The sequence below is a fragment of the Cyclospora cayetanensis genome, unplaced genomic scaffold (genome assembly GCF_002999335.1).
Source record: "Cyclospora cayetanensis isolate NF1_C8 unplaced genomic scaffold, CcayRef3 CcayRef3_contig_50, whole genome shotgun sequence".
Taxonomy (NCBI): Eukaryota; Apicomplexa; class Conoidasida; order Eucoccidiorida; family Eimeriidae; genus Cyclospora; species Cyclospora cayetanensis.
This window is the reverse complement of record NW_020312481.1, coordinates 1-58,963: the sequence shown is the minus strand read 5'-3', so window position 1 is coordinate 58,963 and position 58,963 is coordinate 1. Positions and strand designations below refer to the sequence as shown.

Genomic DNA, 58,963 nt, shown 5'->3' with positions numbered 1-58,963 from the left:
CTGCTCCTGCAACTAGGAATGTCGAGATTTCGAAACAACTGACTGCAGCCGGCTGCCTAATGGGCGACATAGGCACTCTAACAAGTGTGCAAGTTGTCGTGAGCCGCCCCTTCCCCTCCCAGTCCCCCTAGGAGCAAAAACTTTCGATCCTCAGGCTGCGATCTAGGCTGCCCAATTTAAGCACAGAATGACCCAGCAGTGTCGACAGAGTCTACGAAAAAGGACTTTAGCACTCGTGAATCTTCAACGAGGAAAGTTTAGCAAAATTTTCTAGCCACGGGGCCTCTTCGTTCTCTTCCCCGTACAAGGCACACACACGGTCCCCAGGGTATCCAAAAAGGCATTAGGGTGCGTCACTTGTAAACTCTTCAAGCCTTAAAAAAATATCACACAAAAAGAGGACCTCAACAATTCTGCCGAGCATGCGCGGAATTCTGCAAGCGCGGCCCCCTTAAGGTCCCAGAAAAACCTACCGAAAGGCACCAAGGGTACGAGAACATTCTCGCTAAGCATGCAGGGGGCAACATTCTTCTAAATAAGTATCTGATGCATGGTAATTTAACATTCATGCCTCCATGGCGCTCTTGGTCCCTAGCTGGCCGAGCTGAAAAAGGTGGAGAGCCTGGGGTGCCTCTCGTGTCGCTTGACCGCATGCCGAATACGATTTAATGCTAGCTCCTACAGCCCGCAGACCCCTACCCTCCTTCGAAGGTGCAGGTGGATGCTGCAGGGCAGAGATACGAAAATAATTCAATGATTATTATTACAAATAAAACGCCAATGCGCAAGGGCAACACTGAGCCTATTAATACCAATCACGGCACAGCCTCCGGACAGAAACGCCGGGCGTAGACGACACACGCCCTTCACCAGTCCATGGGTTTTGTGTATGTCCTATGCAGCAAGCCGTTCCGCTGCCAAGCGCGTCCTGTGTCTCGCAGTAGCTGGCCGTTCAGCAGCTCTGTACTGCGCGCGCACCTAGCACTTCGCCGAAGGTAAATCTTAGCGCAAAATCCCTCTTTGGTGTTTGTAGACTAATCGCCTGAGTTTGTCCACGGTCACTCTGAGGTCTGCGGCAGCTTCGGCGATCTGAGTAAAGCCCATTGATGCCCGCGCCTTTTGGAGGAGTGTCTGAAACGACTCCGTTAAGCGCATGGCCTCCTCATGCTCCTGGCCACTTTCGAGAAAAGTGTACCTCCGGGAGAGATGAAACAGCCGAACGCTTTCTGTCAAGTCTTTATCAAGTACCTCTAGCAGGCTGAACTCAGAAACGAGCTGTTTTGCCTGTTGTTCAAGCCCAAACATCATAAATGAATTTTCTGCTGCCTTCATGCAGTACATTCTTGCCAATTCCATGCGTTGGGCAATACCTGGGGGCATTGCGGTATGGTCACCCATAATGGATTCCAAATGGCGCTTTGCTCTAGCCAAAGTAATGCCGACTTCCTTCTCGAGGTTCTGCACGTCTTTAAGAAGATTCGTGAAGAGCGAGCTCGCCAAGTAGTGTATTGACTGTGCTGGGGGCAACGGGACGAAGCCACCTTCAGTAATGTCCAGCCTCATTGCCTCAAACCTCGCATTTGTCGATGCTCCGATGCTCGCAGCGCGCTCGACGGCTTTCTCGGCGATGGAGACATAGGCCTGCATTATTTGATTGGCATGTTCGGGGTATGTGACTTGAAGCTGCTTTCCTTCAAATTGCCTTAGTTTGGTAAGCACCGCTTCACGGAGTTCGAAAGCCTCCTCAGCGGACTTGCGCCTTGAAGTGAACTCCTGCAGCGTTCTAGCACTGGTGAACAATGCGCGGATCCCGTCATATTCTCGCAGAAGGAATCGGATTTTCTTTGCAAACCCCTCAAATTGAGTCCAAGACTCCCCATCAAATGAAGCAATATCGCTCAGGCCCTCCTCTTTGTACAGCTCCAGGTGCGTGGCTTTCAAAAGCGCCAAATCGGTCTTATCAAGAATCATAGCTTCCACGAGCTGATTGTCCAACGTTGACCACAGCTGGTAAACCGCGTTCTTCAGAAGCGTGCTTCCACAAGATTCATTCTGCCCTACACGCTTTGTGGCATCAACCAAAACCTGGAGGTCGGTAACCCACCCATCCATAAGCTCTATGAGTCCTGGCTCTACTGTGGCGAGCGGTGCATCTTCTAGAGATTTAGCAGCCAGCCTAGCCAATTGCAGCTCTGCGGCGGACTCGGCCTCTAAAAGCCGCAGCGTCTTCAAAGATGCTTGCACAAAATCATTTGCAGGTGCATAATCCTCAAGAGCCTCTGCATACCGGTCCACCCGAGACACGCGGTCTTCGAAAATGTGGTGGCGCTGGCTGATCATCTGTTTGATAGCTATCTGCAAAGTTTGCAGGCGCTCTTCTGCATTACGTACGCACTTACTAGCACGCTTCCAGCTACGCTCTCCTGCTTCCTCCGTCGCCGCTGCTTCTGCCTCCTCTGCATGACTCTCTGCCTCATCCATCTGGTGCTGCAGCTGCGCAAGCAGTGTAAAAATACCGCGGCCTGTCAGCTTCGCCAACTGCCTAGCCACCAACATCCCCTCCTCCAATAGCCCTAACCGTTGCACCACGGCAGCAGACACACTGCTGTCGGCGACAGCAGTACCGGGCTGCGGACGCTCCGCGACTTCCTCCACTTCTGGCTCGGTTGGCATTTTTTTCGGAAGCTGCGGATCGCCCTTCAACTCCAGCTCCTCCTCTGGTGCTTGTTTCTCCTCCGGCTTCACCTCTGGCTGTATTTCAGGCCGCAAGCGTCCCCTCAAAGCCAAATGCACTACCTCGCGGAGACTAATGGCTGCTGGTCTCCCCTTAGCGCATAGAACTAGGACGCTCACCGCCACAATGACGAGAGGAACGGTCCAGTGTATGAATTTCTTGCGGGGCCGCTTCGCAGGGCGGAGTTGCTGCTGTGGTATGTTATCCAGGACCTCAAATTCAAGCTTCACTTGATTTGAAGTAATAGTGGCGTCTGCCACGGCGGAGATAGGGAGAGAAGCGAAGTTCGCACCCTCTGCAGCCGCGCGATGAGGAACCGATCCCATCATCTCCACGGGACTATTGCCCTGAAAGCTTCCCTGCATTCTTTACTAATAGAAGTTTGTTCGAGAGCTCTTTTTAGCTCTAGAGAAGGAGGCACGGCCTTAACTGCAACGTCCCAGCAGCGATACACTGAGTAGAAATATTACACCGGTGCGGGCCTACCGAGAAGAATCCTTCCTCCCCACAGCGTTACTAGTTTGTGAATAAAAGCACCTTAAATTCCAGCGGAAAAGTAGCTGTATATCCATAAAAAGAAGACCCCTAATTCGTCATCTTCTACTGGTTGGTGAGGTACCGTAACTAGCGGCCACCCACAATGCAAAGTCCTCGCAGTCCGCCTCAGACAAAGCGTTAAACCGAAGCAAATAGAGAGATTGTAGCAGTGGTTCGGTATAATGCCGCTAGGACCCGCCTCCCTCTTAGGATAGAAGCCGAGGAGTTGGCTCTCCCAAAGCACGGGCTGGAAGGCACTCTCTATGGCTGGGAAAATCTGTAGCCTTGCCTTTTGGCCATTTTCTCCAGGGAAACACTGCCCTGAAGAATAGATGCTTTACATCACATTCAACTCTGCAAATGCGCCGGATTCCTCCCCCATTTACCTCGCACTTGCCTTTGTGCGGTGGCTAGGCCATCGCACCTCCAATCGCGAAGCACTGGGGACAGCCGAAAAAGGGATCAGGAAGCTAGACAACAACAGGAAAGCACCCATATATTGCCATAAGTGAAATTATATGGAGGAAACATGAAACAAAGGTACTGCTCTCTCTTAAAACCACGTTCCTTCCATTTTTGCTCGTCCCCTCGAGCTACCCAGCTCTACCCCTACTTCCCCTTTGCGATGTATACGCGGGTCTGTCTAAGGGTTATCATGTGAATTGCACGTCGAACATAATATTAGGAGTGGCGCAATGATCACAAGCCTGAAGAAGCACACCCTTTCTTCTAACTCACTTGGGTATGCGATCGAAAGTTCTTGCTAGGAAGCACCGAGCCTCTCTTCTCGGGGGTGTAGAATCCCATCGACAAGCAGTAATTTTTGCAAAGAAGAACGATCGCTCATTACTGGAGGCTCAATTATCTTGGCCCCTTTCGCAAGTTGCACGGTGTAGCCCGCTCATTTGCGTTGGCAGTTGGCGCAGCTCGATGCGTAGAGACAAAGGATGGTGTTATGCCAAAACCGCACGCCCTGTTTGGTCATATATATTTAGGTTGTCCCAGCAAAGGTTAGCTAGCGTCGCGCTTAAATAATTAACGCTATGTGCCCGTGAAATATGACACTGTGTGTATGTGGAACTCGGCGGGCGATTAATCTGAAATTTCGCAAGGTGCACAGGTAACATCTCCAGCCCCACCCGCGGCAACCCTGTGGCCTTAGAGTACTGAAAATCAGGTGCTTTATGGGTGGCTACTCATAACCCTCCCTCAAGTGCTGATACGATATGCTGTCCCGGGCCTAGCGGGATAAACTACACTTCACTTTCTACCATACTGGTCATCTTTTATTAAGGAAAACTGATGAAAAATCGACTCACTGGTTTGCCTGTTCTTATATCTTATTCATTGCAGAGTACTGTTCTTACAACAACACGCAGTGTTGCTACCCATGAGAAAAGTAAATGTGCACGTCAACCGCTAATGTAGAATTGACAACAGAAAGACACACGCACTAGTCAACAAGGAATGAAGGAGCAAACAGACATGGCCATGGCAGTGTGCCGGGTCGTGGAAACGTACCATCTCCTGCTAGAGCAAACGGAAGACAATACAAATGGGTGGAGGAAGTGAAAATAAACATTGGCTCAGCAATGCCTCCGCGCTTCCTAGAGCAAGGTTTGCAAGCAACTACAGCCCTTGGTTGCAGCACCGTCTGTTGAGAAGCCCTGAAGGAGGCATGAGGAAGAATGTTGGGGCAGCACACCTAAGGATGCTTGCACATAAATCCGACCGCAAAGGATGCCTTCGCAATTATCAAGGGAAGTTTTCAGCAGTATCCGTAGATGAAGGTATCTATTTCAGGCAGACCGTGCGCTGGGGAAGGACAAACTTTGCGGAACGCTTCGAATACTCTCCCTGGCAAATGGCGTTCGGCCAACCGCACAAAGCCACAAATATTCCCGTAGGCAACGGGTGCAGCAGCTGCTTTGCCATTAGCCACGGAGGTTGGCGTTCCCCACAATACTCTGCTAGAAGTTCCCGTCCAGTGAGCCTTCGGCGTTCAAAAGTCCTAAACTTCAGCATATCCCTTGCTCGCTGTGAATCGTCTGCCTTCATTTGGGTCGCCTGCCTCCGCGTCATAAGTCTGCAATCATTTTGGAGAGTTTTGAGACTTCATCAGGAAGCCAGTATCGATAGTTTCGTGGCACGTCGAATTCTAGGGCAATCAAAAGTAGGAAAGTGCATTATTCTTGAGAAAGCGGCACATATATCTACCCACGGGTACTCAAATGTCCTTTGGTCACCTTTAGGTGCACATCGCAAAGCCTGCTAATGCGCCAAGACCAGACTTCAGGCTCGAAATAGGCAGCCGACTGCCGCTTATCATAGTTGCCTGCCTGTCTCTCTTGAACTTTGGGCACACCCTAACACACTAGCCCCCAACTTCCTCGCCTCCAAAAGGATGTGGCTGCCCCCAACCACCACGTCCAGGCCCAGATCAGAGAGGAGCTGTTTAGTGTTGACCATAGATGCGCGAGAGCCCAAAGCAGCGCTGTTGTACCATAAATCCAATTGGCACGAGAAAGATCATTCGGCCAAAACAAGTTTTCTGTGTAAGTATACACTTGTCGATGCTGCACAGGAGTGAGTTTGGTGTATTGTGTCCTTGTATCTGCTTCGGGTTAGTTCGCAGGGGTGACATTGAGGTCAATGCGCTGGCGAGTCGTGAAGGCATGCCAGAATATACTAATCCACGTTCAATCCCTATTTGTAATCAGACTCCTTGGGAAAATGTGACCCTTCCATAGGTGACTCAGGTGTAACTGTACGGTTTCGTACTTAGTGACGTAGCTGGAACGAGGAATGAAAATGGACATGCATGCTGAGTGCGCCGAGATCGACGTAGATGCCGTCCTGACCTCGACCTTCGGCAGTCCAAATATCGAGTCCAGAATCATTCAACAAACGTTGTTTAGGAACCGGGAGGTTTTACGAAAAGGCGACAGGTTTAGAAGGACCGCAAGGTTTCTGCTGCTGATGCTCTGGGCAAGCAAGGGCACACCCTTTTGCCGCGGGTCGCGTTTTATGCCATCAGTACTGTGAACTTCACCGCGGCGCGAAACGACAGATGCATAGACTTTGCACAGATCATTACTGCAGAGTGAAGTCCTGTGAGTAAAAGCAAAGGAATCCTCGGTTTGTTTTTAACCGCTAGAGGCCTTCCTCATCGTGGTGGTCGAGCTTCACCCATTTGCCATTCTTGATTTTAGGCAATACTGAGCGACACATGGGTGTTAATATGCATACGACCCACGTACCTTTTGTAGCACCTAAAAGCGTGTTAGAGACAAGAGCGGTTGTGCTGCATAATAGTGAGTTTGAGACGTCGCGAGGGCACGTCAGTAAAGATATCAGTGGCGCCCTTTATATTTTTCACTGTAATATCATACTGCAATTAGGATTCTCGAAATCCTAAAATTCCTTGTAATTTATGCTAAAGAATTCTAGTCCTTCTGGACAGAAAAATGCTGCCCACGTCTATACTGCCGGCACTTTCCAATGCCCCACCACACGGCATTGATTCCCTGTTTCTGCATTAGACACCGCTGCTCGGTTTTGACGACGCGATGAGAGTAAACAGTAATAGCCTAAGTTTCAGAAATCCGTAACCATTTGAGGTATCGCATCACAGTTACGTCACTTGCATCGGCTCCTGAGTGAGGAAAACGCTCGTAATCGAACAGCTACCGGAAATTGTAGTAGTGTCCTTGCTGCGGCATCTGCCTTTGCTGCCCGGGACATAGACGGTGTTTTCTTAAGTACTCAGTTATACAGGGGAGTAGCCATTCGAGGAATTCCAGGAATGAGGTTTCGGCACTGGGATGCAAGCTCACATAACTTCGTTATGCCTTTGCAGATGCGCAATGCAATGCAAAAGGACAGGCCTCGATTGCCTCAATTTTCAGCAGTTCTGTCTCAACTGCTGCTGCCAAACTGTGGAAACCCAGAAAGCTTGAATTTTCTTAGCAAAAGTCGTGCCTTAGCATACGACTGCCTGCCCCGGAGCAGTTGAAGTACGTGCCGCAGCTGCCGTAGGTGCGCTTGGACACTTTGGCGTAATAGAGAGACGTCGACCGTGTAGACAGCCAACCACCGCTTATTCCTGGACTTCTGAAAACCCCTACTTGTTTGCAGTTGCATCTTAGCCGGGATATCAAATCCAAATGGCATACAGCTTTACTCGAGCTTGCAGGTGAGAGGAAGGAAATCGCTTCGTGCCTGCCAACAAAATGAATGGGAATGTCTGAAGAAGCCATCATACGGTCTAGCGTCGAGCAAATTGGTGATGCGTCTCCTTTGTCAGATAATCCGCCAATGAGGCATTGAGAACTTTTGCTTTGCAGTTACCTTGTTCAGCTGCTTAAAGCTTACGCAAACAGGCCGGCGCCTTCAATCCTTTTTAGAGAGCCATCCCCCAATCCTACCCACAAGCCTCGGCTAATTCTCGAAGTTTGCCTTTAGCTCAACAAATCATCCGCCTGCCACGCAAGCTTCTCTTGATGCTGGGAAGGCCGGCGACTAGCAGGTGGCCAGTGTATTTGCAGCTCGTCATTACTTAGGGCGGCCGCAGAAGTCCTTATTTTCCTCTCTTTCTGCAATTCTTAGGCCTAGACCAAACGGCTGGTATGATCTACGTAAAAGGAACCTGTTGTAGATCCAGGAAGACAGGATGCACGCTCACAGCCACCTTCTCTTTCAGCAGTGCTGAACCGCCCGTATGGCAATTGCCCTTGAATTATCGAGGTATTGACTATACACTGCTTATGATATGTGAAATGAGCGTCGCTGAAGGAACCAAAGGTTGCTTCTGCCTACCTCTCCATGGGCAAATCAATCTCTACATCGCTTCTTCGTTTCATATTGTTATCCATGGCCTCCCTGAAAATCCTTCGTGGTACATGGATTCAACATAGAAGTCAGAGGCCATAGTGATAGAACCCAAGTAGGGGCTGAAGTGGCATTTGACTGCAGCCGCCTTGCCAATCTTGCTTTCTACCGCCCTTCAGCAAACCTTAGTCTTCAGAATTGCGTGATCAAATGAATAGGAAGATTGCACTTTGGCCTCGTCTCCTTGGAAAGCATACATACTTCGCGTCTTGTTTTACCCAACTCCATCAATTCTTGGCCAATAATGCCGCCTTGTCGCAGCGCAGCATCGACGCATGCTGAGTGCCTGAATGTGACTCTATCCTTTGCAGCCACATTCTTTGCGCTGCACCCTGCATGGTGTGCTTTTGCGCTGCCCTGGTGCTCCTCTTTGCTTGCCAAGCAGAATTGTTCCGCTAGCACCAAACACTCCTTCAGCTCCTGTATCTTTTCCTGCACTTGTAGTTACTGATTATTTCACTCAATCTCTCGGTACATGTAGATGCGATTAGGGGGAGCAGTCTGGTTACTTGGGAGCCCTTGTTCCCTCTGACTTTCTCTTCTCCTCTGGGCTTAACTCTACTAACACCTGCGCGCAAAAGATTCACTCTGAGTCCGTAGAGTCATCATGTGATTGCTCTTCCTCTGACTTGATGTCTCGAGGAACACCGGTCACTCTTCATATGGGGGCGCTAAATTTAGGTTCACCTCCAACCAGTTTATAAAATCTCAGAGCACTTCTACCCCATCATTCGGCCCATAAAAATTTTCTCGTCTTCATAACCTCAGCGATGCATCCATAGACATCTTGAAGGTTGACAAAATGTGACTTTCTAGCAGTCACGGAGCTTCTACACTTTAAATCAGCTTGCAAGCTGGGGTTGCCCGCCACAGACTGTTGTTGTGCCATCTTTTACTTCCATTCGTCCAGGCTTCTTTTCCCCTTGACTGTCGCTAAAGAAGAGGTAAGTTGTTAGATGATTTAATAACTTCATCACAGCCAGAATTTTGTTGTAGGGAAACCTGACATCCCAGTGCCCCCACAACAAGTAAATGCGCAGGGAACAGTCGCATCGAACCAAGCGATGCTACCGACAGGTACGCTCATTTGTCTCCCCAAAGGAGCGCTTCTCTCTATAATCGTCATAAACGTAACACCAAAATTTTGGCAATTTTTCGCGAAGAGCTGCCTCCTTTTCCTTCGGGTACCCCTCACATATTCGAGAGACACGCAGGTAGGGAGGCCTAGATACAAACTCTAAGCACTTTAACCATTCATAGGTAATTACATGCACCATCTAGCGCGCACACAGCTTTGCGTCTTCTTCAATCGTTAAAAAGGACTCTCATTCAACAGCACTCCCTGACGGACGGACAAAGCAACTCCGAAGTTCAATCCTGCTGTTTGATATTATGTAGAGACAGTGATGTAGAAAGCGTTTAAGTAGAGCTTGGGTCACTACAGAGGTTGTACGGGAAGCTTCGCTCGCGTGAGCTCAAAGAGTTCAGGAGGTTTGGGGGCTATGGTCCGGGATAGCATTATTCTTGAGTGTTCCTAGTCATGTCTCGAGGTGTGCGGGGTGTCAGCCTGCCGCCCGATCCTACTGTCTCTAGCGGGAGACAGTCGTGAATGAACATAGCGCCAGATGAAATTCCTTACTCGTCCCATGGATGTTGACGCTGCCATCACCATTTGACTGATAGGTCGAAAGCCGTGAACACTAAATCTCAGACTCACATGCACATGCCTACCACCTCGATCATAATCTGTGTATGGCTTGGAGAATACCTACCTCTTGAGTTATTCAAACACAATCAGCAGGACAGTGACTCTCCCCTGCCCCTTACTGGAAGTTAACGTCAGTTGTTTCACCTTAAAGCTCAGCACATGTGGAAACGTTTCCTGTATGACCCAAGCACATGTCATTCTGCCTGCCGCCAAGCCGTGGCTTGCCTAGAGGTGTGGTACCTAGTTAGAGCCTGTACTTCCGACAGTTCTGTTTGATTAAAAGGGCCGTCAGCAGCTTCATGTTGGCAGGTCTGAATATCGTTTTTAAAGCCCCACGGGTGCAGGTGTTTCCGTGTAAACGCCAGCGTATGCAGTGCAGCAAAAACTGAAGAATAACTCTACGGGGGTGTAAGTATGAATGCCAAAGAATGGGCGTGGGCATCCCACAGCCTCAGAGGTTCGTTCTTCCTCGTTTGCCTTGTACAGAAGCCCTAACTTCCCAAAAGAAGAAAGGCCGTTATGGGCGGCTCACCTAAAAAATTGCCGCGACACGTCATGCTAGGAATGAAATACGAATTATAAATAGGATTCTTAAAGGGAAGCGGAGAAAAGGCAGGAACATTTCGAAGAACACGACCTGATCCTCTTTGCTCCTCTTCAGACAATCGAAACGCAAGGAAGAAACAGGACTGAAGTGGTAAGGCCCCAGCGTCTTCGAGATCCCCTGTTTTTAAAATCTTTCTTCTCTTGCTTCAATATGCATGTTTTTGCCTCCCCCTAGCTTTCCTAAATGAAACAGTTTCCAAGCATTTACGGTTACTATGCATTTGCCTTGTCAGTTACGGCCCCTGAAAGCATTAATTTAGTTTTGCTAGCACAAACGCAATTATGTACTGCATAGTTTTTGACAAAATTGGTAAGCAGCATCATTGCTGACATTAGAGGCCGACGAAGAGCTTTTCTTTGGAGCCTAATACTGCCTCTGGGCTCAGCTAGTGAACACCCTGATGCCTCTCAGCATTCATGCTCCCCTCCTTCTGGGGGGTCTCGTTCCTGTACCAATTGAGCACTCTCTACAAGACTTTCTTCCTCGTGAGACCCACACCTCGACTCCGCGCACACAGCGTGCAGCGCTAGAGTGTAAGCAACAAGGGGAACTCACAGTTCGTTTCGGTACAGCAGACACCTCGGGGCTGTATAAGATCTTGTTCTCCCCCCACGAAAAAACTGAAAAAAAATCGAGATCCTTCAAGTTCGATGGAACAAGCTTTAAAGGCTACGACTCTCACTTTTGTCCTTAAATGGCCGTTTACCCTTGCGGTCCCAAGTATGGTCCAAAGAGACTGTTGGCTGCCCGTATTACCAAGGCTAACACATGGGGCCATATGAAAGTGATGGTTCTTTAGCCACAGCCCATGCTGCCCGTAAAAGAACAAGCAAGCCACTAAAATACACCAAATTTCATTCACCTAACTTTGAGAGTATAATTTAAAGCTATCTACGAACATCCGGTTCCGGAAAACGTTGCCTGTTTCTCCAAGCCCCTCACCAGTCGGGCAACTGTGTGCTCTGTTTACATGCTTCTCCAAAGACACTAAGAAGGGACAAGCGGTTGCTTAAAATACGGTCGTTTTGCTGCCTACTGTATGACGAACAATGCGTGTTCACTACAGTGAGTACAGTAGGACTTTTGCTCCACACAGATTTCTAGCAGTATCCTTCACTCAATCCTAAACCTCAGCTCGAAGCGTTAGTATCACGACACCCTCTTGTGTTATTTAAATCATTAAAAATGTGCTAGCAAAAGCATTCTTTCGAGCGGCACCAAACACTGTGGATTAAACCGGAGCAACCTGTGGCCATCCGCAAGGGAAACACACTTGTCTTGCCCCCGAACGCGTCCAACGAGGCTTCTGGTAAAAAGCGAATTGACGTTGAGCCGCTACGGCAAGGCCAAGTCCTGTGAGACTTCTAGCTCCACGTTACAGCTGAGCGGCGCCAGCGCTGCTGGGTAAACTACGACATGGTGACAGCAACCACATATCAAGGAGGGCTCTCACCAAGAACGGGTGTATGCCACCATTAGAAACATTGCCGAAGTATCTAATTGACAGGAGAGCCCATGGACGGTGGCCGGGGATACTGTTGGATCAGAGTGGCACTCCTAGATCTGAAGCTATCTGGGGACTCTACGGAGGGGGCTTCGTAGGGGGGGGTGGCATTCTCCTTTGAGGAGCCCTCTTCGGGAGTTCTGACGGCGGCATTGTTATAACCTTGCTCCTTAAAGCTATCCAATTTTCTTTGAAGCTTTACGGAGTGGCGGATGAGACCACGCACAGCAAGAGACAGAACTCTCACCATCCGCCTCAGACGCATGTTCTCCCGTGCAAGCATCTCATAATCCTGTGGAGCTGCTCCTCCATTTTCTGGCACTTGGCCCTCTTGAGTGTTCGTTTGTGTATTTGCATGTCCACAACTCTCTGCCTCGTTCTCGCTGCACGACACAGGGGCCTCGGGCTGGACGCTGCTGCCCGTTGGGGAGGGTGGCTGATCCTCCTCCTGGTTACCCATGCGCGCCATCATGAGCCGTCGGCGAATAACTGGCAATACAAGTCTTAAGATGGATAGCACCCGCTGCCGCCTCTCTTCGGTTGTTGCCGTGGAGGAGTCACTAGGGAGCACTTGGTTTGCTGGTGAGTAGGCTGCGGCTGCCTGGTTTGATATCTGGGCAAGTTGTTTGGTGAAGGGCATCTTCACCCGGCGCTCGGTCTTTATTCCAGCTGCACCTTTTGATTTTACTTTGATCTTGTTGAAGTTCAGGCGGGCATTAAAACCATTAATCCGTAAGGTGCCTTGCGTGGCGGACACCGAATTACCAGCTGAGAGGAAGCGTGCAGCCCCCAACTTTACCTTGAGATCTCCCAGCTTCTCCTTCTGATCTTCAGAGGCCGCCGTAGAAGGGGTTAGGAAGCCTCTTGGTGAATTCTCCAAGGAAGCTGAGGCCATGCTGGACGTAGCCTCCGCAAGCAAAAGGAAGAACAGGAAGGCCCCTGAGGGGCAGAGGACCTTTCGCCGGGACATTTTACAATTTTAAAAGATTTGAATAGGAGCTCTTCTGCTGACTTCTGTCTAAGAGCGGATGAAAGATCTAGACACCGCTAAGCCAACGGCCAGCAGATTCCTCAGGAAACTAGGTCGTCGATGCTGCGAGAAAGCGTCAATGAAAGATTGGCCTTACAGAGAGTTGAAAAAAACCATATATATGCTATTTGTTCTGCGAGTCAACGGCAAGCGATTGGGGGGGCGCGAGAGAACCTGAACATACTCACTGCGCAATGACTTTAAAAAGTGGTCGACGACACTTGCCGATTGGTCGGCCCTGCAAGTCCTAAAGCAGTGTCCGTCAAACCACCCTAGTTTCAAAATTCCTGCATAAAAGTATGAGCAATAAGACTCTTGCTTTCCGCTAGGAAGGATGTGGTCTCGGGAAGAAGTCCCAAGCTGGGTCCCGCCGTCCCTGTGCCTTGACGCACCAGGACGGATTGCAGCATTCGCTTTGTATCGTTCATGAAACACGACGGAAGGGCCTTTGCTCTCAGACCCACCCAATTACAGAGCATTCAATGAAATAGAGAGTCTCTGTGAACGGTGTGTAAGGATGCCTCAGATAACTTTGGTGGAAACTATGGCGTTCTGGCGGCTGTCCGGTGGTTCTCAGCGCTCGCCGCGCTGGTCAATACCGGCGCACGACGGAAGGACAGCTCAATATCTTCAATAAATACATGGAAAAAATGTACTGCAACTTTGCGTCCTTAGCCTAAAAGCAAAGGCCGGGTAATTCAGGCACCCAACTCGTGGTGGCATATCTTTGCCGATACCTGAATAGCCAACGCACTGGAAAGCTTACAAGGTTAACACAGAGAGCAACCCTTCTAATTATGCGGCCACAGTAACAAGGCTGAGTAAGGAATTTAAAATTTTTGCAACGAAGCACTGCGAGAACCATTCTACTTGTGCTCTGCGTTACCGCTGAAAGCTCAGCATTCGTACAAGCAGCGGACTCGTCGGGCTCCCCCATTCAGTTATAGCTAAGCGTTTTCGCACAGGCTATGCCCTGGGATGGAACACTTTGCTGTGCTGTGCTTTCTGAATGCCGCTCAGACTAATGCTCAACACTAACCCTCCTGAATCGAGCAATATACAGTGCAAAGCCACACTTCAACATATTCTACTACACTAGATGTATTCACCTAGGGAATAGTGAAGAGTTGACCTATTGATTTGCCCATCCATGTACCTTGTTTAATTCGGAGTAGTATTTGCTGCTAATAGGAAGACGCAGTGTCGTGTACGTTTGGGCTAGATGCTATGGGTTACTGTATACCTGTGAATCCCCGGAGTGCTCAGAGGGCGCGGCTCGTTTCCTCTTAGCTGCCCCTCTTGCCTCATGTCAAAACTTTGAGTGACGTGGGTTGGGAAATTGAGGAAGTTCCTTCGGAAACACTCAGTTGTTAAGCAGGTAATAGCCGGTAAAAGACTCTCTCCGTGGAGACTTTAGAAGGAGCGTTACCCACACCAAGCCCTCCTGGCGCGAGGCACAGTTTTGGAGACGATGTCAAATTTCTTCTGATCAATAGAATTCGGTAGTGAATGACGTACCGGAGTAAGTTAAAACATTCCGCCTCCTAGGCCCGCCACGATGTACGCAGCTTTTCGATGGGCGAGACCAGCAACTGTGCAGCCGGATCCTTCCAGGAAGGTCGACCTACATGCAGTGCAAAAATTTGGGGTTGGCCGATTACCCCGCTCAAACAAGATCCAGTTCAGCGGCATGTAAAACCCTTGCATTCTGGAAACCGCCGCGGAAGGCATGGAGCGGATGGCAATGGCGCCTCATGGAACAGCCACATTCAACGAAATTACGACCGATGCATCCTTGATCAGTCCAAATGCAATATGCTACGTACATGGGCGCAAGCATAGCCCTGCATTCTTCTCCACATACCCCTAGTCTCAATTTCCTCCTCTATTCTCCACAAGGCCAGCAGCCTCTTCCAAAACGCCGTGTGAATAGCAGCTACAAAAGAGCTTTCCATGGTTACTTCCGGCGTTTAAAGTAGTTGCACTCTGAACAATCACCGTGAGCTGTCACTGGACTTTCTTCACTTTTTGCTCCTCTGTTTGCTCCGGCAGTCGGGCATTTCTGTATAGCCACCGCTGATACATGAGAATCAAAAACACGATGTCATCACGGAATACACTCATCCTGAATGCGCATGTCAACCCGCACACACAAGGACCATGTACACATGAAGCGGGAACCTCACATGTTTAGAGTGAAGCCTGCGACGGAGCCTTCCCATGAATGCGGACCCGAAACACAGGAGCCACTAGATGGCACGTCAGTCTCTGGCCGTCTCCTGCTCATTTTGAACTTTGAGTTGTGGGGATCAGCTAGTGTGCTCATCATAGGTACCGATGCATTTTGGGCATGCGAATGACATAAGCGGCGACGTCGTCCACGAAAGTATTGACGAACTGGCAGCAAAGGACACGCCACGGCATGTACTCCACGGATTTCAGGTAGTAATTCCTGAACAGCTGTGGGGTCATTGCGACGAATCCCAAGCCGTAACAGCAAACTGCCGCGCTAGTGATTAGCCACGACCACCTGAAACCCCAGCACATCTATCAATTTGTACGTCTAGGCAACACAGCAAATCTGTACCTCCGAAGGCGCCACGACATTTTCAGGGTTGCAAGAATAAACGGGGGATGGCAACGCGGGAATCGGGGTTGCGACAAGCTCCTAACCATCCTTTTTGGGGTACGTATACAAGTTGATAGGCGGCAACCCCGATGATTAGCGGTGCGACCAAGAAAAACATCAACTTGCTGAGTGCATATGCAACATTGGAAAGCCACAAGGAGGCTCGCTAAGGCCCCACTGCTAAGCACGCTTGCACGCACAGAACCAAGCCATCTAGTTCGTCTTCCGTGCAGTCGCCAAGTCTGTTATACTAAGTGCTTCCTGCAGGTCATCTGACGACTGCCTTCTCCTCGGTTGCCCACCGCATGCATTTAGACTCGAATGCTTCAGCGCCTTCGCGCGTCTTGTCATCGAGAACTGGAACTTGAGGAACCCCTTTTGGATTTGCACCACTGGCGTCGGCGGCACCCTTGCGTCGTATGTGAACAAACGGGTACTGAGGCTTCACTGACACTTGAACCTAAGGCCACATGACGAAAGACCGATTGCCAAAAAACACAATTGATGGCGGCAGTACGCAATGGATGCTTTGTGGTCCCGAACAAGGTATTGGAAACCAGAAAGCTCATGAAATTCTCAGCGGGAGCTGCGACACAGCCGCAAGGTCTTAGTACATTACGCGAAAAATTCGATGCACGCTAGAACGCCAGCGCCAGCAGCCAGTGCGCGAGTTGGTAAGGGGCAACCCATTCACTCAAATGATGAAAACGGACAAACTTGCTGATCTTCCAGACGTTGAGGAGGATATGAAGACAAACAAAGAAAAGAGGAAGCTTGGAATCGTTCTCGTGGAGATACAAGGCGACTATGACTTCGGTCAGCACCTCGTAGGCCAGAGTTCGCAGCTACAACACTCACCACAGCACGAAAGTTTCAGCTAATTCATGCATACGCGGTGCTTTCGCATGGGAAAAGATGTCCTGACGACACATTCTGTACCACGGAAGCAACAGAACTGGGGACTCTACAGATTTCGAGAGCCATTTATGGACTTGATGGAAGCTGGAGAGCACAAGCCTCACAGAAAAAAAGCCGCTGGGGTCCTTCTGTTTGCGCCAGAAAGAGAGATCTGCCTGCAATGCCGTGAGTTCGAGGAAGCAGTGTGCGAGGGAGAAGAAGAATATGCAAACAAGGATCAAAAAAGAGTTCTTCTTTGCTGCCGCCGCTGTCGTCATCTTCAACGAGTTCATGTCGTACGCGTCGAGCCCAAACCTTTGCTCTAGAAGCGCGAAGCTTCCCGTCAGCATCTGTTGTAAGTACCAATACGCATACCCTATAGTGGACACGCAGCAGAGCACGTGGCCACCGAGTTTATCGATGGAGGGATGCGCCAGTGCTTTTCAGCCACAGATACCGGCATATGAAGGTCGCCTGCTCCCACTCACTATAGAGGGATATTCGGCTCTTCAGCTAGAAAGCCATTCTCCGTTCGTGGATGCTGACCGACCCCTAGGGGCAGGGCAGCGTGCGGGTGTGGCTAAGGGGAAAGCTGAAGTAGGGAGCGAACTGAGCTGAGCTAACATACCGACTGGCTGATACATGACGTTGATGAATAAGGGCTTGTTGAGGTTGTCGGCGTCGGCGTCGGGTTGCACGGCGTCCAGGGGGGATGTCTCAAGGGGTTGGTACTCGTCCTGGGGAGAGATGTCCGCGCTAATGAAGGGTGGCAAGATATAGGTCTGCAGCCACACACGGAGTAGGCTTTCAAGCTGGAAAATAACAAGCCATCAATACAGTGGGGAGGGGTATATGGCCCGCATTGCGTCGTGGAACTCAGAAGTGCGGGGACGGTGGCGGCAGAATGCGGCGATGAGAAGACAGCTTTTCTGTAGAGCTGTTTCCAAAGAGAAATACGCAAGACGCATGCAACCATGCAAAGCGGCGGCGCACGAAGTGGTCAATTCAAATTAGGGGGGGTTGTCAGTCAACACATGATGGAAAAGCGTAAGGACGTCCAGATGGAGCAAGCACATTCACGGGGCGCCACTCCCTACGAAGACACTTCTCAGATCAGCCTGTTTCTGCATTACAACTCAAAGAGCAGTGAACTGTGTGATCTGCCTGCGTGCATGCCTGTTCCTCCGCGTTGATGAAAGGCCAGTTCTGCCCAAGCTTGGCTTTCATTGTTGGCAGGTGCAGTGGCTGGTGTTCGATCACGGGACCGACCTGCGGAGCATTCAAATCACAGAAATCGGTGCGCTGCCACTAACCTCCGCTGCGAGTTTAGCCCTTGAAAGAAGTATATTCTTTCGGATCGGTGCCGCTAAGCATGCAGTCGGACTAAGCCGTCTCTGAAAGAGAATCCCTTCACAGCTAGCTCACCATCACGAACTCCGGGATGCACTGTATGGGGGCGCCAGGCACCTGCAGCCCCTCAAGCTTCTTCTGAAGGACGCTTCCCGTTGGATCCTGCAACAAGTATCTCTTGATGACTTTGTGCTTCTCTGAGAAATAGCCAGTCAACACAGGGCCACGGCCAGCCAAGCCGAGTAGGAGGAAACGAGCAAACTCAACGCATCTTGCGCGTTATAGTGGTGGTGGTGGCTTTTACCCGCTGAGTGATTGATCCAAAGATGGTCGAAAGGCCTACAGGGATGACTCACCGGGCACCATGTAGGTCGTGATACGGCGAACTTGATGGAGCGGCAACTCGTTGCCCTCTTCATCAGACACAAAGACGTGTAGATAGAGGGTTTGGTTCCCTTCTCTGAAGCAGCGCATTACCACCCTACTACAAAGTAGCATGGAGGGAATATGGGGAGGAAGCGCTAAAACGGTGGTCTCATAATGCAAGGCTCTTATTCAAAGCCCTAAAATTGGGAAACCCTCTTTTTCCGCTGCTCCTCCTTCAAACCCTCGTGCCTCTTGCCCCCATATTTCCTCTAGCGTTCCGGTCCCTCTGAGCAGCCGACAACCTGGTAAGGGGCACCACAGTCGCGGGGAAAGATCACCTATAATGGGGCGGGATTCCAGCCGTAAAGGATGCAATGTTGCCGCTTGAGACGTCCAAATAATCTCTCCAGGCCCTCCAGATGCGGTTAAGCCTCTTAAAGGCAGAAAAAAGATGCCCCATCACCCATCCTTTCTTCTGTTTCTTCTTGGTCTGGGTGTCTGCCTTGCCATGATCCTTCGTGCGGTCCGAGGAAGCCTCTGACGGTGGCTCTTCTGCATCGTCCTGCGTTGGGCTTTTTTCAGCTTCCTCCGCCCCTGCTTCGACCTCTGCTTCAGAATCCTCCTCCTCCTCATCTTCCTCTTCATCAAAGGAATACGGCTTAAAGCGAGAGATGCCTACGAGGCTGAATTCCTTTGGCATTGAGTTCTTTTCCTGTAGATGCCAAATCATGTGCTGCCGGACCCGGTCTAGGGGGGGAAGAGCCGGATACTGAGATATCATCATGTCGAAGTTCAGATAAGATCCCTTCTAAATCAAAAGCCAGCACACGCGCGACACCCTTTAAGGCATTAGCCATAAGCCCATAGAGCCCCCGTGGCTGGCAGCTGCCAAGGGCATGCGTAAACAGGGAACATGCCTCTGAGGGAGCTTCTATGGACTTACGTCAATCTTGTTGACTAATACATCCGGTAACTTTTGTAGTTCTTCCCTAGAAAGGCCCTCGAGAGACTGCGAAACACGCCCCTCAGCCCTTGGGGCCGAGGTGGCTCTATACAGGTCCCACATTGTGTAGCCGCAGTAGGCGGCGAAAAAAAGCATGACCGACTTTCCGAGCCACCCCATCGCCAATGCCGCTGGGTTTTTACGTGCACCGAGCCAAATACGAGCAACAGTTGCCAACGAGCTGTGCCACCGGGCACCCGGTCTTCCCGGCTGACTCTCACACTTCTGGGAAGGGGGCTTGCTGGGGGAGCCCAGAGCCTTAGATTAGCCCTCGCTAAGGTGTTACGTGCCCCTAGGTAGGCCTGGTACTGGAGTGCCTGATGGCTCTGCGGGCAAACGCTGTCGCCGAAAAGCCTGCGCACAGGGCGCAGTCGGGGGTTGCTCGTGACGCCGAGCTTCGCAGTGGAAAGAGCAATGAAAACCGACAGACACAGGGTAATAATGATAAATGTAGGTTAAGAAACAGCAACAAAAATTCTTTGAAGGAAAGACAAGTGCCAATTCGGGACAACACGTTCGGCTGACACACACAGAATCAGACAAACAGGTGCTTCCTGTAGCTCTCTTTGGGGATCAACCGCTGCCAACACATGCACATGCATTGCAGAAATCAATAATGTCACCAGTCATTCATGCAGCAATTTCTACCTAATTCATATGCAGGTCCGCCGGTGTTCCTCCACAGCCCCGCCAGCCCCATTGCACAGCCATTCTCAAGGACAGGGCGGGACCTCCTAGGAATTATATTGCGTGTTTATGTTATATGTTTCAATGAATCACAGTTTTATTGGCAGAGCTCTAATGATCTCTGGCGGAATTGGGGAGTAACTGACGCTTTGTTGCTGCCGTATCTCCAAGTTAGCAGCAAGCCAAGCGCGTGGCAGTCTGAAGTTACAGCGACTCCTCTTTTAGGGACTCGTTCCCTGCTTTCCTCTTTGCGCTCAATATACGGGTGCTTGCATGACTGTTCATACTGATTGCAGGCCCTAGTTTGCTTGTATCAAATTACTGCGCAGGGCTCCGCTACACTGACACTCGCACCAACGCGGTAGGAAGCATGGTGAACGGAAACTAAACCGCGGTGGAAGTGTTAACTCTGGACTAAAGTGTTCTAGTGCCACTCATAAAACTCGGCTCTCTGGTTGATAGCATTCCTTTGTTTTTGTGGTGCATGCACTCGCCCTCGATACACCAGAGAAATGTGGGATGTTGACGTGTGCGTTGTTTTGTTAACGTAAGCGCGATATCGGGTGTCGTTTATTGAAAAACTAGCCGCACCCTGCCTGGCCTTTTGATAAGTTACACTAGAGATAGTGCATCCTAGCGTAACGGGGGGCATATTTTTATTGTGGCAACGGTTAAAAATGCAATTGCGGCTCTAAGGTTGCAGGTTTCCATACGAGCGATAGGCTAGGAATACCTCAATACCGTCGTAAAAGTAGCACTTTAGCTACAGGAAGATATCCTGCATGCGCTGTCTCAATATGTACTTAGCCCAAAGACGAACTGTGTGCGTGAAGCCTTTTTGCACAGGGCATCGTAGATGCTTTGGGTTAAAGGTTTGGGCTTGAGCATGACAGAAGACACAGCCTACATGTATGATTCACCACAAAGGTTTGGTACAGAGCAAAATAGAAAGGTACAACGCGACTGGTACTGACAGAGTCTTGCGGAGGGGCTGCTGGGACCTATCATCGTACCCTGTGTAGAAACAGATGAGGAAGCGCAAGGGCTAAATGTTTACATGGGCAATCCCCCCTTCTTCTTTAGAGAGACCAGCTGAACGCAAGCTGTGGGAAACGTTGTAGACGAATACATGCACTGGAGTTCGAGCAGAGTTGAGAGTCTTTAGAAGCACTTGAAAGGAATAGTAGCAAGTCCTAGTACCTGCCTTCACCCACTAAAATCGAAGGTGGGCCATCGACCGGGTATCCAAGAGCACGGTTTTGCTTCCTGTTGTAGAACCGTTTTTCTGTAAGGTAATTGTTAGTGAGGACTACCTTAAAAGCAGACTGACAACTGACCAGCGTACCCAACCAAGAGTCAGGCTGCCCAACCCAGCAGTATTGCCTGCCCCTTTGTTGCTTATCTGATGCCTTTTACCCTAAAGAGTGTCCACAAAGAATCCCGTTGTCACTAAAGCGTAAAGGTTCTGAAGATGTAATTTAGGATGTTTTCTCAGCGGAAAAAATAACCCTCCTTGGCCTATCGCCCTCCAGGCTTCTATCCTGCTGGGAGAGAGGACAACAGAGATGCGTGCTGCTGCGCCCTTTGCGCACTCTTGGCATTCGACCACAGGTGCACAACAACTCTACAACAGGCCCACTACGGATAGTGTAACCGTATGCACATATACGTGCTACTCTTCTTGAACAAATAGAATGTCACCCCAGCGATAGAACTAGCACTTGAATGGCCCTTAAGTGTGCATATATACTCCAGCAGCAACTGCCTCAGTGTGTGGTGGCCTGTTACATTTCTGCTTGTCATTGCTCCTCGAATGTCTGCGTTATTGTGCTGTTCAGCGAAGCTGCACGGCAGGGCGCACATTAACGAGGCGTTTCTGCAAGCTGTAGAATAGTAAGTCAGATGTGGTGGAAAGCATCAGCCGCAGTCACTCTTATGCATAAAGATATAGGACACCTCGTGCGGAGAAGAGATCCAACACGCAGCACAGATAAGAGATTAAACAGCTGGTATGGCTAGGAAATGGAACAGCTAGTACCGAAAAGTTATGTTACAGCTAGTGCAGATAAGCAATACGAGAGCTTGTACAAGTATGGATTGCGACAGCCAGTGCAGAACACAAATGCTGCATTTAGTACGGATAAGAGAGCACAGAGAAGGTGGGTATTCTTAGGGGGCCCTGGAGCTCTCTGGGGCCCTGTGAGTTGAAACCGACAATCCGTTTTTTACCCTGTTAAGGAAGAAGGGGATTCCTCCTTGCACCTATTTTCTTATGGCCTACTACTTTCTTCATTTTAGTGATGCCGAATATTTTCTTTTAATTGCGTGGACCTTCTTCGGCGTACAGCCGCCAGTGTCTTTGGGCAGGGCACTTCGCTATTGCCGTAGCCACACCAGGGGAACGATGGAAACATCCTGTTCTCTAATTGACATAGAGACTCTTCAATAAGCGATATTTTCACACTTGATACCGAAATATCTGGGTTTCTCACAAGAAGAAGCAGGCAAACCTGTGCTAGGCCCTGTGGCTGAGCCACTGGTCGGCTCCGCCTCGGCAGCTGCGAGATGAGTAGCTGACTCCCATCCATCCTCCGAAAACAATACACTTAGGAGGCCCCAGTCTGTGTTATTTCAACTGAAGCCTGGCGCCCACAGCTACCGAACGGAGGCTGTAGGGAGGCTGAAGTGTGTGGAAGACTCAGGAGGCAGGTACTGCCGCTCATGGCTTCCCCATTTGAGACCCTTGATTAGGCATTCGATGTTTTGCACCATAAAACACAGATTCTTTGCAACGCTGTGCCATAGCCCGTTTTGGAGCGTCGTGGTACTGCGCCCCCCATTTTCCCACCAGGAGGCCCCCGCGGTTGAAGGCCTCCTCTCTGCTTTCCACCCCCTCGGAGGTAAAAGAAGCTTACACTCGAGTTCTTTGGAGCCTCTGGCAATTTGATTCTTCCAGAAAGGCGTAGACCGACGAAGGCTCACAGGGGTGCCCGAGTTAGGCGAAAAGGGTCAAGAGGAGGGAGGTCCTCACCTCCCAGAGCAGCGCAACTCCAGCATCACAAAGAACGACCGAGGTGATGGCGATCCTTGGTGCAGCAGAGGAGCGTCGTCTCTTCTCTGATGGTGCCGTAGGAGCACTTATGCATTGGTGCGTCTCCGTCCTCTGCTCATTTCCGATGGCCATGAGTCCCCTGGCTTGAGGGGGATAGAGAGCCACTGACGCACACCCCTTCCCCTCTCCCCCCCCGTTCCTCAAGGGCCTTCCTCTAATTGCCTTGTCTTAGGTTTGCGACCTCCCTCTTAGGTTGATATTACTATTACTAGTACTGTGCGGATCACTTGGTCAATGCGTGCTTGTATTCCTACTTGGAATCGTTTGGCGTGCGGACGCTGCAGGCCAGATGGCTATTCGGTAGATGCAGCACAGTGGGTATCTGAGGCCTGTGACGCATATTCCCGGCCTCTTGGTGCCTACTCCAGAGGTTCTCTTTCTGCCGTCGCTCCACCTGCTTCAGTCGGTCCTCTAAGAAACGCCTCGGGGGCCCTCGAGCACCCCCCTGCGGCTTCCGCAGGGCGTTTGAGACACCCAGAGAGGGTCCCTCATGGCTCAGGCTTATTTTCGGATGCTCTTTTTCCCTCAAGGAGTAGAGGGGATCTGACGCCGCAGGATTTGGTAGCCCTTGGCGGCGTCTCTACTGGTGGAGGGGTGTGTTTGTCAGAAGGCCAGCATCAACAACGTTGTTCCCCGACGACTAGCGGGCAGCAGCGTCCCTCGGCTACATGGGGGGGAGTGGTGTTTCAGCCCTCTAGAGAGCAGCTCCGTCTCAGGAGTCGTTGCCTAGGCCGCCGTCCTCACAAAACAATTGCACGGGCTATGCATGAGTCCGAGGTTCCAAGTAAGCAGCACATGCGGCGTACGGAGGCCCTTGCAGCTCTCGCTCAACCCAGTCACATATGCGTTCAAATTGCGCTGTATTCGACCAGTCTCATTCTTCGCCTCTGTGGTCCTGCGAATTGCAGCCTGCGAGACTTCTGCCCGCCGGGGTCACTCGACTGAGCTGCGCTTTGGAGTCTCCCCGAGGAGGCCTCTAGGGGGATCTCAGGGCCCCCAGATGGATGCCGCTGATCCTTGGCAGCGAAGAAGAGCACGTTTCTATTCTTGCATGCCAAAGAGGACGGGAGGCGAGAGATCGGCAAGCGGCGCAAGACCACGCCGTTGCTGCAGGGGCGAAGAAGCGCAGACTCTTGATAGGGCTGCAGCCGCATCAGCTGCGGCACCCGCATGCCAACTGCTGCTCCAGACGCAGCATGAGATTTTGAAGCAGCAGTACCAACAGGTAGAGCAGTTGCGTGTCCAGTTGCAGCAGCTGGGGGACATGCTTAGTACGCTGAGGCTGCAAGTTAGCGGCTCCAGCCAAGGCACCACTGGATCTCATACCACTCCCATTCCCCAATCCGCCAACACAGCTATGCCCTCTGGAGGCCTCCAAAACACGGTCCCCGAGGACGCTGATCTGGATCCCTTGGATGTTGAATTGGGTGATGACTACCTTGGCTGGAGTTTGGATCCCAGAGACTACAAGTAAGTGTGCCTGGCTCTAATGCACACGACAGGTGCCTCCTAACAAAGCGAGCGAAGGTTTCAAGGAGATTCCTAAGTTAATATCATGCCTGACAGTCTACATTTATTCCACGTATGCGTGGAATAAAGATCACCACATGATTAATGTATTAGAACGAAAAGTGGAATGGCGAATTTAACGGCGGCGTGTGACCTTTTTTCAGGGAAATGCCAGCAGAGGCGTTAGACTGGATCCCTCCTGCCGGCATTCCTTCGGGACAGCCAGAGCACTAGTATCAAGCCTGCTTAGTGGCGCCACCAGCAAACAAGTCGAAAAACGATAAGAGCCGCTCCCCCGTACATACAATAGCGCTGATTGTTTCTCTGGGTTTTGTATTTAGTACTGTGCTCGCAGTGGAGCTGTCATCAGACAAAGCCCACTTCATGGTGCCTGTGGAAGCCAGGGTTTGATCTATTGCTGAAAGGCTGTTTAGGTTCAAGAGAATCGGCGAATGGCAAGCTGTATATAATCCCCAGCCTTGAGATGATCGCTTAGCCGGAGTGGCAAAGGAGGTGGCGAGGGTGAGGCCGGGGGCGAGGGGAGGCGGTAGTCTAGGATGGTAGTGCGGGAAGGAGGGCAGATGTACTTTGTAACAGAGCCATGCTCGTAGCAGGAGGTACGATACGTTCTGACGCATCTAGAATGGTGCAGCCACATAAACGCTGCCTCAGATGCCCCTAATGAGCTGAAATTCGGGGCTTCCGCATCTGCGGTTAGATACCCAACACTATGGTATAACATACCCACCGAGACATTCATCCAAACGTTTGCCGCATCGAGTGAGAATGGCGGCATGGCGCTGCTGACAGACGCTTTAGGTGCGCCATCCTTCTGTCGGATCTAACCCAAGTAGCCGTGGAGTTTATGCGCTGGATGGCTCCATACAAGGAGAAAAGTGCCACCAGCCTTAAACACAAAACTTATTAAATTCCAGATAAAGCGCTTAAGGGCACAAGTGGCACGCAGCCTTACAGATACTCGCGCTTCAGGATTCTCGGGGCTGCAAGGGTCTGCCAGTCAACCCTCCATTTGCCGCCCCGCAGTTCCCTCCGTTACGCCCCCCGGGGAAGCAGCGCACGAGGCCTCCAGCTTATTTGAGCCATAACACTTGAAATAAGAAGTTTCCCTTTTGATTAACCCCCTGGCGCTGCGCAGCTCGCTTACTTTGCCACGGGCTTCCAGGGGGGGGCGCGCGGCTTGGGGACCTTCCGCTGAAGTCGTTGCATTTTTGTTCCCTCTTTGGGAGCATGCGGCTGTTCGCTTTCCTTGCACTCGTGCACCGCTCTATGTCATTTCATGAGCTCATTGGCTTCCAGCGCCCGTCATGCCTCACACACGGAGCTGTAATAACCCCCTGAGGGATCTGCTGCTCCCCGTCGGCGCCGTGAACTGTCTTCCATCCGGAAACTTAAGAGCCGTGCTTCCTTACTCCAGTCTCCTCTGATTTAAGCAGCTGCTAATGAAACGAAGCATACTGTAGGGGTCTCTTCTTTCTCCCAAGGACCCGTCCGTAAGGGTCGAGAGAGCGAGCCAAGCGGCAGCAAGGGCCCCCGCATCTTGTAGCCGCCTGTGTTCACCCCCAGCCCTTCACGCTTTCAGAAATGGAGAAACTATTTCCACTGCCTCTGATAGACTCGCCAGTGAGCCCTGCATTCCCGACACACTCAGATTCCTCCTCTGTATATACAAGTAGTAGGCAGCACACCAATACTGCAGCTTGTTGCACTTCCTCTGTCTGTAGATTCACGTTGTGCCTGCTACTGCTGCTGCTGCATCTGGGCCCCACATGCGCCGCAGCAGGCGTCAGCAACGCTTCATGTTCTGCACCCCTGCACGCCACGCGCAGCTAGCGGCGAGAATTCCCTCACGCAAGCCCCCGACTATGGGTGCCCTGATGAGGGGAAATCTCAACTGGCAGAGAGGAGAGCCTCCAGAGGATCTGAAGAGCGTTTCATCCCTTTGAAACGCCCCAGGAAGGGAGGCCTGGAGGAACCTGCATGCGCAACACCCGCCCCTCTCGGAGCAGTTAACCATGATGAGATCAATGAACATAGGCTCCGCTCTCCAGCCTCCAACTCGCGTGCCGCATGCTCCGTCGCTTCTCCTCCTTCCGCTATTGCAGTTGCATGTGGCCCTGCTCTCAATAATGGGCAGCCAGCAGAGTCAACGAGAAAGGAGGAAAGCAGCGCCACGACGACATCTCTGAGTGAAGGCATTGTACCTCGTCATGAGGGGAGAACTGATGAGGCCAAAGGCGTTGCTAAGCCACACGCCGCCTTATCCGTAAGGCCCTCTGCCTCTTAAAGGGCTATATATTAGTAACTCCCGTGCAGGCTGCACGACTTTCTAGAGGACGACAGAAAGGAGAGTTGAGGCGCGATGGGCGCGGCGCTGCTCATGAAATGAACATTTTCGCTGATGCTGTGCTGTCGTCGATTCAGGATACATCATGGGAGACCCTCAAGGCACTTTCCTTTGATAGTCTGAGGCGTGCAATATTCCGTTGTCTACAGGATCTGCGGGCTGCAGGGGGTGTCCCCTCCGAAGGCGGCCCCCAGGATCCTGGTCGCTTTGCAAACCACGTGGAAAATATCCTGGATGCATGCAACTCGGAAGATTTGGCGCCATACCTCCAAATTTTTGCTGTTTGCCTAACTCAGGGGTGTGAGCCGCACTGTCTCCCCATGGAGGCTAGGGTGCTGATGGTGGAGTGTCTTTCAGCGCTCAAGGCGACGGGCTATAGCGTTCACGTCCGGCGAGTCTTTGAGGAGTATCACCGCCTCGTGTCTACCTTGAGGCGGAGAGATGTCTTGCTTGCTCCTCTCAGCAACGACAGCATTGCAGGTGTGGGTAGGTGGGGAAGTAGTTGCTGCGCCTTGCGCCAGGTGGCTGCAGCCGCGGGGCCTGAAGACGGCCAGCTAGCTGATTTGTGGGTTAGTGCGTCGCGATGGAATCAGACGCCAGAGGAGGCTCAGGAGAGCGATTTCCAAGGCAGCGTATGCAGAAGTAGCGGCAGGCCCGAGGACTTTTTGCTGCATTGCAAGGGAGTCATCCTTAAACAGCTGCGATACTTACGCCGTATCGCGCCTGTATGGGCCGGTAAGTTGTCTGCTGCAGCTGCTGTAGCGGCTGCCACTTTTTCTCCATACTGCTCCCTTTCGTGTGGCGGCTGCTGCTGCGAATGCTGGAGGCGTGGCTGGCAAGCGTCCGGCGCAGCTGTATTTGGAACTAAGGGTGCTATATGCCCGTGTTTTCAGCCCGCGATCGGTCCTACCAATACCATATGGAGGCAGTTTTGGGAGCAAAGACTCCCAGCGAGCTCGCAAGGTATTTGCTGATCCTCTCCTCGCTACAGCCCGATCCAGATGGCAAGCATATAGTATCCGTCGGGTCTCTTCACGTACGCCTCTCTCGATATATCTACGAGCCGTTGACGGCCCTCTTCCCCAACTCCTCCTCTCTTTCTTTCTTTCTTTCTTTCTTTCTTTCTTTCTTTCTTTCTTTCTTTCTTCCTTTCTTCCTCGCAGCTTCGCCTTCCCTTCCCCCAACCGACATGACGCAAAACACTGGAGTACACGCCTTCTTTCTGTTTACTGTGGCCGATGAGTCCAGAACCCACAGGTACAAAGCTATGCCTTGAACCCCGTGCAACCCATGTGCCACTTGCAGGACTGCCTTCGCGAGCTGCATCTTCTTCAGAGGACCGACTCCCAAGAAGGCCTCACAGGGGCCCTCCCGGTAACGCATGCAGAGCTAGCACAGTGTCTTGCTGCAGTACAAAGCAAGCGAAATTTGGAAGGGGGGCTCAGTGGCCCCTTGATGACCTTAGGGCGCAAGCACGGAGCCCGGACAGTCTCTGCATTGCCGGCCCCCTCCACCCGCGCTCAGAAGTACCGCTTGGTCTCTCCGCAGCTCGAGGCTGAGGTGACTGCCAATCTGCAGAGGCTGTCCTCTCTGCCTTGCGGGGACCCCTTTTTGACAGCCTTTGGAGCACCTAGAGCCAAAGCGCGTGGCGAGGACCCTTCCCTAATGTACGCCGAAGAGCTCATGGCGGTTGCTGCTGGCGCCGCTGACCCCCCCACTGTAGCCCAGCAGTGGGCCTTTACTGAGTTGCAGCGGCTACGGCAGTACTGGGCAGAAGGTATGTTTCCACTCGCCACGAGAGAAGAGGCCTCGCTTCCTCCCTTGGCCCCCCCAAGCACCCCCGTATCGCTTTACTCCGCACCAGGAAGGCTGGGCTTTGCCTGGCGTATGCCCAGGACCCGCAGCACGCCATGTCCAATAAGCACGGCGAGAGGCACAAACGCCTCTTGTTCAGGGCATCATTTTCCTTCCGCCACGCATTGCAGAAATGGGGAGGCCTCCTCACGAGCGTCCTTCCAGAGGCTATCTCCTCCACGAGCCGCGCTGCAGTCCAGCGGAACACGTGGGTTCATAAGTCAGGCTAGTTGAGAAAATTGCAAACCATCCGAGGAGGATGTGAGGCCCCCTCACTGGAGGAAGGGGGGGCGTTTTTCTCAGGAGCTTCTTTGAAGCGCTTTACCAGCCCTCAAATGCAGGCCATCTGGAGCAGCGGCTAGTCCACTGTATGCTAATTACAATGGGTTTTCGAGCACACACGCTACAGTTATGTAAGCGTGCAGCTGGTTCGCTGGGGACTGCCAGAAGTCTCGAGGTGTTTTCACCTTCCAAGAGACTGTCCAAGACAGAGATGAAATCGCGAGTGATAACGCGCCGTCTCTGCATTATTCCCTCACTCCTTGCTAGGGTTGCATGTAGCGAGATGACTAGGAGCCCCTCAAAGAGGACCTAAGTGGACCTGAGGGATCCTACGGGGGCATAAGTGGCATGCACATGGGATGTTGCTTGGCAAAAAATCTGTTTACACTGCCTTAACATCATTGCGATTGCCGCTGCCTAGCGTCGTCGCGCCTGGTGTCGCTAGCTTGGGCTTCCTGGTCCTAGCGCGGCGTACTTTCTTCGCTTTTTACGACGAAAGGCAGAGGCTGTTTCTATTTAGGGAAGGAGATTAGGGCTGTATGCAAGCGATGGCACTGTGCCAACACTAAGTGCTTAGCTAGAGCTAGACAGAACGGGCAGCCATTTACTGCGCCACTGCTAGGGTGCGTCTGCTCGGGTAGCAGGGCAGGGCGCAGAGGGGGCCGCAGAGCTGGTGTTAGACTGAACGAGAGCTTCATTTCGGGCTAGAAGCACATTGAAACATCAATATGAAGAGCGAATTGGTAGGTGTTGCGCAGGGAGACGCTCTGCTGTGGTGAGCCGTGCGTGCTCGTGCACGCATTGGTCAGGCAGCCGAGACGCACGGGAAATTGCGCCGGTTTCGCCGCGCGAGTGCCTCAGAGAGTCCTCGCCGCCAAAAATTGAACGAAAAGACAGCGTTATGGCCGTTACAGCAGCACCTGCGTAGCCTTAGGGGGAGGGGCCCCCCGCACGACGGCAGGCGATCGACGGGGTCCCCCGTGCGGCGAAAGAAATAGACAAACGCGTGGAGTCTTTTTGCGCAAAGAATCGTCGAGTCCTTTCCCCTGCAATCCTATTTACAATACGCTCTAGATAACAGAAAGAGGGCCCCTGGTGTCTCCCTGGTTAGGGCAGGGCTTATCCAGCAGCGGCGTCGCCGGTCTCCGGGGCGCCGCCGACGGCTGCTCGGGCGCGACGGGCACAGAGGCGGCCATAGCCGTCCTGCGTGTCTGTGGAGTAGTTGCTGCTCAGCTTTCCTGTATGCTTGCAGCTAAAACCGCCTTTAGTTTAGTCTTGGGAAGGATGCAATACGATTCCGTAGCTTTGGGAGGCCTCACTCGTCTTCAAGACAGCTCACTTGCCGTGGCTCTGTCTCTGCCGTCTCTGCTGCTCTCCGCGCCCCCCCTCCACCCCGAGTTCTGCTGGGCCCTTCCGCCTCGGGTGCTCTATTAGACCACATAGCTTGATTGGAATATCAAAGTTTCTCCCGCGGACTCCTCAGACACGGCAACGCGAGCAGCGCCTTCCCTTGCCCTGCCCTGCCTGGCCTTCGTGCTGGGGGGAACGGTCTGCTGCTGTGACTTAGGAACGCGGAGTGTCGCCACAGGGTGAACCCTAGCTGCTGAAGCGGCAGAAAAGCTACATAGAAAGCGTTTTATAGGGCGAACACTTCAGGGGAAGGCCCGCGGGAGGCGCCTTCGCCTGCGGGCGCCCGTTGCCTACTCGGCGAGTGGTTAGGACACCTGCGGAGGAGCAAAAGACTCATTTTTCTGTCGTCTCGGGGTGTGGATGTGCCATAAACTTAGCCTTCTTACAGGTACCAAGACACGGGTGGACCCTTTCGATATCAACTCTTTGCACGCTGACTGGCATCTGGCCAAGAGACATTTCTCCTGAGCACGCCCAATGAACCTTCGAGCGCTTTCACCGTGTCTTTTCCTCCACTCTGCATGCAGGCCACCGCATTGCCTTCGTGTTACGCGTACAGCCTCTTTGAAGCTCTTTACACGCAAGAGCAGCGGCACCAACGGAAGCATCCAATGAACCCTCGAGAGCCTCAGCAGCGAAGCCAAGGTACTACACAGAGAGAAGAGCTGCTCAAGGGGCAGGAGTACTTTGTTTGAGTATGCCCCTCTTCCCCGTTTTCCTCACGCCATGGTCCACAAGTGGACTCTGCAAGTAAAAGAAGTGGGGTCACACCTGTGTATGCACGCAGACATTCGGGAAGGGAACAGGGGTCTCCCTAGCCCTTCGGTGGGACTGAGGGGCCTCCAGAAAGCGATGTGCCTCAGCGAGTACATACGTAATGCAGCATATATGTTGTTGACTGCACAAAGCGAACCCCCCGTTCCCCCTTTCCTGCGCCACCTCCCTCTTTCCGCCGGCAGCCACGCATCCCTTCCCTCTTCCTCCTCCTATCAACTCTGCGTCAGCGCTATGCAGTTCGCATTCTCTACTGCGTGGCCTCAAGTCTCCCCTCTCTTCTGCGTGTCTGCGGCTGCAACACTCTCTCCAGCTTCAATCTGACGGCAACGAGCGTAGGGGCCCCGCCGAAGACCGCTGGGCATCTCCATGAAGGAAGCTCCTTTCTGTTCACCTGGCAACAATAAAGAACCTCGAAAGCCTGATTCGAAACACGAATATGCAGCACCTGAGCGATATGCCGTTTTTCCTACTCCGAAGCACCCAAAGTTTCACCAGCCAGCCTCCCCAAACCTTACCGCTTTCCCACACTGTCTCGAAGCACTCTCCGCCGCAGAAACGCTGCAAGAGAGTCTCGCTGCAAAGATGCCCCAACAGCGGCATTCCTGTGAAGAAAAGACCCCAGACACTTCAACCGTGCCGCAGCAGCCGCTACCACTTGAAGCAACTAATTGTGAGGCAGGGAGCACCGCAAACGAAATTCCTGCTGCTGTACATTCCACTTCTAGCAGGCTGCCCCCAGACCGAACACAAGAGGGGGGTCCTAAAGAACAAGATGCCAATTGCGATGACACCCGTAAGTCTAAAGAGACATAGCACGTCCTTCAAAAGCCATGTCGGTGAAGCATAGGGTGTAGCCTTTTCACCTAGTGTCTCTCTGCTCCTTGCTTACGCCGCGCTTGCTGTCCTTTCCGCAATCCCTCCTCTCTCAACGCCCTTCCTCATATCTTTCTCACTTCCTCACCACTCTCGAACGCTTCCAGCGCCCACAAAAATCACACCTTTTTTAGGTTGCTGCTCGTCTCGTCGCTGCTGCCCTGAGACACCTCAAGCCTTGCAAGAGCCTTCCACAGTGACACAGCTGCTTTCTTCTAGTGTCTGCAAAGCTCTTCCTTTCTTTGCATGTGCTTCTCAGCTGCCGCGTTAGAGAGGCAAACCAACGAGACTCCATCGGGGGAGCCCTGTAGTGGCAGGCGACAAGGCCTTGCCCTCCCTTGCCCTCTGCGCTCTCTTCAGTCAACATTCTCTAGTGCCCTTCAGCCGTGTTCAGACCCACAAGGCTTCGTGCCTCTAAGTGCTGTAGAATTTCCGCGGATTCCACCCTACAGCACAGCTGGAACGGCTGGAAATCCGACAGAAAGAGAAGTGCGCTTGACCAGTGCAGCACCGACGCACTGGCCTGGTAGTGACGGGAAATCTCAGGGCAGCAGCGCTTGCCTTACCCAAGATGTGAGTATCTCTCCATCTAAAGAGCCTTGGTATCTGCCTTCAAATGAAGCTGCTCCTGAGCCGGAAACTTTCAGTAACGTGCGAACTAGGGATGGCTCATGGCTGGGCCTTTCTCTCTTCCAGCTTCCTGCGGATGAAAAGGAGCAATGGCTGCTACAACGCAGCCATGCAGGGCATGTCGGAGGCGAGGATACCCCAGCATACTCTGCCTGGGATCTGTATTCCCTGAATCCTCCTCTGGATAATGAGGGGTCCATAGACCCTGACTCGAGGGACAGAGCGTGCCTCTCCTCTCTCAGCAGTAGTGACTCTACCACCTCTTGCTGTTTATACACGCCAGCTAGCCGGACTGAGTGTGGAGTTCATGATGAGTTCGATGCCCTTCATAGCGACGGGGACTCTCCGGCTTGCTGCTGCACCCGTTCCCCTGGTCGTTCTTTGAATGGTCTGAATGAGGAGCCCTTATCGGCGAAGGAGGATCTGTTTCCTCAGCTGGCTGGAAATGCTTCTTCCCCGCCTTCCGAGCAACCGCTCGCTCCTCCAACCTTTCTCTCTGGCAGAGGCGAAGCTGAGCAGTCCTTCTGTGCGCCAGCCGGAGATGTCGAGGCCTGCGAGTCGGTCGGACCTTGTATCGCTCCTACTGTTTCTTCTGGCTGTCACCGTCCAGAAGGGGTTCATTTTTCTGCCTGGCAGACTATGGGTAGGATGCAGCCGGTCCCCCCTCTTCGATCCTCTGAGGCCTACTTGATGTCTGTTGGGGTAGCCGCACGTCGCTTGAGCTGCTCTAGAGCTGGTGGCTTCGGCTGTGGCAGTGCTCGGCATGCTGCCATGCTTCATCTCTGTGGAGCTTCTGGATGGGTTCCCCATTGTCAGGAGCCAGGCTCTGCGCCAGCCGCCCTTACCACATCTTCCAGATGCCCGTGCAAATGCTCCGCTTTCCATCGCTTGGCAGGGTGCTGTCAGAGGGCCGCTCTCGCTGCGCGCGACATCGGGGGATCTCGAGGCTTTCTACTGGGGGAAGAGGGAAGGACGCTAGGATGCTGCAGACGGCTCCTAGGGAAAAGCACCTGTCGATGTCTAAGGCGATGCAGCCGAACATACACACGTTCGGGGGGGGCAGGAGGGCTATGGGGTGCGGGAGACTACAGAGATCTCAGGAGCGTCAACAGGCCTCCGGCAATCTCACGCTGCAGCTGCAATGGCCTCCACCACGCTCGGCAGCCTAGTGAGAGCAGCAGCTGCAGCTGCGCAGCACCAGCGGAGGGACCACTGACGCATAATGGACTACCAGGGGGGTCCTTAGTTCCGCCCACAACCCACGCGTGTTGCAATGCACAGTGCACGTCACAAGACCTCCAGTCTCAGAGCCTCCTCTGTGCTGGAGCCGCCGCTTCTCGTTTGAGAAGTGACTCCTGTTTGAGGCCCTCCTTGAGCTTAGGAAGCTCTCCCTTGCTTCTGCCTGGCCTTTGCAGCAGGCGAGGCGGTGTGGCAGATGCTCAGGGAACAAGAGATGGGTGGCATCACCGGGCCTTGCCTACGTTGCTTCACAGTTCTACGGAGCTGCATGATTGTTTGCCTGCGCGCCTTCGGGCTTCTCAGAGCTGCACCCCAGTCACAACCTCTTCTATGTCTCCAGGAGGCTGCATGGGAACGGGGTCTACCTCCTCCTCTTCCGGAGGGGCCTCTCAACCCACCTTCTCGCCTCCACCGGCAACCCGCCTACTGAGTAGATACAACACCAAGAGCCACGGAAAGCAGGAACTAGCCAAAGGACTGCTTGAAGACCCCTCTGAGGAGGAGACTCGACGTCGAACGCACCCCCCCCCTGACACGCCACTCAGCGAAGAACCGCTCCTCGGATTGCGGCTGCAAGATTCTGAGCCTCAAAGCCAAGCCGCCGGCCAGCAGCACCATCAGCCGCAAGGCAGTGCTGCGCGCAGGTCCTCCAGCTGCTCTCTCCTCGGAGACAGTTGCTGCTGGAGAAGGCCGCAACTTCCCTCATGCAGCAGCGGCACCAGCAGGACGCTCCCACACACAGCTGCCTCGCAGGAAAACAAAGGGAAGCAGCACTGCAGTTCGTGTAGGCCAGAGAACCGCGTGGCGGCGGGGTATCCTGGAAGGGGCTGGTCCTGCTTTCAAACGGTAAGCGACATGCTCGTTTAGATGCTCTCCACCAAAATGGACAGACACGCTTCAAATTTTTACTGGTGTCTAGAACGAAGGAGCACGAAGCTTCGCACCTCGCGTGTACTGGCTGGGCCTTCCCGAGCTGTTTGATGGTTGTCGTGGTGTGACAGATGAAGGTTGCAGCTGAAAAAGGTCCTTGTAGCCAGGGCCTCTTACTGCGTATGTCCTCCTTTCCTGCCGCAGTACCCCTGCGAGACATCCCAAAGCAACGGCGGCGAGTGCTCAGCGGAAGTTCCTTCCTCCACAGCGCAACTGCTCCAGCTGGACGCCTCCAGCCCTGTTCTTGTAGCTGAGACGCAACAACCGGAGGCTGTAGCGCTCGCATGCTCTTTGAAGCCAAAAGGGAAGCCAGAAGACGGGGGGGAACTTGAAAGCGGCTCTCTCTCAGGGCGAGAGGTTGCTGCATCTGGAGCCCCCACATTACCCGTTGGCGACCAGTGGCTAGCAGACGCGCATCTGGTAAAGCCTTCCTGTTCAATGCCTTCATCCCCCAACGTCCTTCCTGCTGCTGATGCCCGTGTCGATAATTTTCTAGCGTCTGCTGGTGAGGGCTCTGTCTCCGCATGCGGCGCTATCGCCGAGAGGACGGCCTTGGGAGAGGCTTTTTCTGCGGCCTCCATTGCTTCCAGTGAAGGATCAGGGGAGATCTGGAAAGGGTGCAGGAGCGACACAGATTCAAAAGCGCCGCAAGGGGCTTCCCGCGGTCTGTGCTCGGAGCAGGTTGTTCAGCTGCTCCCTGCAGGGGGCACGTCCGTCTCCGAAGGATCCTCAGAACCTGAAAAAAAGCAGCGGGACACATGTGAGCGCTACCCTGGATCAGGTGTTTTCTGTGCCGGGAGTGGGGCCCCGCAGCCGCAGGGGAAAAGGTCTATTTCCAGTGCTGGTGGCGATGACGTTCTTCCCAGGGCATCCAGACTATATGAAGCCGGCGCTGTGCTCTTGCCAGAAACAACAAGGCCTCGAAAGACAAGGAGCGCATGCGTTGTAGGGGGCTGGGGGGATACAGAGGATCTCTCGCCAGTGCCGCAGAAGCACGGAGGGTCCTCGGCTCCTCCTTCTTCACTGGAGAAATCGCTTAGGCCGCAGGAAGGGCAGTCGCTAGGTGGAGGAGCAGCCAACGGTGCAGAAGAGGCGCCTCAGCAGCAGTTCCCCGTGGAAGCGAGCAGCGCTCCCAACGAGGACATCTCCTCCCCCGCTGTCGTATCCACAGCCGAGGAGTCTCCTTGCAAGAAGCAGTCAGGCCTCGCCATGGGGCCTCCCCTGGGGGAAGGCTCAGCAAATGGCAGCGAATGGATCCCCAGTCAGGTGGAGGCGCAGCCCGCTGGCTGCGTTTCTAGTCTTGGAACGTCTCCGACAGCGATGGCGCAAGGCTTGCATCATGCTCAGGATGAGGCACTCGCAGCGGCGGGCTCAGGGGGCAGCACAAGCGGCATGGCAGAGAGCCATGCAGTCCCTGATTCTTCGCCTTCCCCTTGCGTGCTCACAGTGGAGAGTGTGAAACATGAAGGCGCCGTGCCGGACGCTGCGGGGTCTCTCCTGTCCGTCACAGGATCCAGTGATGCTTCTGGAGTCGGTGCGGGGGGAGGATGCGGCTACAAACGCAAGGGAGGCGTTGCCTGCTGTCTCGCTCCTCCAGCGCAGCAGCGGCTTGTAGGCTTGCAGCCTCGCCCACCCCCCCCACGCGTCTACCACGTGGTTATGTGCACTCGGAGATACTGGCGTGTGGAATGGGTGTCTCCCGAAACAGGTCGGCGCGTCTACAAGCACTTTGGAGAGAATCGCTACGGAGGAGGTGATCGGGCAAGGGAGGTGGCCGTCAAGTTCTGGGCAGAAGTGCGTAAGCGCAGTGCGGATGGAGTGGAAAGGGGAGAGTGGCAGGGTCTGACCGAAGTGACACGAAGAGTTCGTGAAGAAGGCGTTGAAGGCATCTTGGAGGAAGTCAAGGCTGCCCCCTCCCCAACGCACGCCCAACAGTCCGTAGCTGCCACCGGTACGGCCCTTCTCGAGGCTGAAGGGGCCTCAACAGACGAGGGCCCTCTGATGTCAAAAAGCTCGACGGCAGCCATGGAACAGACAAGACAACAACAAGGTCAAAAACAAAGCAGCCAAATGGAAACGCGGGGAAGCTTTGCCGCTGGAGCCATAGGTGCAACGACGTTCGGTGTTTTTGCGTCTTCGCCGCATCAACAGAACCAGCAAATGAAGCCTGCTGAGGGATACCGTCAACGGGGACCTACCCTGAGGGCTTCAACGAGAAGCCGGGTTCTGCGCGAGGCCTCTAAGGACTCTACAGGTACAGCCACTAGCCGCCTCACGCAGCAGCACCAAACCCACGGCGAGGAGAGCTCCGAGCTGGCCGAAGGGCGGCTGACGGCTTTGGAGCTGCATGCGGCGACTGGCGAAGATGATGCAGGTAAGGGACACAGCTCGAGCCAGCAGCAGCACTCACCCCAGCCCCCGCATCAACAGCAGCACCAGGAGCAAGAACCCCAGCAGCAACAGCAACCACAGATCAGTTCGAAGCCATTCCCTCCTATTCACGGCTTCGGAGACACCCTCAGCACTGTTGGCTACTCGCAGCCCCAGCAGGCGGACGAGGGGATTGCTCCAAATTGTGAGGTGCCGGCGCATCAGCAGCCCTTCCAAGGGGGTCTTGATACCCACGGGATGATGACGCAGCGAGGTGAGTCTGCGCTTGCCAACGGCGCCCAAGGACTAGGCTCGAACGGTGTGCCATCCGAGGCTGTGGCAGGAGGCATTACTTCCGCCAGTGCGGATTGGGGCAGCCAGGTCGTGCACCAGCCGACGCCGCTATCACCGCAACTGCCGTTGTACGGCTCAGCCTTGGGAGCTACTCAGGGAGGGGGCGCCGGGCAGTACTGGGGTTCCGCTGGCGGCTCTCAAGGAGCGCAGGAAATAGGGGACGACTCAGGAGGGGGGAAGCAGCAGGGAGGGGGGAAGGACTTGCCTTTGAAGCGCAAAGGCAGCGGCAGCACCTGCTCTGCTCTTGGCACGCCAGAACCCGTTACAAAGAGGTATCGCGCTGAAGGGCACGAGCCAGCTCTCCCAGACGCGGCCTCGTGGATACCGTCCCAGCTCGCCTATTCAGGCAGTGGAGGCCGTCCCCTGACCAAAGGCGCCATCGGCAGTCTCCCTTTACTTCCGACGGGGTCCTGTGGCACGATAGGATACGAGACACCCTGTCAGAGCCCCCTGGCTCCGCTGGTGGACTTCCCTCTGGGCACAGTGGATGCCACAACCGCTGCCTCCCTTTCGACTGGCGCATCGCACGTGCTTTCAACGGAAGCCAGCCGGACTCGCTGGAGTAGCTGCTCAGGCGACACGCCACTCTCCATGTCCAGCGTGCAAAGCCCCCTAGCCTTCCAGGACCTGCGTGGCGGCAATGGGCCCCAGATGACCATTGAGAATTACCCAGCAAATCAAGCCGCTTCCACAGGGGGAGGCGGAGGCGCAGTGTACCCCTCAGCGCTTCATTTTGCGCACTGCGACCCCCAGTTAGCCTTGCAGCAGCAGCAGCACCAGCACCAGGTCTTACAATCAGCCCCCTCTGGACTAGAAGGCTTCCCCCTCAGCTGTACAGGGGATGCGGCGTACCGCCCGCTGCAGCAGCAGTTTTCCACAGCCGTGCAGACTCCTGGAGTTCGCACTCCCACAGCAGGCTCATCTGTCTCCTGTTCTAGACGATCTCGCTGTGGTGTCACTCCAGCGCGCAACAAGGGACAATCCAGTGGCGCCTCGGGACGCAGCGGCACTGGGGGTGGTAGTGGAGGCCATGGCACCCGTACAATCGGAAGGATCTACTCGCTGCTTGTTCGGGGGGTTCGATGTTGGCGAGCCGAGTGGCATGATCGCGCCAGCGGGCACCGCAAGACACGCCAGTATGCCGCTCCCAAACACGGGGAGCAACAAGCGAGGGCCTTGTGCCTCCAGGCACTGTGTCAGGCTAGGAGTGTTCCTGCACAACTCCTAAGAGAAGCCCAACAAACATTTGCCTACGAACCAACTGCCTCCCCTGAACAGAACTCGGAGCCCGAAGACGCGCCTGCAGAGCCAGTGCCTTCCGCATCGACGTATACACAGCCGCTCCAGCAGCAGCACAACCAGCTAATGCAGCCGCCTCCCATGGACCAAGGCCTCCATCTGCTGCACACACAACAACAGTTCCAGACAGGAGAAGGCTGCTCCAGTAACAGCTACGCACAACATGGCTACTTCTGGCCCTCCGCGGGGGGACCCTCCTGCAACGCCTTCGGAGATCCTTCAGTTATGATGGATATGACGGACCAGCAAAAGTATGGGAACGGGGGAGAGCTGCTTCAACACCACCTGCAATCCGGCTTGCTCGAGGGAGGAGTAAGCCTGTCCCTCGAAGCTGCCCCCCCCGCAGACTCAACTGCTGAGGAAAACCCTCAAGCCCATCCTTCTGGCACCCGCAACTTATTCTCTAAAGACGAGATCTCTAACCAAGTCGCTTCCGCCTCCTTTGGAGGTGGCCGCTACGCCGGCAGCTGCCCAGGTGAAGCATCAGCCCTATGTAATAGTGGTTTCGATGGCCATCATGGCCTTCAAGACTGCATTGCCTCCAAGCGCGAATACCCCGAGGCGCCACTAGCTCCGCTGTCGTCGCTCGTTTGCGGCGGTGCTACCAGCGGGGGAGGGCATCAAGGCCCCCCCCTTGTTGTGACTCCTCAGCAGGTGTGCGGCTTCCCTAGGACTGGTGAGTCTGCTCCAGTCATGACCAAGGAGGAGCCCACCGTTTGCGGGAACGCGGGGCCAGTTGCGCCAAGCACCGGCGTTGATGGAGAAAGGGCAAACTCATGGGACCCCACGTTCTTAATTGCACAATGAGTTCTCTCCCCAGAGGAGGCCTCTGCAGGATAGCAGGCCTCCCTTGCGAAGGCATGTGTAGTTGCAGCCGTACCCCTACCTCACCTAGCTAGCAGGCTGAGAGGAGACTCTGGTGGCAGTGGCTGCGTCTCTAATCCCTAGCAGCAGTCGTAGCACCTCGCCTGCTGCTCGTGTTGTTGATACGGCAGCGAAGGCCCTGCCCCTGGGGTAACCTTCGAGGCTTTCGCAGCAGTCCCCCCAAAGAGCTCACCCCCGAATAGGCTTCTCCATCGCGGAAGCACTAAACGGATCTGGAGGCACCCTTGTGGACAGCGCCAAGGTCTCCCCTCGTCACACCAGCGTTCTCTGTTTGAAAAGGAGTAGCTTGTTTGTGTAGCCTCCTAGGGCTGCCAAGCTCCGTCGTGTTTGCTACTTCCGTTCGTCTCCGCCCGCTATCAGTGGCAATTGTTTTTTGTTCAGGAAAGTTCCTGGCCACTCAGTTCTCCCCCCTTACCCCACCCCTTCCTTTCCCCCACCTGCTGTCCCCCCCGTCTGCCTTAGGTAGGTATTACGGCCTGCAGCAGACAGCTGCTCGCCTCAGTTACGTTCGTCCTCCGCTCCATCAACGAGCCCCTGAGAGCCACGCGCATCGCCCAGAGGAGATGTCAGCCTTAAGCGCCGGCAGAGTTGAGCGGATGTGCCTTCGTACATGTGTGGATACACTGGCGGCAGGTAGGCCGCTCAAGACCGAAGTGACCCCCAGTGCAGGGATTTGGATGACTACGTTCATGCAAACAGAGAAGGGCTTTATGTCCCTCCCCGAGAATCGGTTCTTGCAGAAAAGCGCTGAGAAGTCGCAGAACACCAGATTGAGGGATTATTTGCCGTGGGCAAACTCGCGAGTTCAAGTGCCCCACAAAGAGTGGAGAAGGCTTTGTTGAGAGCTGCCTAGTATATCAAGGCGGCCTCTCTTGCTGTCATTCTGGCGGCGTCCAGTTAGTGATCCCCTAGTAAGGGAAATACAAAAGCCCGTGGGGAGTCGTAATACACGAATAGTGCTGCAATTTTCGAGCCGCTCGCCCTTTTTGTGCATTCCGCTTGCGGAATGACACGGGAGCGGCAACACCCTCATACGTCAGTGTCCCCGTTGCCCTCTGTACCAACCCACATACAGACAGAGCCGCACCAACCCCTTGCCGGGAAGGGGCGTACCGCAGGGAGGAATGCTTGAGCTACCCTTAATAATAAGGTCCTTTTTAGATGTGCTACAAGTGCACCCACTCCCACACACACACACACTCCAGTAGGGTGTCTAGACACCTAAGCAGCGCACATCCGTTTGCCTCTGCCTCGTTCTACTGCACACGTACACACCCTCCTCCACTAGATATGCATCCTTAGAGACTTTCCCAAAGAGGCCTAATGCCAACCACGCGAAGAAGTGACCCCTTCTCCAACCCCCGGCCCTCCCCGTCCAGCGGGATGTACAGCCGTACAGCAATATGACAGAAAGCACTCGTGCCCTAGGACTGGGCAGCTGCACTGAGGAATTTTGAAAGAGTGCTCTCACTGTTTCTGTATAGATGCTGTGTCTACTGCTATGACCATAGTGGCAAACCTGTTGCAGCGATGGCCCTCCCAACAAGCTCCAATCTATGCTACTAGGAGATGCTGCCGCATAAAAAAGCACCAAAAAAAGCAGCATGCAAGCGGAGCTTCGGGCCTCCGTGGCGTTCTTCTTGGGCCCTAGCCCGCTTACGACCATATTTTAACAATGCCATCCCTCCCCGCTGTAGCTAAAAACAGATCTGACTGCCCTATGACAGCCAGGCCCGTTATGGCATCCCTGTGCATCGGCGAGGGCCCCCTGAACCCTATGAATGCATCTGAAGCATCCTCTGGAATCCACGCAGGGGCCCAAGAGGAGATGGTGGATCGTGAAGAGGGCGATACACAGCAGCACCCCCCCCCAGGAGCCCTGCAGCTTGTGCCGTCTATCGTGACCAGTCCCTTCCCATTTCGCCTCGAGTCCCCTGCCCCTCCGGATGGGGAGCCGCTGTATCCTCCAGCTTCCGAGTCTGCTGACGATCGAGCGCGTGTACAAGGCGGATCCTTTTCCGCAAGTGCTCCCAGGTTTCCAGGCCCCCGACCTGCTGCAGCAGCAGCAACAAACTGCATGAATCGCTTACCTTGGGCTGAACGGCTGCACACTTGCTGCAGCACGTGCGTCCCCTCGACAGTAAGAGAAGCCATGAGAGAGAAAGCGGAATCTTCTCTGGCCCTGCAGCCACATGCGTTGGGGGGCCCTAACACGCAATAAGAGCTGACGAGGTCGTGGTCTAGAAAGACCGTATTCGGGGGGGAAATCGGTGCCGCAGCGACCCCTGTAGGCTCGCCAACTTGCTGCTGCTGTTGTTGCCGCTGCTGTTGTTGCTCTTGTCTCTCCCCCAGGTTCGCAGCAAAGACAGCGCGCTCTTCTGCCAAATCCCAGTAGTGCACACAGCGGTCCTCTCCCGCGGTTAGTACGAAACCAGTGGGGCCCCGTAATGGGGAAGGAGACCACAGACAGCAGGGCGTATGAAGGGCTGCTCGATCAGCTACACGACGCAGAGATCCTGCTAATCCTGCATTCTGGGGTAACAAATGACTGGCTGCCGATGGCATGCGCAGAGCCTCCATCGGCACAGGAACAAGCCGAGGCACTGCACAGCCTTGAGCTGCCCCAAGGGCTCCAGCCTCTGCCGCGGCTGCCTTTATTGCAGCGTCCGCAAAGCAGGAGGTGTTGTATCCCCTCACGACAGAGCCGTCCATCAGATCGAGGAGGAGCAGGGGGAAGGCCCCCTGCTCCAAGAGGACCACCAGGCAGCAGGTGGGCGTGTCGTCTGGCTGCAAGCAGGGGGAACCGATGCCTGCAGCGATCTTCGCGCTGCCAACAGAGATCGCGGCTACAGAAGGGTCCACAAAAAGCAAGTGCTTGATGGGTGCTGCTGGCTGCAGCAGCCAGGCACTCACTGGCACCTGCATGCGAAGGTCGTAGTGCAAAAGCAAGCCCCCCGTAGTCCCCACAACTGCGCAGCGAGCATCTAAACCGATAGCCTCCGCCGAAGGAGCTCCAAACCAGGGAGGAAGATGCGCAGCGAAGCACGGCGAAGCGGTGCGGAGATCCCAGCCCCCGAACAAGCCGTTTCGCAGAGCATACAAGAGGAGCTGCTCCAGTGCAGTATCTTGGTGACACAAACACGCAATACCGTTGCCTCCCGCGGCAGCTGCTGCTGTCGACGCGCGTGCAGCTGCAACCCCTGCAATCGCACGCTGCGCAGAGGCTCCCTCCGCCGCCGCTCTGTGCATGAGCCTGGACAGAGACACTGCAGCTCGTGCAGCAGCGGCGCTCTCTTTAGGCCTTAAAGCATGCACACCCTTGTCGCCTTGCTGAGACCGCTGGAGGATCTCCAGGAGCACGCAAGGCTGCGCTTCTAGAGGCGCGGGAAAAAGCCGCGGAGTCTGCAAGCGCAGCACTGCCCCCGGGATGGAGGAGGAGGAGGCAGCAGTGCTGCTGCAGTTGCTGCTGCAGTTGCTGTTGCCGCTGTCAAGCCGCACCAAATGACAAGCCCCGTCCGACGTTCCTACGGCCAGGGTTTTAGTGTTCTGAATGAGGCACTGCGCCGTCAGGTGAAGCTGAGAGGGCAGCTGCCAGAAGCCAACGATGGGTGCTGCATGCATGCATGCATGCAGCCCACACACAGCAGCACATACATTATTCTGCTCCCCACGAGAAATTCGAAAAAGCGGTTTAAATCCGGGCGCCATGCGGCCTGGGGTGGCATCGTGGTTCGAGAGCGAAGAAAGAGGGGAAGAATCCCTTCGGGCGCAAGGAAGTGTTGTTCTCTATGTGGTGAGCTGTGCGGCGAAACGAAGACTTACGGCGTGTGGCAGCCAGTAGCGAGACGGCCTTCCAGACGCGTATCTCGCCCCCTCGAAGAGCAAGGGGAGCAGCACAAAGAAGACGGCCATCGTCAGTGGCTGCAAGACTCAAAACGCCGCCTCCTCGGCAGCAGAGAGCCTCGAAGTCGTTGAAGCTACGAAGCCACAGGCCCTTAGGTTTCCAGCAGGACAGATCTGGCAATCCCGCAATTCCATTTCCAGAGAAGATTGACGCCCCCTTTCTGTCGAGATTCGTGCCGATTGCTTGCTGCGTTGCTGCCCAGTCTTGCAGACCTGCAGGGAGAGCTCTCCCCATGCGAGAACTTGCCGTCGATCCTAAAGCCACGGGAAGCAGTTGCACCCCACTGCTGTCGGCGGTAAGCCCCCCGACTACTGTTGAGACAGTCCTCCACGCAGGCTTCCCTGAGAGTCTCACTGACGCAGCGCCTGCAGCAGCAGCGCTGCCGCTGCCGTTAGCAAGGAGAGTGGCTTGGGAGCCTCCAAGAGCAGCAGCGGCGACAGCGGCAGGGTGGGGGGGAGGAGTAGAGGGTCCTGTCGAGAGTCTCCGTGCAAGGGTGGAGTGCCGTCTCTCCGCGGAAGGAAAGGCATCCACGGAGTCGGTGAGACGCTGCTGGTAAGGATAGAGACTGAAAAGCCCCTCGTCGAGCCGCTGCAGTCTGCCCACCTCGAGAGAAGGCCGCCTCGGCAAGCCCAACACGACACACCTCCAGTCTCGCTGCAGAGGCGGGGGAACCCCTGTAGAAGTGATGCTGCCTCTGTAGGGAGACAGAGGGGGGGCACTCAGAGGAAGACGCTTCCCACTTGCCGCAGCTGCCGCTGCTGCAGCTGCTGCCGTCGCTGCGGCTGCTTCTAACCACCAGGCGCTGCTGGGGAGCTCGTGAGAAGGGCCTCGTCGAGCTCTCAGCAGCACCTGCTTCAGCGGTGCAAGCGCACCAGAAGAGCCAGGAACCTCTGCCGTCAGGGCAGCAACTGCAGCGGCTGGAGTCGTAGCCGCCAGGAGCAACGCCAGATAGGCCCCCGACACTACGGGGGGCCCACAACTTGCTTGTATTGAGAGCGAGGAGCTGTGCTGCAAGGCAGGCAGACGCGAAAACACACCCTTTCGGAGATGGCTGCAAGGTGCGGGAGGCGTGGAGGCAGCGGAAACGCACTGGCACACAGGCTGAGGCATGGTGCAAGCGGAGGGGGGAGGGGGGAAGGGTTAGGAGGTGAGGCCTCCTTCTCAGAGCGTTTTCCAGAGACGCCGAAAAAATTTCAAGGCCAGAAAATACGTGATAAGAAAGACACGTCACAGCGCCTTCTGCACGCCAGATCCTAACGGCAACAGCAAAAGCAGCAACAGCAAAAGCAGCAGCAGCAAAAGCAGCAGCAGCAAAAGCAGCAACAGCAAAAGCAGCAGCAGAGTCCAAGCATCTAGAGAATACCCCAATTTCTGCTTACCTTGTTGTGGTGTGTAGACAGCCCTAGGAGGGCTTGCAGGAGCGACGGCTGTGGGGGGTATGTCCACAGATACCTTCCCAAGGCACCGGCAATTGCAGAGGCTGCAGCAAGTGCCGCTCGTGTTGCTGATTTTGCAGCAGCACTAGAGACCTCGGCTGGACACATACCATGCAGAGTGTGTGCGAGCGACAGTTGCGGCGGCTCCAGTGACTGAGTCGTCTTGCAGCCGCCGCCCTCTTTGATGTTGTTCGGGGTGCTGTGTGTGCTGACCACAGTCGCACGGGCTTCCTCCGGAAAGAGACAGCGCTGCAAAAGCAACAGCTGGTGCCTGAGCACGAGCTGCATGACATGCGGCAGAAGCGTCTCTGAAAGCAGGCCCCAAAGAGAGACGCGAGTCAGCGGCGACGTGTTGGGGGGAGTGGGAGCCAAGCGCATGGCACTGAGAACTTGACGGCAGGGAGGCCCCTGTGGCAACATGTACCGAAGAGCTTTTTCAGCTGCAAGGAGAAAAAGCACGCGCGGCGATTGCACTGTGGTGGAGCCGCATCATGCGCAACGCAAGGTATTGTAGGCAATGCAGAATTTGAACGCCCCAAGGCTGCGCAGAGCCTCACGCACCTGCCTGCCCGTTCCCCAAGCTGCGGTGGGAGGCTTCGAAGGCATGGCTAGCTAGCTAGCTAGCTAGCTAGCTAATAGAGCGCAGGGAGGGAAGGGGTCCAACGGGACCTACCCTGCTTGAAATACACGCTGCAGCACAAGGGGCGGCTGTCTCCGTTAGCAGAAGCCTGCAGCTGCGCTGCTGTGTCCAGTGTCGCATCCAAGAATCCTAGAGTTTCCACGGCAGAGCCGATTGGATAATGAACGGCTGTGACCAACGAGCCGTCTTCGTCTGCACTCGCTGCGGCCGCTGCGTTTGCTGCTGCTGCCTGCCGCCTTGCAAGCAGCGTGGGGAGCAGCAGCAGCAGAGCGTGTCGATTTGCTTTGCCAATATGCCACAGAAATCTCGCGAGCTCCAACACAGGAGGAGGACGCAAGGAGCCAGCCTCGCTGCCCGTGCTTGCATGGACTCCCCCCTTAGCCACCTGCCGTTCCTCCTGCAGACTGCTCCTGTCTCTTGGCCTCTGCACAGGAGACACCCCGTAGTGGACAGGCGCGACAGAAGCACCAGCTGCCTTCTCCAAGTTCAAAAGGACAGACTGCCAAGAGAACCCCACACGAGGCACCTGCTGCCCCTCCAAGGGGCCTTTAACAGGGATAGGAGGCCTTATCCCAGATGGAGTGCTGCTGCCGCGAGGAAGAATGCTCTCACAACAGCTGTTGCTGCTGCCGTCGCTGCTGCTGCTCCCACAGCTGCTGCTGCTGTTGCTGCCATCGCTGCTGCTGCACTCAGCATCGCAGGGTTCCAGGAGCTTTTGCGTAGAGCTGCGTCTGAGCCGTCGCTGGACCGTTTCCGCAGCCTTCAGCGCAGGCGTCGAAAAGAGGAGTGCTAGCGCCTGCTCGCTCAGTCTGCCGCGCATCTGCTGATGCAGCAGGCCCAGCAGCAGCTGTCTGGACAGCGGAGGTCGCAGGAAAGCAGACACCCGTTCCACCAGCAGCACGTCGTCGCTGTGCCGTCTCAAGACAGGATGCAGGAGGGGCATCAAAAGCGCGTACGTCTGCACAGGACCCCAACTCTTTTGTATGGCCGCAAGGAGATGCAGCAACACTCCCCGCAGCAGGAGGGACGGGAAAAGCAGCAGAGGCACAACTCTTCGGCCCAACAGCGCGTAAGTGCCTCTGGAGGAAGGACGCAGAAGATCGTCTGCTGCAAGCTGGGCAAGCGCAGTGACGGCTGCCACTATAACCTCCTCCTGCTGATCCAGGAGACACTGCTCACAGCAAGGGACGATGCAGCTCTCTGCGCTCCCGGGAAGCGCAAAGCTCCCGAGACTCCCCAGCGACCGAATGACTGCTGCCCGCACGGCTGCGCAGGTGTCATTGAGTTGCACAATGAGGTACGGCAGCAAAAAGCTGTGAGTCTTTTGAGGTCCCAGCACGGCAGCTAGCAGAGGAACTGACCGCAACAGCGCCAGGCGTTGCTCGAGGGGGCGACAAGTCAGCTGCTGCTGAAGCGTTGGAAGAACAGCCGCATGCAACTGCTCAACAGCTTCCATCAGATGCTGCTCCGCAGCCTCCGAAAGGCCCTCCCTACGACAGGCAACTCTGACGCCTGCAGGGGACCCTGGGGAGACACACGAAATCGGAGATGCAGCCGTCCCTGCTGCTGCCTCTGATTCTGCTATTTCTGCTGTTGCTAGTTCTGCTTCTGCTAGTTCTGCTTCTGCCCCTGCTTCTGCTACTGCTTCTGCTACTGCTTCTGCTTCTCCTGTTTTTTCTCTACGCCTTTCTGGGAGCTCAGCCGCAGTAGAGAAGCCCCCAGGAGCTTCTCCAGCGGCTACGGCGACCTGGCGAAAGCTTTTCTGGTTGCTTTCAGAGGTTTTTGCGCTGTCTGCTGGAGGAGAAGCAGCGCCAGCAGCGTTGCCTGGTGATGCTGGTGCGCAGAGGCGGGTAGCGTTTCCCGCTGAGAAGCTCTTGCGTGGCAGTACAGCACTTGGAGCTCTTCTTTCTCCTTCTCTCGCGGCAGTGGCTATGCGGCAAGACGCTGGCAGCGGAGCTGCTGGTGGCTCAGTGGGGGCAGCTGCTGACCCCCCTTGCAGGCGTTGCAGCAGCTGCTGCCGTCCCTGCTGCTCTCGACGACTCCTCAAGACAGCCTGAAAGTGCAGACAGGCACGGACTGCAAGGAGCATCAGCGGAAGCGTCTCAGTCACAGCCACGCGGACAGCGGGATCGGGATCGGCCGTGCTGAGGCGGTGCAAAGCAGGCAGGATGTATCCACAGAAGAGAGCAGCTGCGTCTGCCTGCGGTGCCCCCTTCTCCACCCCCTCGTTGCGGCTGATGAGCCGCTGCCGCTGCTGCTGCTGCTGCCGCTGCTGCCGCTGCTGGGATGAAAAAACACCCTTCCCGCTACATCTGGACGGCACGCCGGCTCTGAGGAATCCCGAGCAAGCAGCGTCCTCTTCCCCACGAGGAAGAGGATTTTGGCTGCCGCATGCGGAGCCGCAAAAGGCGCAAAGACGTCTCTGCAAGCGAAGTCTGGAACAGGCTGCCTCGTGGTGCAAAGCAGCATTCAGCTGCAGGAGTGCGGCGGCGAGAGCCTTGACAGCTGCGGCTCTAACAACGGGGAGAGGGTCCCCTAGATGGTGGGTAAGAAAGGGCAGCAAAGACTCCAGGAGCACCTCGGTAGTGGCGATTCGAGAAAGAAAGCGCAGCAAAGAGATGCCGCACGCGCGAATCCGCGGACTGCTCGTGTGTTGCAGCGCAAGACCAATAATTTCTGTCGCTAGGATGGTTGCGCCGCTGCGCATGCATCCCGCGCAGGGAGTTTCACCGCCTTCTCTAGCCTCCACGGCTCTCTCCTCGGAAGTGGCAGCTCCAGCAGGCAGCAACTGCACGGGGATAGCCAAGTCCAAGCTCACAGACACGGCTGCTGCAGACGCAGCCTCAGAGGCAAACAGCTCGGTGGGTACCTCCGGGGGGCCTAAGATCGGAGACACAGTCTGCCACTGCGGATACACTGGAGAAAGCGGCGTGCTGCAGTCTCCCCCCCAAGAAGACACCCCGCCTTCAGACGCCACTGCAGTGCCGCCAGCCTCAGCGACTGCAGCGGCAGAGGGGCCGCTGTCCTCTCCCCGCTGCCTAAAGAGCTCATCGTACAGCCGAAGCTTTCGCTCCTCGAGCTCCTCCAGGACGTCTACTGCAGGCTGAACGCACAGCGCAGAGGCTGCAATGAGAAAAGGATGTAATTCCAACGTAAGGCTCGAAGAAAAACCCCCCAATGCCCTCCCTTCCCCCCCCGTCCGCCCCCACACGCACACGGGGTAATCGGCTGCAGAAACGCGCAGGAGAGGGAGAGGAGAGACAGCAGAAGGCGAGGCAGCTTTTGCATGTGCATCCCTTCGCAGGTCAAGGATGCACATGCAAAAGGTCGAGCTGGACGCAGCCATGCGCAAGCAAGCACTAGAAGACGTGTGCAGTGTGCTTCGGCAAGTCTGCGACACACTGCCTGAAGACCCCTGGGGAGCGGTGGCTGCTGCGGCAAGCTGCAGCAAGCCACCAGCGCTTTCTAGAGTCGCTATTCTACGTATATGTGTAGCCAGGTGTATATGTGTAGCCAGGAAAGCCAACAAGCCACGTACCCGCTTGCCAAGGACGGTGGCATTGTAGCTGCTTTCCCAGATACTCATGAGTCCCCTGCCATACTGCCGCGCATTCAAGGAGCTTAAAACGGGGTGTGGCAGACGGCTCGTGAGAGCTGCTGCAGCGGCTGCCTCCTGAGCTGCCTCTGCCACGAGAAGCGACTCCTCCGTTGTGGCAAGTCCGCCTCCTCCTGAGGCTGCTGTAGAGGCTGCAGGCAACACTCGCGAATCTCGCTGCGCAGTCAGCAGATTCACCGTAGCTGCAGCAGATGCCGCTGCAGCATCCGCAGCTGCAGCCCCTCCTGCACTCCATGCATGCAGCATCGCGCCAGCGACAGGACAGTCCTGTGGCATCGTGATTGCCATATTGAGGACGGTCTGCTCAAAGCGGAAAGCAAAACCAGACAGACATACAGACATACAGGCAGAGAGAGAGACACATACACATACATATATATATATATATTTATACTTTATACACATACACACATTCGCATACATATATATATATACATATTTATATTTATACATATTTATATTTATACATATTTATATTTATACACATACATACATATACACACATACACATACACACAGACACATATATATATGTACACATTTGTATTTATACACATACATACATATAGACATACACATATATGTATACATACAAATATTTGTAGAACCCACAATAGCAACGCATAGCCAGTTCTAAAGCTGTTGGCCGTAGATTTCCTACTGACGGGTTATGCGTAGAGCGTGTCAAGTCACTGCCACACACCTGATGCGCAATGCAGCCATCCACTTCCAGAGTTTCTCGTCCTGCGGCTTCGCGCAGCAGCTGCAGCAAGAGCTCTTCATTCGCGTCGTTTCTGGCCTGTGCTGCGGAGGCTCGGAGATGCTGCTGCTCCTGCTGCTGCTGCTGCTGCTGCTGCTGAGGTCTCTGTTCTAGGAGGGCGAGACAGAGGTCAGGCAGGTGTTCTTTCAGCAGCAGAATGCGGAGATCTGGCTGCTGGTAGGCTGGATGCAGCAGCACGGTAAAGAGGCACAAGAAATAATTGGCAAAACAGGGGGGAAACACGTTCTGCATCCACAGCCGCAGCGTATCCTGCGCCGACAGTCGCATGTGCGGCAGTTGCAGGATTCCCCCGTGCAACAGCAATGCCTGCATGCGCCGACAAGAAATTCCTTCGAACAGATGCAGCAGTGCTGCAGGGGGTGACGGGGATGTTGGGCAGCTGGACAGACCAGGAAGGGAAGCAAACAGCGATGCATGCGGTGCAGCAGCGTTCATTGCCGCATTACCGGTTGCAAAACTAAAGGCACGGCGAGCTATATTGCTGCTGCTGCTGCTGCTATTGCTGCTGCTGCTGCTGCTCCCCGGGGCAGCAGCCGCTTGGACGTTCTGCTGAGCCTTCAAAAAAGAGACCTTGCCTTCGGTCTGTTGGTGTGGAATCTCATGTTGTTGCTGTTGTTGTTGCTGTTGTTGTTGCTCCTGTTGCTGCTGCTCCTGTTGTTGCTGCTCCTGTTGCTGCTGCTCCTGTTGCTGCTGCTCCGCAGCAGCAGCAGCAAGCCAATCCCTGAGCTCAAGGAGGTGTAGGAGGTCGATGACGTCTGCGCCTTCCAGCAGGATCTCGGCTAAGGTGCAGTTGACTGAGAACATTTCTGCTGAGTGTTTCTCTATGAGAGCTTCGGCTAGCGGTCGGGGAGCCTCGTCCTTCTCTCCGAATCTGAAGAACAATGGGAAACCAACCCTGTGAGAGCGACTGACTGTCTTCCGAGCAGCTCCAACAATGCCCCCAGTAGCCTCGCATTTCCTCCCTAAGGATTTGTCCTTCGGAGAGGGGCGAAAACGGAGGAAGGCAAAAGCAAGCAATGCAGCTCGAGCACAAAAAAGCAACTGCTTCCTGCCGCCTCTCTCGCTTTACAGAGGGAGATCTACGCGCCAGCAGACGCGTGTGAATCCCTAGGGGGCAATTATCTGTGCGCTGGTGCCTGCCTACGGCTAGCGGCACATTCAAACTGAATGAAAGGCGTCTCCAAAACGCAGCTGGCATGCTGCACGCAGATGGACCCCACGGAATCACTGCGTGGGGGGAGGAAGCGGGGAGAGAGTGAGCGAGGGGAGGGGGCAGCCAAAGAGGACAGCCTTCTTCGAGGAACGGGGGGAACTCACCGCTCAGGGGCGAGGTAGCATCTGGATCTTTTGGAAGATTCAAAAAGCAGACTGAAAGCCCGCATGTCTCGCAGCCTTAAATCTACGTCCTTCCATGGTGCTGCATCTGTAAGGAACGCGTGTAAGGACGAGGTTAGTCCCATGTTCTCTGTCTTAATGTCGCAGTGCGTGAACCCCAGGCTGTGTAGCTGTACAATGCCGGCAAGCAGCTGGAAACAGATGTACAGCAGCTGCGTTGGTGTGGGTGCAGGACGCGCATGCAGCCTTTCCCATACGGATCCGCTCAAATAGCGTCGCAGCAATAACGCTGATCGTTCTGCTAGCAGGAGACGTTCATCTGGACACCTGTGCGAGGGGCAGACGAGGGAAAGAAGGAAAGCAGCAGTAGCAGCAGCCGTGGCATGCACAGACACATCAGAGGGACCAGAATACACGCAGAAACATGCAGACAGATAGACGGCGAGCGACACACACACACACACACATGCACATGCACACATACTTTGCACTTATGGCAGAGTGGGGTGGGGGAGGGGGGGATGAGGCTAAAGTTCCTTCAAGAAAAACGGCCTTAAAAGGCGAGGCCAGAGAGACAGACAGACTGACTGACAGCTGGGTACAAATACAAGGGTCTTTACATCGGCAGCATGACAAGGAGGTAGTAGCCAGCAGGGGTCAGTACAGTAGATTTGCGCGAGGCATGCTCGGATTTTCGCCTTAGAGGAGGCTCCAGGAAATAGCCATCACCACGGGAGATACGGGCGAACTTCACGAGAAATAGTCAGGGGAGAAAAAAGGAACGATGCCCCCACGGCTTCCGCTTGGGCTACGGGCCGTTACGAAAGGCAAGCAACTAGATGCATGGAAGGAATTCTGGGGTCGAGGTAGGGAGAGAAATAAGAAGAAATAAGGAGAGATGTAGAAAGAAAGAGAAGGAGATATAGAAAGAAAGAGATGGAGATATAGAAAGAAAGAGAAAGAGATATAGAAAGAAAGAGAGGGAGATATAGAAAGAAAGAGAAGCAGATATAGAAAGAAAGAGAGGGAGATATAGAAAGAAAGAGAAGCAGATATAGAAAGAAAGAGAGGGAGATATAGAAAGAAAGAGAAAGAGATATAGAAAGAAAGCGAGAAATCAGGCGGGCTGGGAAGGGAGTATTATATATTGGACAGGGATATGCTTACACATTGGGGTGTATATCAAAGGTAAGAACAGCTTTATGGAGGAGTTTTTGGGTTTGAAAGTTTCGGAGGTCTAGAGGGGGCCCCTTGGTTCCTGCGGCGTTTTTGTTGACGAAGAGTTTGCAGAAAGTTAGGCCATCGCTGACGGATACGCAAAGGAGGCTGCTGCTGATGCGGGAGGTGGATATGCACCCGATCGCATGCAAGAACGGATAGTCTTCCATGTAGACGCGCTGCTCATCTGTCAAGGGGGAGGTTTGCGTCTGAGATGGCGCTTGAGACAAATCGCCGGAAGGCGATGCCTGGGTGAAGCCGCCAGACATGGCGTTTCCCATGGTGCTAGAGCTTTTTGTCTTCGCTAGGCTGATATCCGAAGCACCTCCTGATGCAACACAGAGGGTTCTTCTCGACGCGTCAGACAGGGCGGATCAGCAGCAACTGTTGCTGCTGATCCGCCCTGTCTGACGCGTCAAGAAGAAGATAGAGGGCCCTTAAGGAGAAGTGGGTCAGCGCTCCGCTGTAGATCAGCTCCCGAGGGAGCTAGATGCCTCTGCAGTTGGCATTGCCGTCTGTCTATGCCCTTGTTTCTGCAGCAGCTGGTGGTTCTGCTGCGGCTTATGCCGCTGCCGGCGTCTGACAAGAGGGACGAAATCGGGACTGAATGACCGCTGCTAGGCATGAAGACGCTGAAAACACAGAATGGGAGAGGCAGCAATAGGCTCTTCCCAACACGAGGCTCTCTAGCAAGCTAGGTGTCTGCTACGGCAGCAGCCAGCGTGAACCAGTGGGCAGCAGCAGCCAGGCGCTGCATGCGACCAGCTGCGGCTCGTAGGAAGGTGAGGGCGAACAAGGGACTGCAATGGTGCCTCGTAAAATCGCTTTTCTTCTTTAATAACTAAGCAAAAAGGGCAGCTTACACGCGTGACCGCGTTCGAATTATCGCAGTACGTGCAGCAGTAACTGCAACACGGCGGCATCAGCTGCTGCTCCCTTGTGTTGCCACTGATGGCAGTTCCTTCAGCGCGTATGCTGATAGCCCCCAAAGGAGGCTCCTTTAGACTCGTTTGCGAATTATAGCACCTTGGATTTGCCAACTGCCCGTTGAGGTCCCCCCCTCACCCTCTGGGGCATGCATTTCTCGCTGCAGTTCTTAGGTGTGCAAGCCAAGCCACCTTCCGCATGCTGTAACACCGCGCGGGGAACTTACAGCTGTGCGCTTCTACAGCAGCACTGCTGCAGGGGCAGGCAAAAGGGAGGCAGCTTCTTTCGCCGTTGCGACATCTCACGGGCATACAAACGGAGAAGATCGTGCTCACAGGAGGGTGGGAAGACACACGACGGGGGCGGAACTGTGCAGGATAACAAACGGCTCCTGGGAGCTTTCTGTTGTTCGCCTATGAAGTAGCGCCGAGGCCTTTTGCGAAGCCAGCAGCTGAACAGTGCGAGCTGAAGTGGCGGCTGCAGGCAGAACCCGCCTCCTGCAGGCTCCTACATGTAAAGGTGCTTTCTAAAAGCAGAAAATGACAGTTCCTAGCGATGGCAGACGGCCCAGCGAAGGCATTCCTCTTCTGCAGCAGCAGGGGCTGGAGAACGCCAGCAGCAGCTCTGAGACAGCTGCCGAGCCGCTGCGCAAGGAGTTACGTGCAGCGCAAGCCGCGGCAGGAGATACCCCTTCTGCACCTGCAAAAACAACACAGCCTCCAGACTGGAATGCAAGACCAGCAACAGGCGGAGAAAGCCCTTTCCACAGTCAACAAGGGATTTCCCACTGCAGCAGCCACAGCGCATCCCTAGATGAAGCAAGGGGCCCCCACTGTGGAGCGCAATGGGATAGTTGGCCCTTCTCAGATGCCAGGCAAGCGCTTGTAGCTGTTTTGTAGCTCTTTTCGTAGCTCTTTTCGTAGCTGTTTTGTAGCTGTTGTTATAGCTGTTCTCTAGCTGTCTCGTAGTTGTTTTGTAAAGGTTTTGTGACTGTTTTCATAGCTGTTTTGTAGCTGCTTTGTAGCTCTTTTCGTAGCTGTTTTGTAGCTGTTGTTATAGCTGTTCTCTAGCTGTCTCGTAGTTGTTTTGTAAAGGTTTTGTGACTGTTTTCATAGCTGTTTTCTAGCTGTTTTTATAGCTGTTTTGTAGCTATTCCTGTTACTTCTGCTGGCGTCAGGGCCACCCCGCATCCCTACCACATGCAGCTAGCGGCAGGCATACCGCGAACTTTAGGCACCTGCGGGAGTCTCCGAGAAAGCGCATATTCTGCCTTTACCCCCTCTTCCAAAGCGCAGCCTCAGCCTTGTTATAACGCGTCTGATGCCGTGGACTTGCACGACGCACTTTCACACACACATTTGCACACACACACATTTACACACACACACATTTACACACACACACATTTGCACACACACACATTTACACACACACACATTTACACACACACACATACACTCTCACACACTTACACAAACACATCTATACACACACGCATTTACACACATATATACACACACACACACGCATTTACACACATATATACACACACATCTTCACACACATAGACATACTCTCTCTCCCTCCCTCACACACACACACACACACACACACACACACACACACACACATACATACATACATACATACATACACACCTGTGAAGATGTTATGTTTGCTGGTGCACAGCAGCAGCAACCGGTACTTACGGCACTTTGGCTGGATGAGTTTTCCTCCTCGAGCGCCTCAAATACCTGCAGGTCCTCGAATATCCTGGGCTTCAGCAGCTGCAGCCCTTCAGTCTGCCTGCTTAGATGACTCGCGGAGCAGCAGCAGCAGCAGCAGCAGCGAGAGTGCACCGCAAAGGGGGGCAGCGCTTTCAGCGGACAGGCTTAAAAAGGATTCGCCTCCTCGAATGATCATTGGCGTATGTGCGATGCGCGTGAAGACCGATAGTAAGAGCGATTTCTTCACATGCCTTGACCCCGTTTCCCACTGTGCTCGCGCTATTTTTTCCGCGCCCAACAGAAGGGAATACATCCACCTCCGTAAATTTATAATGCGCCTTTTGGCGTGCAGTAGTTCTTGAGATGGAGTGTGGTAGCCTGCGGAGTGAAGGGCCTTCCAACGGCCAACTGCACACGTAGCGGACTGTTGGCACAGTGGCTGCTGTCTATACGACGCCTTTTGCCCCCCTCTCCACTCGCTTTGTACTTCTGCCTTCTTGGGGTGGGCTATACATCGCGCTGTAGAGGCAACGCCATGCAGACGGGGAAAGCGAAGAGACGCATGATGCCTCCTAGTCTCTCCTGCTCCTGAAGTGACCCTATGAAGCCTCCTCTGCGTGAACTTTCGCTTGTCTGCAACAGGCCGCCCCATGCGGGAGATTTTGGAGCGGCTTGAGAATTTTGAAGAGTTTCGAGTTCTCGTCTTCGATGAGCGCGTATGTTGCTCTTCTTCCGTCGTGTGCGATCTCTTGTTTCCTTCTTCCTGGCTGTCCATACGTGTTTTTCTGGCGCAGAGGCAAAGGCCCCTCTGTGTGTCTCGATGAGTCTCACTGTCTCTCGTTCTCTCTCACACATATTTCGCTAGTTGGTGCGCTCCCTTCATTCTGGTGCCTCTGTAATAATCTCCGAGGATGTTTGCCTCTCCGCTTCCGTGCCTCTACGCCTGTCTGTCTCGGTGACGATATCTGTCTGTCTGTGTGTGACGATCTGTCGCTATCTATCTATCCATCTCTTTTTTCTCCTTCTCATCCTCTCTCTCTCCTTTTCTCACCCTTATCCTCAGCCTCTCTATCTCTGTATCTCCGCCTGTGATGCGTCTATCTCTCTGGTCTGGGAACGCTTGTATATCCAGTGGCGGTGCCACCTCTCTCCCCCTTTCTCCCCTTCCCTGTTGCCCATCTCTTTCGCATCTACTCCTTGCCTAGTGGCTGGCTCAAAGCTTTCTTGCTGTTCGCTTTCTGCATTCTGTCTGCTCGTAAACTTCGGGGAAGGGAGGCTGCGGACGCAGTGTGAGGCGAGTGGCTCAGCTTCCCACATCTGTGTGGCATCGTGGGTTGCATCGTGCTGTGTCTTGTCTGCCCTTCTACCTCCGAGTTCTCCCCACCTAAACGAGAGCCGCTATCTTTCGTCTTTGCTCTTCAGGTCGTCTTGGAAAGCCCTATTGAAGACTGGCCCCGTGTAGACGGCCTCATAGCCTTTTTTTCTTCCGGCTTTCCTCTTAACAAAGCCATCGCCTACGCCAAGCAATACAAACCAATCCTCCTGAACGATCTCTCCAGACAACAAATCATAAGAAACAGAATCGCTATTTACGATGTACTCACGGTATGTGTGTGTAAAGTGTGTATGTGTTTGTACAGTGTGTAAAGTGCGTGTGTGGGGGTGTGTATGTCTACTGCGCTACGCTTTTGCTGCATCATGTCTTTAACTTCCGTACCGTCGTCAAGCGGATGCAGCCTAAGCTGAAGCTGCCTACTTTTCGTTGTCGAGGACATAATATCTCTTGCTGCATCTCTTGCTGCATCCTTTACTGCATCTGTTGCTGCATCTCGTGCTGCATATCATGCTGTGCCTCCTGCAAGCCAGTCGACCTGCTTGCCGTTTGGTGGAGCTGCTCCTTTTGAAGCAAACGATGCTATGCTGGCGGGATTCCTGAGGCTGCGCTGCTGAGTCGGCCTTGCTGGATCTCTCTCATTGCGGCTGCTTTCGACTGCTTCCCCCGCTGTGTCAGTCGCTTGCTTCGCTTCCGTGTGACGTTCTCGCTGAGCAGGAGCACGACATCCCACACCCGTCCTACGTGGTTGTCGACTATGAGGCTGTTCGGCGGGGAGATGCCGCCTTCTCTGAGGGCTACGACTATCTCAGCATCAACGGGCAGCGCATCAACAAGCCTTTTATCGAGAAACCTCAAGAGGCAGACAACCACGACAACTGGATCTACTATCCGAAAAATGCGGGTATTTGGCGCTTGCTTGCTGCCTCTAGAGCAGCCGGCATGAATATACAGCTGCCTCGGCGTGTTCGCTTAACAGTGTATGTGCAGGCGACAGTGGTGTTCTTCATCGATGGTGATGGTGGTGGTGGGGTTGCGTGCGCTGTAGGTGGTGGCTGCAAGAAGCTTTACAGGAAGCAGAAAAACAGCAGCAGCAGCTACTTTCCCGACATCCACCAAGTCCGCAAAGATGGCGTTTACATCTACGAAGAGTTTCTTCCGACGTTCGGCACTGACGTGAAGGCAAGTCTTTGGACTGCCCTCGTTCTGGCCGTGTGCTGAAGTCTCTCAACACGCAATTTTTGATGGCTTTTAGCCCGTCTCCTTTTCCTCTTCCTTGCTTGACACCCCTGTTTCTTGCCGCTGCTGCAAGGATTTTGCGGCTGCCCTTGCCATTTCATCTGATCTCAGGTGTACACAGTGGGGCCTTTATTTGCTCATGCAGAAGCACGCAAAAGCCCCAGCGTCGATGGCGTCGTCTGCCGCTCGGCTGACGGTGGGTGCATGCATGCATGCATACATGCATGCATGCCTCTTGACTCTGCAGATAGAGCGAGCGAGATGTGCATAGACATACATACATATACATACATGTGTATAGGTAGATAGATTGACAGTGTGAGATATGCATATACATGTACAGAACTTAAAGCTCACGCAGTAGACACAGCTTCTTTCCCCCTATGTCTGACGACTGTAAGCCACTGTCATGTTCAGCTTCTTTGAAGGCATTTCGTGGAGTGCCTTTTCTTCACATGCACACAGCGACTGCGTGTCTCCCTTGCTTCTTCTTGCCCCTTTCTGTGCTGTCTTGTGCATCGCGTGCTCATAGCGTAGCGTCCTTCTAAAACACACTCTTGTCAAGTCGACGGCAGTGGCTTGCCTTCGCCGCTGCTGACGGCTTAAGCAACGCCTTGCTGCCTCCTTCGTCTCTTCTTTTTCAGGAAAGGAAGTCCGCTATCCCGTTATTCTTACCGAAATTGAGAAGTGTATCGCTTTCAAACTTGTAAGGGCCTTTCAGCAGGTCGTTTGTGGGTAAGCTCCGTCCATTCCAGCCAGCGCAGCTTGTGCGGCAGCCCATACGACACTTCCAAGCCTTCCTAGTCTGAAAATGCGACTCCTGGCCTTATGTGTATTTTGTGTGTTTGAGTGTGTGTTTTTCATCGCTAGATCGTTGTGTATGTATGTCTTGTAGTTTTGGGTGTGGTAGTGTTTGGTTAAGACGTATGTACGTGAATAGTGTGGTGACTGTGTGTGTGTAGAGACGACATAACTA

The 58,963-nt window shown here is 54.2% G+C and overlaps 6 protein-coding genes across 6 annotated transcripts; 3 read left to right on the top strand and 3 right to left on the bottom strand.

Annotated features, from left to right (window-relative positions):
* Positions 1–11,972: 11,972 nt before the first annotated feature.
* On the bottom strand, positions 11,973–12,875 carry LOC34619577. Its single transcript, XM_022732862.2, has one exon. The coding sequence runs from the start codon at positions 12,873–12,875 to the stop codon at positions 11,973–11,975; it is 903 nt and encodes a 300-aa protein (XP_022587422.2).
* Positions 12,876–14,676: 1,801 nt separating this feature from the next.
* Positions 14,677–19,375, bottom strand: LOC34619576 (cleft lip and palate transmembrane protein 1-like protein). Its single transcript, XM_026334812.1, has 13 exons — positions 19,196–19,375; positions 18,591–19,060; positions 18,243–18,346; positions 17,962–18,083; positions 17,713–17,805; positions 17,165–17,318; positions 16,662–16,912; positions 16,353–16,484; positions 15,942–16,099; positions 15,684–15,764; positions 15,346–15,540; positions 15,027–15,135; positions 14,677–14,895 (listed from the first exon to the last, which is right to left on the bottom strand). The coding sequence occupies exons 1-13, from the start codon at positions 19,373–19,375 to the stop codon at positions 14,677–14,679; spliced, it is 2,268 nt and encodes a 755-aa protein (XP_026190597.1).
* Positions 19,376–23,019: 3,644 nt separating this feature from the next.
* On the top strand, positions 23,020–24,797 carry LOC113146689. Its single transcript, XM_026334811.1, has 4 exons — positions 23,020–23,090; positions 23,339–23,704; positions 24,168–24,524; positions 24,728–24,797. Exons 1-4 carry the CDS (start codon positions 23,020–23,022, stop codon positions 24,795–24,797), a joined length of 864 nt encoding a protein of 287 aa, XP_026190596.1.
* A 1,368-nt stretch (positions 24,798–26,165) lies between these two features.
* Positions 26,166–29,016, top strand: LOC34619575. Its single transcript, XM_026334810.1, has 5 exons — positions 26,166–26,301; positions 26,411–26,847; positions 26,898–27,663; positions 27,822–27,964; positions 28,234–29,016. The coding sequence occupies exons 1-5, from the start codon at positions 26,166–26,168 to the stop codon at positions 29,014–29,016; spliced, it is 2,265 nt and encodes a 754-aa protein (XP_026190595.1).
* Positions 29,017–31,617: 2,601 nt separating this feature from the next.
* LOC34619574 lies at positions 31,618–39,753 on the top strand. Its single transcript, XM_026334809.1, has 5 exons — positions 31,618–32,044; positions 32,384–34,590; positions 35,068–36,004; positions 36,095–37,297; positions 37,436–39,753. The coding sequence occupies exons 1-5, from the start codon at positions 31,618–31,620 to the stop codon at positions 39,751–39,753; spliced, it is 7,092 nt and encodes a 2,363-aa protein (XP_026190594.1).
* Positions 39,754–41,487: 1,734 nt separating this feature from the next.
* On the bottom strand, positions 41,488–53,042 carry LOC34619573. The gene is made up of 10 exons (XM_026334808.1): positions 52,711–53,042; positions 51,526–51,870; positions 50,831–51,079; positions 50,131–50,722; positions 49,350–49,727; positions 46,434–48,914; positions 45,881–46,286; positions 45,115–45,611; positions 43,654–44,743; positions 41,488–43,442 (listed from the first exon to the last, which is right to left on the bottom strand). The coding sequence occupies exons 1-10, from the start codon at positions 53,040–53,042 to the stop codon at positions 41,488–41,490; spliced, it is 8,325 nt and encodes a 2,774-aa protein (XP_026190593.1).
* Positions 53,043–58,963: the final 5,921 nt, after the last annotated feature.

Bases quoted from the DNA above. Each gene is read 5' to 3' on its own strand.
- LOC113146689 (XM_026334811.1), top strand. From the start codon at position 23,020: ATGGCGATCCTTGGTGCAGCAGAGGAGCGTCGTCTCTTCTCTGATGGT. The intron at 23,091-23,338 runs GTGCGTCTCCGT...CGGACGCTGCAG, and splicing joins GTAGGAGCACTTATGCATTG to GCCAGATGGCTATTCGGTAG. The intron at 24,525-24,727 runs GTAAGTGTGCCT...ACCTTTTTTCAG, and splicing joins TTGGATCCCAGAGACTACAA to GGAAATGCCAGCAGAGGCGT.
- LOC34619577 (XM_022732862.2), bottom strand. From the start codon at position 12,875: ATGGCCTCAGCTTCCTTGGAGAATTCACCAAGAGGCTTCCTAACCCCT.
- LOC34619573 (XM_026334808.1), bottom strand. From the start codon at position 53,042: ATGGGAAACGCCATGTCTGGCGGCTTCACCCAGGCATCGCCTTCCGGC. The intron at 44,744-45,114 runs GTAAGCAGAAAT...CCTGCCTTGCAG, and splicing joins TGTCTACACACCACAACAAG to CACAGCTCCTCGCTCTCAAT. The intron at 43,443-43,653 runs GTAAGTCTTCGT...GCATGCATGCAG, and splicing joins GCTACTGGCTGCCACACGCC to CACCCATCGTTGGCTTCTGG.
- LOC34619575 (XM_026334810.1), top strand. From the start codon at position 26,166: ATGGAGAAACTATTTCCACTGCCTCTGATAGACTCGCCAGTGAGCCCT. The intron at 26,302-26,410 runs GTAGATTCACGT...CGCCACGCGCAG, and splicing joins TTGTTGCACTTCCTCTGTCT to CTAGCGGCGAGAATTCCCTC. The intron at 26,848-26,897 runs GTAAGGCCCTCT...ACTCCCGTGCAG, and splicing joins AGCCACACGCCGCCTTATCC to GCTGCACGACTTTCTAGAGG.
- LOC34619574 (XM_026334809.1), top strand. From the start codon at position 31,618: ATGAAGGAAGCTCCTTTCTGTTCACCTGGCAACAATAAAGAACCTCGA. The intron at 32,045-32,383 runs GTAAGTCTAAAG...TGTGCTTCTCAG, and splicing joins TGCCAATTGCGATGACACCC to CTGCCGCGTTAGAGAGGCAA. The intron at 34,591-35,067 runs GCCGCCGGCCAG...TTCCTGCCGCAG, and splicing joins ATTCTGAGCCTCAAAGCCAA to TACCCCTGCGAGACATCCCA.
- LOC34619576 (XM_026334812.1), bottom strand. From the start codon at position 19,375: ATGGGGTGGCTCGGAAAGTCGGTCATGCTTTTTTTCGCCGCCTACTGC. The intron at 16,485-16,661 runs GTGAGGCTTGTG...TGAGTGTTGTAG, and splicing joins ACCCCAGCGGCTTTTTTTCT to CTGCGAACTCTGGCCTACGA. The intron at 15,541-15,683 runs GTTAGGAGCTTG...CTGGGGTTTCAG, and splicing joins TACGTACCCCAAAAAGGATG to GTGGTCGTGGCTAATCACTA.